The sequence below is a fragment of the Nicotiana tabacum genome, chromosome 3 (assembly GCF_000715075.1).
Source record: "Nicotiana tabacum cultivar K326 chromosome 3, ASM71507v2, whole genome shotgun sequence".
Lineage (NCBI taxonomy): Eukaryota > Viridiplantae > Streptophyta > Magnoliopsida > Solanales > Solanaceae > Nicotiana > Nicotiana tabacum.
Window position 1 is genome coordinate 103,401,085 of NC_134082.1, and position 72,089 is coordinate 103,473,173.

Sequence of the window (72,089 nt, forward strand, 5' to 3'; positions counted from 1 at the left end):
ATATATCAACAACAACCTTGTTAGTGATTAGGGCTTTAAAAAATTGGTAACCGCACATTTTGGGGAATGAATGCACTTAAGCAGTTAACCGTTTCTATTATGCATTTGATCGGCTGCTTGCGTCATCCCGGCTTTTCTTTTTCTTCTCTTTTTTTCTTTTCATGTTTTCACTCTTGACCTTGCTTTCTCTTTGTTTTTATTTTCTGATTTCCCTCTTGTTTTGCTATTGCTTCTTTCTCTTGATTTTCTTATTCTTCTTCTTTTTCCTTTCTTTTCCTTTCTTGTTTTTCCTCTCTCTTTTCGTTTTTCTTCTTTTTCTCTTTTCTTTCTCTTTTTTTTTCTTTTGGTTATGGTCAAATTCCTATGGAGATTGCCTACGTATCACGACCCCGCATGAATCAGACCGAGCGTAGTTCTGGGAGATAGGTGTGAAAGTAGATAATAAAACATTTTCTGGGATTTTCAATTTTCATAAAAGCAAATGCTTTGATTACAAAGACTCCAAACTAACAGACTCCAAGAGAAACTAACAGATGCTGATGAAGAGACGAAATATAAACTCCAAAAATAAACTATCATACTCCAACAAAAGAAAATAAAGACTCGAACACAATTGACAGACTCCAGCAAAAGAAAATACAAAATCAACACAACTGACAGACTCTAATGGAAAAGGAAATACAGACTCAAATGAGAAATCCTAAATACATCAATGCTCCTGGTGCAGCAGGACATCATTCGGTCTCGTCGCGGACCTATATGCAAGATCCTTTTGAAGTCAATCCAAGTCACTCATTATCTGCTTAACAAATATCATCACTGTCGCGAAGAAGGTGGTGCAAGTCATATTCTCACAGACTTGGAACTTCATAACAATGTAATCGGGTATGTTTCTAATTCTCTCTCTTATGACACCCTTTTCTTGTAACAAACGCCCGATCTACTAGACCCTGGCCTCCAACTTTTGCTCGGACACTTGATTCTGCTCCTAAAGTTGTTGCAAATCTATTTCTATTTGTGCCAATGTTGTATAACAATGCTCTCTTTCAACCTTGAAGTCTTTAGCCTATTTGATCATTTTGTTTTCCGTGGCAATAACCCTTTTCTTTAATCCCGCGACCTCATTGTCGTACTTTTCTTTCAACTGCTTAACCAGGCGTGCTCGTTCATCCGCATTTTTAGTCAATTGCTTTTGAACTCTGGCTAGCTCACTTTCTATTTTGTTCAAATCAAAACTATAGTTACTCACTTTCTGCCTCAGGTTATTTATGAGTTTTTCAGCTTTGGCACTTCGGACGGGGTTCTTTGCCTCTATTTTCATTTTTCGAATTTGGGCTCGAAGGGCCTCATTTTCTTTGGCTAGCTTTTTATTTTCACCTTCATCTGTCGCTGCTTGCAAGCTATTCTCGAATTGAAGTTCTTTAACTTGTTTTTCCAACCTTCCTATTGTGGCCCTGTACTCATTCTCCTTATCCAACCAAGCCCATTGTTCTTGTGACGCCTCGACAAATTCCTAAAGATGGGGTCTTTTGGCCGGCCTCCCAAACTCAATTTCTCTCTTATACCAGGCAAGGTATCCTGGTGAAACCTCACTTTTTGATCGATCAAGTACATAGGTATTGGCTGTTAAGTATTGACATTCGCTCCAAATTTGGCGGACTGCTGCTTCATGAAACTGACTGTTAAGTCCGATCTCGACTACTTGGGCACTAAGATCTTCATTTCTCGGAACTATCTGGCATCTTCCCAGCTGCCTCAAAACCCGATATGGGGCATAAGGCTGGATACTCCTGAGTCCCAACAGGAGGAAATGAGGCCCAGTGACTGGCATGTATATGATCATATCCACAGGCATCCATCCAAATGTCCACTCTATTTGGTTTGTAGTGATGGAACGGAGGCGTGCTATCCACTCTGTAACCCCTTCTGGCAGACTGATCCCATCAACCCTCGTATAAAATTCCTCTATATATGTTTTCTTTGTTGACCCATAACTCATAAATTGAGGACGATGGTGTAAGTGTTCGATCATCCACATCTGCAACAACACGTTCCACCCCTCGAAAAAGTCTCCTCCGGCTTTGCAGGTTGTGAGAGCGCGGAAGATTTTAGCTACTATCATGGGTGTGAGGGTGTTGTTGGCCTGAGTGAGCAAAGTGCTGACAACCCCAGCTACTCGTATGTCAATGTTCCCATCTTTTCTAGGAAACACCAAAAGTCCCAAAAAGACCACCATAAATGCAAAACACATGTGTTCTTCCCACTTAAGGCGGTTTCCTTTGCTGCAGATTTTGTTTTCCGGCTTGTTGAACCCCCCTATATGACCATATCTGTTGTATATAAACTGCAAAGTACAAAATCTGGCTGCCAAGTCTGGGTTGTGGACCCCCTGGTTATTTTCAAAGAGTCTAAGAACCTGTGTACGGCTACGGCCCTTGGAGCAATCAGGTACTGGTGTCTCAGAGGCACTTTGGGACCCCCAATATATCCGGATATTTCCTCCAATGTTGGGGTAAGTTCAAAATCTGAGAAATGAAATACGTTGTGGGTCAGGTCCCAGAATGTAACCAACGCCTTTATGATGTCTCCCCTAGGATTAATCTTCAGCAACCCAGTGAGGCCTCCCAGGTATAGATTGACTGTGTCTTGTCCCAATTTACCCAAATCATTCCACCACATATGCAACTCCAAAGGGATCTTGTTCAAGACTGTTATTGTCAAATTCTGACTCGTGCTCATTCTGCACATTTATTAGGGTGATTAAGCAAAATAATGACTCAATTGACTCCAAAATAAAGCTGACACTTTTTTCAGATTTTCATTTCGAAAGAAAAAACTCGACTTTGTAAATACGGCATTTCAGCACTTCCGGAGGAAGATTTTAAGGTCGTGCAAAGAGAACAAAGGCGGTTGTTCTTGCAAAAACAGCCTTTCGGCGTCCTTTTGGGGACAATCAGCTATTTTGACAAAAATGGCATTACCTTAACCATTACAATAAAAACAAAATTTTGTTTGTTTTTTTTCGTTTTCTCTTCGGGCTATTTTTGCAAAAAGGAAGTTGGACTCGATGGGGGTTTCCTACGCATCTCACACCCTGTGAGAATCAAACTAGCGTAGTTCGGGCAAATTTGTCAAAATAAAACCAACTATTTTTTCCTTTCAAAAACACAAAAGATTTTCTTTTTCTTTCTTTTCTTTGAAAACTACAAAATTCTTTCTTTTTTTTTCAAAATTTCGGCAGAGTTTCGGTATGTTTGGGACATTGGTTTTACAAAACAGGCACTTATCCCTCTCAACCATCTAAGTTTTCCTTGTAAGCCGGTCAACATGAAAATCTGAAGCAAATGAATGCACGAGTAGCAAGTAAGATGCATCCTAATGGTCTTTACATTTCGAATACACCTGTCCTAGACAGACCCAACCCCTGTGTTGACTCTCCAAAGTCAAATGCACATGATGCAAACAAACGTGACTACTAGGGATCCGGCATGAGGCTGAGTTATTCTAGGTTCAAAAATCTGGGTATGTGTGCTAGACTGTGTACCCGAGCTAACAACTCAAGTCGAGGAGGGGGCTACGTACCAGGAACCAAAAAGCCATCCGGCTTAGTAACTTGTCCGAGCCTCTTTCTTATTTCAAGGTATGACACTAACAGAATAGGGAGTCTCGACCAGCGAGCACATCCCCGAAGACGAGAAGAGAAGGGTTTCGTAGCAGTTTATATACAATTCAAATAATATCAAAGCAGTAAAAGCAACATTTAGCACATTAGGCCCAAACATGCGAATAAAATCAGATAATAAATAAAGCCAAATACAACAACTATTCTAAGCTCGAATTCTGAACCCTTAACCAGAGATTTTGGGTTCGATCCCCAGCAGAGTCGCCAGAGTTGTCACACCTCCTTTTTACCTACACTCGTAAAGGGTATAAAGGAGTTTTTCCAATTAAAGGACAATCGAAACGGGATTATTTATTAAAAGATTCAGAGTCGCCACTTGGGATAATTTATGGTGTCCTAAGTCACCGGTTGAATCCCGAATCGAGGAAAAGCTTGACTCTGTTTAATAGTCCGCGAACAAGAAATTCGGGTAAGGAATTCTGTTAACCTAGGAAAATGTGTTAGGCATTCTCAAGTTCCGTGGTTCTAGCACGGTCGCTCAACTACTGTAAATAGATTATTATCTGATTTTAAACACATTTTAGCCTATGGTTCAATTTTAACCTTATAATCGCTTTAATTATTTTTAAGGAAAATTGCAACATTGCTAAAACACGTCTTGAACCACGTCACATAAATGCACCCGAATTTAGGAAGATAATATTATTAAATGACGTGCCTAAAGCAGCTACATGTTTGCAACTTTGCAAGGGCCATGAAATTTTGCTAAATGGCGCACCTTGAATTCTAAGGATCAAAATGACGTCAATTAAAACGAAGGCCACGCAATTGCCATTTTATTTGATACGTCTCACCTCATAATTAAATACTAATCAGTTCAGGCGATAAATGAACTTGAGAATTCTAGCTAAAAAAAATTGGGTCGAAATCCTACACACAGGTGCCTTCAGATTTGGGCCCAAACGTGAACCCAATTTCTTAAATGAGATAACTGTCCAAGGTCATACCCCAGCGGACTCAGCTGGCCTTGACTTTTGTCAACTGGGCCCGTATCAAGCCCCTAATCTCAGAATCGACGTTTAAGCCCAAGTCGGTTGGCTACAAATCACTCAAAATTATAAGCAGAGCGAGATCGGACTAACAATTATTTTTGAACCTTAACTAATCAACACAAATTGACTAACTAAATGTCTATTTCTATTTTTACATGTATTAAACAAATTCGCTTATAAAGGGAAACATCCAGTGAACCAAACGAGCAAGCTACTGGGCTAAAGAAGCAAGCCCAAGTAGCGGCAACAGGCTTTTTCTTTGCAAAGGACTTCAGTATCCAAGGCTCAATGAGCTCAAAGCCTCTAAAGAACAAGGTTGAATATCCCAGACTCAATATGGAGTCTATTCTAAAGCAAAACAATCACAATTACAAGTAAAACACGAATTGATAAGTCTCATCACTAACCAATAACTAGTATACCCAGAAGCTTTGAATATTGTTAACAGTACATGTCCGAAAGTAATTTGTAAAGAAAAAGAAAACTAACCACAACCTAGAACCCATTCAATTAGCTATTTCGTGAATCTGAATATTGTTTAAACATGACACGTATGCCATGACAATTTAAGTGAATTATACAGCAAAAGATAGCTCTAATATAGTCCTTTTACTTAAATATATAAGAGGATGTAGGATCCAACTTCTGACTCATTTAGCACACACTACATCAGGTCCAAAATGTTCTGCATCAACTAGATTCAAATAGGACCATATTTAAATCCTAAAGTACACATGTAACATTTAACAGCATGATCGACTATACATGAGAGAACTTAACTATGAGAAGCATGAAGCAAAAGAGATTCATATACAAAAGAAATAAAGCTAAGCTACGAATCAGTAACTTAAAAATTAAAACTTCATCATTCCATTTCTATTTTCAATCTTTAATTTGAGTATCACATTGTATGAGTCTCAAGAACATGTACCTGGAATTTGAAAGGGAAAAGGAGGTGAGGTAACAGTAGGCAGCAACAGAACCAGAATTTCAGCAGCAGGAAATAACCAGTAAAACCAATTTCAAACCAGAAACAGGATGTGCAACAGTCTAAAAAACATAGTTCAATCGAACAATCACCCAGCAAACTTCAAACCAAACTTTTACAAACCCAAATTCAATCCATTTCCACCCCAGATGAATCAGAAATTGTTTCAGAAATTGAAAACTTCAAAAATCACAGAAGAAGTTCAATGAAACAGTGATTTTATTGAAATTTTCAGCTGTTTTTTTCTGGATTTGTTATCTCTGAATTGCTTCCTTGAATGCGAAGTTAGAGAGACTTTATAAACAAGGCATTTAGGGTAGCTGAAGGAGGATCAGATTTGCACCTAGACCCTTTTGCAATTTTCATTTTTGCTTAGGAAACCTTAGTCTAAAAATCAGATTTTCAAATTAGCCCCCACCCCAGCTTCCTAGAAACTTCCTCAATTTCAAAGATTCCCTAAACCAGAATTCCTAACTTACCCTTTAGGACCCCTGTTATTACCCCTGCCAGGCAGAATATGGGCCAAATCGACCCAATTCAGAGTGTTAATAGGTCTGTTTAAAAAAAACCAATTCGATTCTCTTATGGGTTCTTTGATTTCCCAACTCAAATCAAGATTGAAAACTCAGAAAACTCTTGAATAATCAATTACAGAGTCTTAAGACTTGAAAAGTTTAGGCCCAAACAGAAACAAAACCTAACACCTTTGAACTTAGCACCAGAATACAAATAATAACTAAACACATAAAACTAACATGCAAATGGATGGTGTGAAGAAAATGACTGAAAGATGGGAAGTAAATTCAGAAAACTAACAGAACAAGTAGGAGAAGATGAGAAAAGAACAAAGAAACAGAAATTAAATAGCAAAAAGGTAGGAATAGAAAGAAAAAGACCTAAATAAACCTGGACCAGTAAAGAATGGCGACGAGTCTTCAAATCTTGCAAATTTCCGGCCAAACATGATACCAATCGTGTATTCTTATAAAGAACACATGAACAAAATTAGGCTAGACCTGAAATTTCAATAGAATCTCGATTTGCAATTTTTAGGGCTCCTCTTCAAATCCAGATTCAACGAGTCTAGTGAGGATTCGAGGGAAACCAATCAGGGATTTGGAACGAGGGGGCGTGGTGGTCTTGTGGTGTAATTTTGGAGTGGTTTGGGAGAAGTTAGGTTTTTGATCTGACTTTTGATTGAAGATTCGACGAGTTCCAGTAGGATTCGAGGGAGGGGGTTTGGAGATTTGGGAAGAGGAGAAGGAGAGGACTCTATGGTGTTAATTTGGTAGTGATTGGACCACTGAAACCGCCGTGAGGCGATTTTCGATGGGTGGAGTAAGGTGGAGCAAGGTGGGGGCGATGGGGATTTGAGGGAGGCGGTCTCTAGGGTTTGGGAGAGGGACGAGACGGGGGGTTCTGAGAGGGGGGTGGGCTTGCTCGGACAGATTTATATTAAATCCACCCCTGCTTCCCAGCTGTTGGATCAGACCAACCTCGACGGCTCATATCTGTTAGCCATCTAAACGGGGTCGTTTGGTCTTGAGGGGAGACGGATCAGGTCAGGGGACGGGTATTGGGCTAGGACAGGCGGGTTTTGACGGATATTTGATGGGTAACATTTGGGCTCCGAACCAACGGCCCAAATCTGATTCTCCTATCATTTTAATTCCTTTTCTTTTCATCATTTTTCACAAATTCTTTTTTCTTCCTTTTCCAAAATTAAATTAAAATCTAAATTAATTCCTAGAATCTAATTAACCTAAAAACACTAATTAGACCTAAATGATAATTAACACAACTAACAAATTAAAAGGAAAACAACTAAAATCAAAATTAACATTAAAAGGTGCGAAATAACTATTTTTGTGATTTTTTTATTTTTATAAAATACTAAATTACTAATTATTTCAAGAATGCAAAATTAGATCCTAAATGCAAATGCAGTGTATTTTTTGTATTTTCATGAATTAAATAAAATAAACATGCATGGACAAATGCAAACAATTAGCAAAATCCTACGAAAAATCTACAAGAATTGCAAATAACGGGAAAATTTATTTTCTTGAATCTATGGGAGTAATTAATATAGGGCAAAAATTACGTGCTCACAGCAGTCAGGAGGGATATCCAAGAAGAAGGAAGTAGGGTCGTGATGGTAGCCCAAAGCCCGAAATCTCCTCTCACATACCAAACTCCCCCACCCACATATCAGCCTTCACCTTCCAGATACCAACAACCTGCCGCCACCTACCATACTTATAACACACAACCTGCATATTACCACTCACCACCACCAGCCTACCAATACTACCAGAAACCCAAACCAAATTTTGACCGTAGACCACGCAGACAATACACTCTTATTACTGAACCCATCGATCAGCTTTATGAAGACTGAATGTTGCTAGTTATGTAACCCTCATTCCCATTATTGCTGTGGAAAACTCTTCCTAGTGGGTTAATCCGAATAAGACATATGCCTATCACTCGGGCATGAAGGGACACATTATTGATGAATGGCACACTTTGAAGGATAAGATCCAAACATTGATTGACACTAAAGTTATACAAGCAAAAAAGGCTGCACCAAATGTCTGCAACAACCTCCTCTCGGATCATAGGGGCGAGGGGGTAAATGTGATTGAAACTAATGAAGAATGGGATCCGGAAGGATCAATTGGACTCATTCGTGAAGGAGATGAACCCAAAGTACCTCTAGTCACTCTCAGATCTATTATAGTGCAAATACAGTCACCAATTGAGGTTGAAATAGCCACACCAACTCCGTTTGAGGTTAAAACAACAACGCCATCAGCCGCACCAGCTCCATTTGAGGTGGAAGTTACCACACCCTTCACTGTGACGGTAGCACCCACACCATCCTTTAATTTCAATGCTATACCATGGGACTATGTTGTAGAGGCGAGAAGGAAAGGAAAAGGGAAAATGGAAGATACATGTGTCGCACAAAGCATGACCAGGACTGGTAGGGTTTACATGCCAGAGCATTTGGGAGGAACAAGTAAAGAAGCTGCTCCCAAGCAGCTTATCATTGAAATAGGCCCGGATGATCTTTGGAGAAAGGTGCAAGCAATAGAATACTCTGTGGTTAATCATTTGAACAAAACCCCTACTTAGTCATCCATTCTATCACTACTACAGAATTCTGAGATGCATAGGAATGCATTAATGAAAGTATTGAATGAAGTTTACGTACCTAACAATATCACCAGTGGAGAGATGCCAACATGGTAGGGCAAGTATTAGAGAGCTACAAGATCACTTTTCACGAAGACGAGTTGCCACCAGAAGGGCTGAGTCACAACAGGGAACTGCACATCACAGTACAATTTGAGGACAAATTCATCGCTAGGGTCCTAATAGATGGGGGTTCGAGCCTCAACATTTGTCTGTTGACTACTTTGAAGAGGTTGGGTAAAGGCTTGCATGAGATACGAGCAGGAACCATGAATGTGAAAGCATTCGATGGGTCCCAAAGGGCCACAATCGTGGAAATAAACGTGTGTCTGCAGATGGGTCCAACTTGGTTTGATGTTGAGTTTCAAGTATTCGACATATCCGCCACATACAATCTGCTGTTGAGATGACCTTGGATATATGATGTTGGAGCTGTAGCCTCTACGCTACACTAGACCGTGAAGTGTGAATGGAATTATCAGGAAGTGATCATTCATGGAGACGGAAGTAATCCCATTTACACCAATCAAACTGTTATGTTTGTCGAGAATAGAAGGAAGTTAGGTGGAGAAACATACCATCGCATTGAGCATGTCAATGCAATAGAGAAAGACAAGTGGTGGAGTAATAAGATTGAAAGCATACTGTTATGGACAGGGTATGAACCCGGTAAAGGTCTCGGCAAGAATCTCCAAGGTATCACTAAACCAATACAACCAAAATGCCATGGTACCACCTTTGGACTTGGATATCAGTACACCTGGCAGGAGTATGATGATTGGTCGCCGCCATGCAATGGTCCATATTACCCTCTTCAATAGCCAATATCGCATTTGCATCAAACATTTCAACAGATTGACGTGATATGGGGATCTAAAGAAGATGAGGCTTTAGCTGGCCTAAGGAATCTGTTTCTGGATGATGATTACGTGGACTACAATGCAATAGTTGAGGAGGAGGAGGAAGAAGACCTTACCATTCGGACCATGGAGAAAGGAGCTATTTTCAAGAATTAGACTTCTATACCATCCCGGGCATGTCGAGTTCCTTGGTAGCCTGGCAATTAGCATGATCTATTTTTAAGCAATTTTAAGCATTTAAGACATTTTTAGTATTTTGTTTTAGACGCGTTTTGTTTTGAAATAATTGCTCGAATCTTCAAGTCGTACTTGTTTCAACGTTTCCAGATTTATCTAATGTATTGCTATTTTTAGTATTTATTATTATTGTTTACATTTTTTTCTATAGCATTATTATTACTTACCCTGATGAACTGACGACTGTGACATGTAATGAGACAATGCAACATAAGGATAGTGATTCAAAGGAAATAGAAGAAGAAGACGAAGATATAATCCTTGAGAAAATTGTCAGAAAGGTGGAAAATTTTGAGAATAAGACTAAGTCAAATTTGGACAAAACCGAGATAGTCAACTTGGGAGATTCTGAAACAGTCAAAGAAACCCGCATAAGTATCCACTTGTCACCATCAGAGAAAGAAGGATACACCCATTTCCTAAAAAAATACAAAGATATCTTTGCATGGTCTTATGATGATATGACCGGGTTGAGCACATCTATCGTAGCTCATAAACTACCTACCAATCCAATGTGTCCGCCTGTAAAACAGAAACTCAGAAAGTTCAAGCCTGATATGAGTCTAAATATCAAAGAGGAAGTCACCAAGTAGATCAAAGCTAAAGTTCTCGGAGTGGTCGAAAATCCTACTTGGTTGGCTAACATCGTGCCAATTCCGAAGAAGGATAGGAAGGTCATAGTATGTGTTGACTATCGAGATTTAAATAAAGCAAGCCCCAAAGATGATTTCCCATTACCCAATATACACATACTGATCGACAATTGTGCCAAGCATGAACTCCAATCCTTTGTGGATTGCTTCGCGGGATACCATCAGATCTGGATAGATGAGGAAGATGCCGAGAAAACAGCCTTTCTCACTTCGTGGGGGATGTATTATCATAAAATGATGTCGTTTGGCCTGAAGAATGCTGGAGCTACTTACATGAGAGCCATGACGACTGTTTTTCATGACATGATTCACAAAGAAATAAAGGTATACATGGATGAAGTCATCATTAAATCTAGAAGAAGCACAAATCATATAGTAGATTTGAGGAAATTCTTTAATCGGCTTCGAAGGTACAATCTGAAATTGAATCCTACAAAATGTGTTTTCGAAGTCCCTACTGGAAAATTGCTAGGTTTCATCATCAGTCGCTGAGGGATTGAGTTGTACCCTTCAAAGGTCAAAACTATCCAAGATTTACCACCTCCGAAGAGCAAGAAAGATGTGATGAGCTACTTGGGGCGTCTCAATTACATCAGTCGATTCATAGCACAATTGACCGTGATATGTGAGCCAATTTTCAAAATGCTAAAGAAAGATGTTGCAACAAGATGGACTGAAGAATGTCAAAAAGCCTTTGACATAATCAAGGAGTACCTATCCACACCACCAGTCTTGGTCCCGCCGGAACCTGGTAGACCTCTGCTACTCTATTTGTTCGTACTAGACGGAGCTTTCGGTTGTGTCTTGGGACAACACGATGAGACAGGAAGAAAGGAATAGGCCATATACTATATGAGTAAGAAGTTCACACCCTATAAGGCACGGTATTCTCTACCGGAACGCACTTGATGTGCTCTCACATGGATAGCTCAGAAATTGAGGCACTACTTATGTGCCTATACTACATATCTCATATCTAGTATGGATCCCCTGAAATAAATCTTTCAGAAACCCATGCCTACAAGGAAACTAGCAAAATGGCAGATACTGTTGAGTGAATTTGACATTGTCTATGTGACTCAGAAGGCGGTCAAGGGATAGGCATTAGTAGATCATCTTGCAAAAAATCCTGTAGGAGGAGCATATGAACCACTGAAAATGTATTATCCCGATGAAGAATTGTCGTTTGTAGGAGAAGATATCACTGAAACCTACGACGGTTGGAGAATGTTCTTTGATATGGCCGCAAATTTCAAAGGAGTGGGTATTGGAGCTGTTTGGTGTCAGAGACAGGGCAACATTATCCAGTATCCGTAAAGCTCAGGTTTCCCTGTACCAATAACATCGCCGAATACAAGGCTTGCATCATGGGTCTCAATTTGGCCATCGACATGAATATCCAGGAGTTGCTGGTAATTGGCGACTCGGATCTCCTGGTACACCAGGTTCTAGGGTAGTGGGCTACCAAGAATACCAAAATATTGCCATATTTGTACCATGTTCAAGATTTGATGAAAATATTCACAAAGATAGAATTCAAACATGTTCCGAGAATCCAGAATGAGTTCGCAGATGCACTAGCCACTTTGTCCTCCATGATACAACATCCGGACAAGAATTTCATAGATCATATTCCAGTAAGGATCCATAATCAACCAGCTTATTGCGCTCATGTTAAAGAAGAAATGGATGGGAATCCATGGTTCCATGATATCAAGGAATACTTGGCAAAAGGAGAATATTCGGAACATGCAAATCATACTCAGAAATGCACGCTCCGGAGATTTTCCAATCATTTCTTCCAAAGTGGAGGAATTTTGTATAGAAGGACTCCAGACCTAGGGTTATTACGGTGTGTTGATGCCAAAGACACTTCCAAACTGCTTGAGGAGATACACACTGGAACCTGCGGGCCACACATGAATGGTTTTGTTCTTGCCAAGAAAATACTAAGAGCAGGGTACTTTTGGATGACTATGGAAGCAGACTGCATCAAGCATGTCCAAAAGTGTCACCAGTGTCAGGTACATGCAAATATAATAAAGGTACCACCAAATGAACTCAATGCAACAAGTGCACCTTGGCCTTTTTCCGCTTGGGGAATGGATGTCATTGGTCCAATCGAGCCCTTCAAACGGGCACAGATTCATTTTAGTAGCCATAGACTACATCACAAAATGGGTTGAGTTTGCATCTTACAAGGTTGTAACCAAGAAAGTTGTCGCAAATCTTGTTAGGGATTGTATTGTTTGCCGATTCGGAGTACCACAATCCATCATCATCGACAATGCTGTCAATCTCAACAGCGACTTAATGAAATCCAAGTGTAAAACCTTAAAAATCAAGCATAAGAATTCCACAGCATATAGACCTCAAATAAATGGAGTCGCGGAGGCCACCAACAAGAACGTCAAGAAGATTCTAAGGAAAATGGTGGACAATCACAAGCAATGGCATGAGAAATTCCATTAGACTTATTGGGATATCATACTACAGTCCGTACATAAACTGGAGCAACTCCCTACATGCTGGTTTACGGTACTAAAGCTTTCATTCCTGCCGAGGTCGAAATTCCTTCTTTGAGAATTATACAGCAAGCAGAACTCAGTGATGCAGAATGGATAAGGAGTCATTATCAACAATTGGCTCTTATTGACGAGAAAATAATGAATGTGATATGTCATGGTCAACTTTATCAGAAAAGAATGTCCAGAGCTTTCAACAAAAGAGTCAAACCTAGATAGTTCACATCGGGGCAGCTGGTGTTGAAACGAATCTTCCCGCATCAAGATGAAGCCAAAGAAAAATTTTTGCCCAATTGGCAAGGGCCTTACATGGTTCATAGGGTATTAACAGGAGGAGCACTCATACTTGCAAAAATGCATGGAGAATTTTGGCCAAAGCCTATCAATTCGGACACAGTTAAGAGATACTATATTTAAGTTGCTTACATTTCTTCACTTGATGTAACTGAACTATGCTTGACCTGATTCCCGTTTAAGAGGGAATACGTAGGCAGCCTTGTGGATTCGGTCACATCTCAATAAAAATTTTATTTTCCCCAAAACCAGAAACTAGGGCAGAATTTTGAAGAGGACCCTCAAAATTCCGGAGCGAGTTCAGCCAATGGCATCGTATGCAGATCAGCTAGAAAAATCGTCTGAATAACTAGGGCCGAATTTTGAGGACCCTCAAAATTCTATGGCAAGAAGGTCGCAATATCTGTGATAGTGTCACAGTTACTGGTTTATCTAATTAATTTAATATTTGCATATTACTTTATTTTGAATAATTATGCAAGCATATTTTTTCGAAAAACTTTACTTTATAAACATCCAGATGCTACCCATAGCAACTTGAGCAAGATCTCGATACAGAGCAAAGCAAAACAAATCAAGCAGGCGAAGGCACGAACCAACCTTCCCCACAAAACTCATGATTTTTCTTTGGATGCAGGAACAAGGAATATTCGCAAATACCAACACACATCAAAATCACTATCTTCATAATAACAAAGCTGCCAAACGCAAAGATAACTCTAGATAAGAAATACTCTGCTATCACTCATTATCTTTTCTTTGCATGAGGCTAAGTATTGCCTCCCATTTTGCATGAGGCTAAGCCCTGCCTCCTCAATTGCATAAGGCTAAGCATTGACTTCCATTACATGAGACTAAGCCCTATCTCCTTTTCTTGCATGAGACTAAGCATTGTCTCCCATTTTGCATGAGGCTAAGCCCTGCCTCCTCAATTGCATGAGGCTAAGCATTGCCTCCTATTTTGCATGAGGCTAAGCCCTGCCTCCTCAATTGTATAAGGCTAAGCATTGCCTTCCATTACAAGAGACTAAGCCTTGTCTCCTTTCTTGCATGAGACTAAGCATTGTCTCCAATCATGCATAAGGCTAAGCCTTGCCTCCTCAACTGCATAAGACTAAGCCCTGCCTTCCTATTGCATGAGACTAAACATTGTCTCCAATCTTGCATGAGGCTAAGCCCTACCTCCTCAACTACATAAATCTAAGCTCTGCCTTCCCATTGCATGATATTGAGCATTGTCTCCAATCTTGCATGAGGCTAAGCCCTGCCTCCTCAACTGTATAAGGCAAAGTTTTGTCTTCCCATTGCATGAGACTAAGCATTGTCTCCAATCTTGCATGAGGCTAAGCTCTGCCTCCCTAATTACATAAGGCTATGCATTGCCTTCCACTGAATGAGACTAAGCATTGTCTCCTCTTCTTGCATGAGGCTAAGCCCTCCCTCCATAATTGCATAAGGCTAAGCATCATCTTCTACTATTTGAGACTAAGCCTTGTCTCCCCTTCTTGCATGAGGCTAATTCCTGCCTCCCTAATTGCATAAGGCTAAGCACTGCCCTCCATTGCATGAGACTAAGCATAGTCTCCTCTTCTTGCATGAGGTTAAGCCCTGGCTCCCTAACTGCATAAGGCTAAGCTCTGCCTTTTCTTATCTAATGCTGAATGCTACGCTACTTGAAATCTAGCACTATTTTACCTTTTTCGGGGCTAAGCTTTGTCCCAATCGTACGCAAGACTAAGCTCTGTCTTGTTTTGCTTATATGATCCATCATCATGTCTCTGCATTTCATGGACTGAAACAACTCCACCTATCCGAAGGCGCCATAGTTCGAAGGCATCATCCTCATAGCCTAAAGACACCATGTCATGGTATGAGGATCTCTCAACGCTGCATATCATTATTCAAAGGCATCATGGTTCAGAGCATCATTCTCATAGCTCGAGGACATTATTTCATGGCATGTGAATCCCTTACTCACGATTCATGGCCCATGACGTCATGGTCTAAGGACATCATCCTCACCGTCCAAAGACAACCTTCATGGTCCAAAAGGAATTTGCATCACGTTTAAATTCTCGCAATAACCTATATATATTTGAGTGCATTGTGTTTTAAGTTTTTGCAGGTAATCCAAGAAATAATCGTTCTTAAAACAGGAGCAACCTTCGCTCTGATTTCTGCTCATATCATTCACACCATACTATTATTGCAAACGTAACCGACTCCCATCAATTACTCACTTTTAATCTATGACCATTCAGATATTTGCCCTGTGATACATCTATAACATCTCGGATTCACATTCATAACTCTGTAATCGATATTATCCTTCCAAAAAAGAACCTTTTCCAAAACACACGATCATTCCTATAACAATTCCATCGGTCGCATTCATCGTTGGTTCCGGAAGTACACATGGCCTGATTCCTGAAACCAGGGATATATAGGCAGCTCAAAAACCAGGGTTCGGCCTATATTTTTAAAAACCACTCCATTCAGTCAAAATTGGTCATCAGTTTTTTACCCGATAACTCTTTCATCCTTCCCGGGTAAAGAGGGACAAATGTTGACAACCAATTTTTCCCTCATATATATAGATATAGATATAGATATAGATATAGATATAGATATAGATATACATACATACATAAATACATGCATACATACTTTCAAAATAGTGCATATGCACCATCCCTTGGTTACGAGCATACACAAGTATTTTTCATAATTTTTAAAGGCTTTAAATCAATTTATTTCTGCATTTTATTATATAAATATCCAATAATTATCCTCCAAATTATTTTTATGATGATATAATTATCTAAATTCATAATTTATACCCATATTAGGTTTTAAATATTTTTAGTACATTTGTTATAATTATATTTGTATTTTTAAGGGCTAAATTGCATATTTTGCAATAATAGCCCATATGTACTTATATTTATGCAAAAAATAATCTTTTATATTTTATAATGTGAAATAATTATTTTAATCATTTTTATGCACAAATAATATTTTTGTTGTTTATTTATTATTTTTATAAATTATTTATTTGATAAAATTAGGTATTTAAAATTTGGCCCTAATTTCACAATTAATTTTGGACCTAAACTACCCAAACACAGCCCAATTACCCCAAGCCCAACCCCATTAGCCCAGTACCCTTACCCACTTATTAAACCCGACCCAACTCTTGCCTAAACCCCAACAACCCCACATTTTCCTCATATCACCTGTCTCCCAAACCCTAACCCCATTCCCCCAAACCCGCCGCCTCTCTACTCTCTCCCCCCTAAAGGACCCTAGCCCGCCACCTCACATAAAACCCCTCTCCTAATCTCGTTTCTAATGGGATTTTTTCCCACTCACTTACCATTTCAATATATTTCCGTTATTGGGTAATTCTCTACGGTATTACCTAGTACTTGCCTAAACATGGCAAGTACTCTTACTCTGATTCTGTCCTATTTGACTTTCGTCTCTTGAATTTGGATGATATTAAGTCCACACATGTTATTTTGCACCATGTGAGCCCGATCTGTTCAGATCTTGCTTAACCCTAAGGTTAGGGTTTACAGATCCTCTTTGATTCGAACCAAAATTGGTTCAAACCTTTGATTTTAAGTACTATTTCATCTATACTCACCCTATTATGTGTAAATCTGTCTATTGTTGCCGATGTTTTTGAATAATATTCATGTATATGTTCATCTTGTGCAATATGTGATTCTTTTGCCTTTATTCTCTGCCGATTTGTGTATTTTACCCAAAAAATTAGGGTTTTAAAATTTTCCTTCCTTACTAATTTAAATGTTTTCCTTTCTAGTGTTTGACTAATTATTTCCATGTTTATGTGTTCAGTTCCTACACTATTTAAACCCCTCCCCACTCCCCTTTGATTAAGTTCGGAAAAGAATACTTAAGAACACAAAACTAAACTTGTGTGCTTCCACTCTTGAATAATCTTGTTCTATATTCTAATTCCTGGTCGGCTGAAAGCCAAGGCTAGAAATTTCCAAGTTCTTGCACTTGTTTGGTGATATTTGCCATACTGTTGAATTCTTTCTTCCTTGCTTCATCTTAACTAGTGACTTACCATGATTTTTACCATTTCATTCTGATTATCTGCCATTTCATCTATGTGTTACTTCAATTAAACTATGCTATCCTAAATGCTATTACATCTAAGACATGCTTAAATCTACTGTGAGTATGTTAGTTCGATTCTACTTAGCCATATGTCACCGATAGATATCTCTTTAAGTTTAATTTTGTTATGATCCTCTCTTTGAACATGTTCTCATATCTCCTTCTATGGACTAGTTAACTATGTATAGATGTATGCATTAATAGAATTACAAGTCTGTTTGTTGAATCTGCTATAATGTGGCATGTTTAATCTTGTTTCATCATACTTTGACACCTCTAATAACTGCCCTATTTAGTTCCTAACATGTCATGATTTGTTGCTAATTGGTTTCTTCTTATGACACTAGTTTCTGCACTTAGCCTAATCTGGATCCTCTTTTATCACTATAAATCTTTTTTTGTGACTTTTGATTGACTTCATTTCCTGAAAACTTGACTAATTCTACCTAAGTTCAAGCATGTATGTTATTTGTGTGTATATGCTCAATTTGGATTCTATCCTTCAGTGAAATCCCTTGACTTCATTCTATTCCTTTACTATCTGGTCCTTCTGAAATCTTATTCTTATCCAGTTGAAAGTCAAGGCTATTTCGGTTCTATCCTTTGGCCTCCCTAGTGTGAGCATTGCTTAGGGTTCATGTGAGACCCTTGTGAACTCTGACACACTAGGACCTGGTCCCTAGTCTTTTTCTTAAACTGTTTCTGATCAATCTCTCTAGTGTGAGCACTGCCTTGGGTTCTTGAAGCCCTTGGGAACTCTGACACACTAGGGACATGGGCTCTGTATGCTCAGCCTTGATATATGGGCGAATCACTCAACAACTGGTTATTTGGTATCTATGAACCTGAATTTTGGAGCTATTGTGAGTTGAAGGCCTGGCTCGTGCAGGTGTGTTTGAGTCTGTTGTAGGCTCCCTATAATTATACTTATTCTGTAATTTATTTCATTAGATTCTGGTCTGTAATAATTATTTGTAATAACAATTTTGGGGTGTTAGTAAAATTAGGAAGGGGTTCTAGCTTATATTTGCAACAAGATTGGGTAGAAATCCTACCTATAGGTCCAATAATGTGTTATTAAATGTGGTATGTTAGAAATCATGCCTATAGGTTTGAATCAACCTAATTATCATTTCTTCCTGTTTGTTCATGAGTTTCCAGACATTGTGTTGTTACCCTCACTAGAAAGCATGCCTATAGGATTAAAACAGATAATTCTGGATATGTTTCTGTGATTGCCACTATTTATTATCACATTAAACGCCTAGACATCATGCTAATAGGTTTAATCTCATTATGCTAAAATCACTAGGCAAATTTATATAGGTCCTAGTAATCGTATTAAGAAACTGGCTTTAAGTGCGTAAATATCTAATCATTTGTTCGGTACCACATAGAGATCCTGCCTATATGATTCTACAATTAATAAAAATCTGTCAAGGTTTACCAGTTTGGCATGCATTTGTTGTCTAATTGCGGAGGCCAACTTGAGCCATTACTTGCTCATAAGTGAAAGTCCAATGTGTTTTGTATGTCGCCTAGATTTTGACATTCTGAGCAGCCTAAGTTAAAGTCTAGAACCACCATGAAATAGAGGTCCAAACGCCTCCTAGACCATATGTTTGGGACGGGTAGTTGCACGCATAGGACACGACTTAGAATTGACTAGTGCGCTTCAGGTAAACAACTTAAAGATAGTAATTGGGTAGCATGAGATGATAATCTGTGCCCGCTAAATAATATGAGTAACACCCTAGGGAGTTATGAAGTATTATTTATGTTGCACGGAGTGATCCTTTAGGCTAAAAAACTTAGGCCCCCCCTCCCACCTTGTCTTTCAATCGAGTATTCAGGTTTAGTAATTCCTTGTTTCTTAGCTTTGATCATATAGACTAATTCATATAAATGAGTTCGGCTGAGTGTCTAACACCTTCTCTTTGAGGTAATTTCGAGCCCCTACCCGATCTTTGGTGATGCAAACTGGTTAGACAGAGTTATTTGCAAATAGGTTCCCTAATGCACCTTAATCCGTTAGGTGGCGACTCTTTCTTTAAAAACACTTTTCTTAAAAGAGTTGTCACGTGTCGATACCCGATTTCACGAGAAAAAGGGGAGCGACACCAACCAAACCGCATGATGGGCTAACTTAGAAAATCTCATCTCGTACTGCGTCACAGTCATATCATCCTGACGCAACTGCTCAAACTGTCTACGTAGCTCCTCTCTGCAAGACTGCGGCACATACTTCTCCAAGAAGAGAAGGGAAAACTCTTTCCATGTAAGTGGCGCTGCACCAACCAGCCTACACCTCTCATAAACCTCTCACCAGGTGAAGGCAACCGTAGAGAACTGAAAAGTAGTGAATGAGACCCCACTTGTCTCCAGAATACCTGCTGTACGGAGCATCCTCTGACACTTATCCAAAAAGCCCTATGCATCCTCTCCCTCTGTACCAATGAAAGATAGAGGCTGGAGTCTCCCAAACCTCTCCAATCTACGCTGCTCATCATCAGGCATCACAGGAACCACATAGTCTTGAGCAGCTACAACCGGCTGGGCTGGTGGTACCCCCGGTGTATGGAGTCCCTGCATCACCTGCTCTGGTGTGCGGATGGTGGGAGTTTGAGTACCTCCCCCAGCCTGAGAAATAGTTGTTGGGGCCGGAAAAGAGACCGCCTGAGCAAGACTAGTGCATACGGTCAAAATCTAAGCTAAGGTCTCCTGAAGGCTTGGAATCACAATGGGTACGGCAGTGCCTGAGCTGGCCCCACTGGCACATCCACAACTAAGACCTGCTCCTAAACTAGGGCAACTGGTGGATCTGTAGGTGCTACCCTAGCTGTTGTGCGAGTTGCACCTTTGCCCCTACCGCGGCCTCTACCGCGACCTCGGCCCTGGCTGGTGGTACTGGTGGTTGTTCATCCTGCCCAGTAGTACGTGTTCTCACCATCAGTGAGAGAATAGAATAACAGAAGTTTAGTTGCCAGAATCAACAGATTCGCACGACAAGAATTCAAGAATGTGAAGTTTCCTAAGGTTTCTGCAACCTCTTGAAGATAAGTACAGATGTCTCCGTACCGATTCGCAAGACTCTACTAAACCCGCTCATGACTTGTAAGACCTATGTAACCTAGACTCTGATACCAACTTGTCACGACCCAAAAATCAACCGTCATGATGACACCTATCGTGGAACTAGACTAGCCTCTACTTAACAACTCAAAACAACAAATCACTTTTGATACTAGAGACGGAAGCAGTTAATATTAAAGAAAAGCCTTTTTGAAAATAGAAATAATCCAAAATATGATACAATCCATCCCAAAATCGGGGTGTCGTAGAGTAGATGAGCGTCTGATCCAGGATACAGTCCAATACAGTGTCTAGAGAATAAAAACCAGAATATAATAAAGATAAAGAAGGAGAGTCAAGGCTCGCGAACGCCATGCAGCTACCTCGATAGTCTTCGAACTTTGATGCCTCAATCAGCAGCCGCCGTGACTAGAAGTGCCTAAATCTGCACACGAGGTGCAAGGAATAATGTGAGTACATCCAACTCAGTAAGTAACAAGTCCAACCATTGGACTGAAAGGTGGTGATGAACTCAACCAGTACAGTTAACACTAGTATTAGCTGTGCAGAAGAATAGACGTGCTCTCAAATTAAATAAACAGCTCAAACAGTGAAGTAGACCAGATCAGAACAATGTAAAGAATATAACTCTTCTATCTCTATATGCCGATGCACATGTTGTATGTGATGCACCATGCTATCAGTCTCATGTGCTCACACTCTCAAATGCTCAACCACTCAGTACTGTATATGGCACATTCGGCCCGGGGAAGAAGATCTATCCCGGAATATATACATCACTGACTATAAATCACCTAGTAACGAGGAAAGCCAATTCAGCCCTGTGGAGAAGATCCATCTCCAGGTATCAAGTACTTTAGACAAGATCCATGTCCATGCAAGATCCATCCCTCAATAATATCATCTGCGCTCACTAGGGGTGTTCAAAAACTCCGAAGGGGATCCTACAGCCCAAGCGCTATCATAACATCAATATAACCGTTGCGACGTGCAGCCCGATCCCACAACTGTCACTAATAATCAGGCTCTCGTCCTCACTCAGTCATCAATCTCTCCAGTCTCACTCACGGGCTCAAAATATCATGAAAACTAGCCCCAAACAATAATATGATGAATCAATAAATAATAACTAAGACTGAGATATGATATGAATGTATGTACATGACTGAGTACGAAATATCAATAAAATCAGTAAAGTGACAGCAAGAAACGACCACTATGAGTCCCAACAGTACTAGCATAAAGCCTAAACATGATATCTAGCATGATTGACAGCTCAATTATTTTATCATATGATAAAAATACGGATATCAACAAGATAGTACTACTAAATAGTGCCATTGAACCAACCAGGGCACCACTCTCACGGTGCACGCTCGCACGCCCATCATTTGGAATGTGCATCACCTCAATACCAACCGTACAACACATAATTCAAGGTTTTGAACCCTTAGAACCAAGTTTGAAAGTGTTACTTACCTCAATCCGAGCAAAATTCTACTCCAAAATTCCTTTTCCTCTCAGGTCGGTCTCCAAACGTCCCGAATCAAGCCACAAGCAGTACACACAATCAATAAGGCTAAATGGATCAATTCCACAAGAAAAGTACTAAATTATAGCCAAAATCCGAAATCGGCTCAAACCCGACCCCCGGGACCACGTCTCGAAATTCGACAAAAGTTACAAAACCTGAAAGCCCATTAACTCATGAGTCTAACCATACCAAATTTACCCAAATCCGATAATAAAATCTCATTCAAAAGCTCAAAAATCTAACTCAAGGACTCTTCCTCTTTTTCCCTAATTTTCCACCCCAAATCACAAATTAAATGATGAAATTATAGGCATAAACATGGAATTTAGCCGAAACCAAGTAAGAATCACTTACCCCAATCAACCCCTCAAAAATCTCTTCAAGAATCACCCAAATACGTGGCCTCTAGCTCAAAATATCAAAAATGGTTCAAACCCTCATTTTTAAAATTTAACACGGCTGCCCAGATTTTCCTTCTTCGCAAATGCGGCCATCCTCTCGCGTTCGCATAGACCAATTCTGACTGCCTCTCAACTTAACCATTTGCGAATGCGACCAAATCTTCGCGAACGCAAAGCTTTACCAACTCTAACCTTCGCGAACGCGACCCCTGCCCTGTGAACGGATAGACCAAAAGGCTGGGGTCCCCAGCTGCCTCATTCCTCGTCGTGAATGAATTCCACTTCTCGCGTTCGTGATGCCTCCGCTGACCAAACCTTCGCTAACACGGTCCCATCTTCGCAAACGCGAAGAATAACCTCCATCAACCTCCAAGAACACTTCGCGAACATGAGACTTCCCTCGCGAAAGCATAAGAGAAAACCAGATTAATCACACCAGCAGTTATCAGCCATCAACCAAAGTCCAAAAATGATCCGTTAACCACCCAAAACTCACCCAAGGCCCCTGGGACCTCAACCAAACATACTATCAAGCCCCAAAACATCATACGAACTTAGTCGAACCCTCGAACGATCTCAAACAACATCAAATACATGAATTACACACGGATTCAAGCCTAATGAACTTTGAAATTTCAAATTCTATAACCGATGTTGAAACTTACCAAATCACGTCAGGTTGACCACAAATTTTGTACACAAGTAATAAATGAAATCACAAACCTACTCCAACTTCCGGAAATCTCAGACCCCGATATCAAAAAGTCCACTCACTGTCAAACTTTTTGAAATTCCAACTTTTGCCAATTCAAGCCTAATTCTACTACGGACTTTCAAATCACAATCCGGACATGCTCCTAAGTCCAAAATCACCTAAAGGAGCTAACGAAACCATCAATATTCAAATCTGGGGTCATTTACACATAAGTCGACATCCGATAAACTTTTCCAGCTTAAGCTTTCAATTAAGAGACTAAGTGTCTCAATTCACTCCGAAATCGCTCCGGACTCAAACCAACTAACCTGGTAAGTTATAATACAACTGTAGAACACAAAAGAAGTAAGAAATAGGGGAAAGAGGCTACAACTCTCGAAACGACCGGCTGGGTCGTTATAGTGTTCTTGAAATATTTTGGTCACCAATCTTTGATATGTGGCTCCAACATTTTTCAAACCAAATGACATGACTTTGTAGAAATAAGTCCCCCTGTCTGTGATAAACGAGGTTTTTCCTCATTTAGAGGGTCCATTTTTATCTGATTATAACCAGAATAAGCATCTAAAAAACTTAAAAGCTCATGACCTGCGGTAGAATCAATCAATTAATCAATGTGTGGTAAAGGAAATGAATCTTTAGAACAAACTTTATTTAAATCAGTATAATCAACACAGACTCACCATTTCCCATTCTTTTTTAGAACCAAAACAATAATAGATAACCGGTCACGGTACTTTACCTCTTGTATTGAACCAATTTTTAGAAGTTTTTGTATCTCATCCTGAATTACTTGATTTTTGAAGGCCCCTTGCTTTCTTTTCTTTTGCTTGACAAGTGGGTGTAATGGATCCTCATTTAGCTTATGAGTCAACACCTCTAGTGGTATACCTGTCATATTTGAATGCGACCAAGCAAAGCAATCTGCGTTAGCACGTAAAAATTCATTTAACTTACCTTTAATTTATGGGCTCAAATTTGCTCCAATGTGAACTTTTCTATCTCACCAGTGGAAAAATAATATTACAGCCTCGAGCTCCTTCATTGTTCTTTTAATGTTCTCATTTTCCTCTGGATCTTGAATCGCATCGGGTCTTGAGTCAACATTAGTCTGCCCTTGTGCGTTTGCAATTGAGTTATGAACAGAGGTGTCCTTAACTGAATTCTTTAAATGTTATTTCGCATCTGCATCTTTGGCTGTTTTGTTTGCAATCACCACTGAATTAATACTTCATGAAGCCTGTTGATCTTCGCAGATTTGTAGGATCCCCCACTGTGAAGGGAATTTGATAACTTGATGCAACGTGGATGGGACATTGATAAGTATGGATTTTGACTGCTTATTTCCTCTCTTTTACTTGAGTTTTAGCTCAAAAATGCTTAAAGATATTCCCAGAAATTAACAAAATATGCTTACTTGCAGGAATGTTGGGAAACGAGCCAAATAAGTCAAAATCAACTCATAAAAGAGCCAAAAGTGAACAAATCCAAAACTAGGCAAAGAGGCTAGCAGTGCGGACCGCACAATTCTAGTGCGGGCGTAGAATGAGATTTAAAGAAGTGGTTATTGACAAATCAGATAGTGTGGACCGCACCAAAAATGTGCGGCCGCAGAAGGACAAATGCAGCCGCAAGCATTATTATGCGGTCCGTAAGGTTGAAGAATCGGAGAGTTGATCAAAGTCTAAAAACTGAAGAGTGCGGACCGCATCACTTTTGTGCAGCTGCAGAATCCTAAGTGCAGCCGCAATCACTTTTATGCGGACCACAGAAGACCTCAAGTTCCAGTCCCAAGTTCCCAGATGTACGGACCATACCAGAATTGTGCGGCCGCATAAGGCCATTTTGCGGTCCGCATCAAAATTATGCGGCCACATAACCTCCGTAGGGGTATTTTTGTCAGATATTTTCAGCTTAGTATAAATACAATTTTTTTGTCATTTTTAGGTTAAGTTTAGTTTACAGAGGTGCACCTGAGCGTTTTTCTTCACTTCTTTGAGTAAATTTGTATTACATTGACTTCTTAACATTAGTTTTTCTTTATTTAATCTATAATTATGCATTCTATCTTAATTTCTTCTTATATTTCTTCTTTTTCTCTAAGTAGCTAAATCTTTAGGTAGGGTTGTGACCCAACCCTAGTGTGGATACTTAATAGGTTTTTAATTTTAGGGCTTGTTTGTTATTGGGTTAGTGATATTTAGCCGTGTTTATGTTTAATATCTAGAATTAATGGTTGCAAACATTGATTCATGCCTAATTAACCTAGTCTTTGCTTGAGAAAGAGAGACTAGATTTAGAAAAACTTGGCTAACAAGGAATTGGGATAAACTCAAGAAATTGATAGACCCAATTAAAGGGTCAAATCTAGAGATAGTAAGACCCGACTTGAGCATTATCACTTGATTTGTGCAAATACCCATTTGTACTTGAGAAAGCCAAATTGGACAAAATCACTCAAACTACCGAGAAGTATAGAGTGAGCAATTGCATGTGATTGCTATACCAAGATCCCGATAAATCAAACTTTCCCTATAGTTTACAACCCAATAAGTAGCCACCTAGGTGGAAGTCACGACTCTAGATTCATTTATCATTTGAAATACAACTCAAAACCAAAAATATTGTCCTTAGTTTTATCTTTGCATATGATAGAGTAAAGTAAAAGTAATACACAAATCAACATTGTGGAAGTACAATTGAAGTCAAAACGTGCAATCAACTTAGATATAAACCTAATCCCATATTCTAACTCCTTGTGGATCATGAATCCATGGCCTTACCAAGATTATATTATAGGTCATGTCCGCGTCTATTACCTGAAACTTTGTATCTTTGATGACTCCTTCTGCAAACGTGGCTAGTACAACTTCTCCTTTGTCACAAATCTTGAATTATAAAATCCAGAAAAAGACCATGCCTTTAGTATGACCTTGTCATTAGCTTGCATTTTATTTACCAACCTCAATAAAATGATGTTTACTGAGCTACCTGGGTCAATCAAAACTCGTTTTACATTAGTATCATATACAAGTAAGGATATTACCAATGCATCATTGTAAGGAATCATCAAGTCGTCTGCATCTTTGTCATCAAACATTATACTATCACCTTCCAAGATTTGGCGAACTCGTTTCTCGTGAGTGACAGTAACTTTTGATGTCTTTTTTGCGGCTGTGTATATTAGCCCATTGACTTCATCTCCTCCGGTTATGACATTGACTGTTCTCTTTGGTAATGGAGGCTTTGGGGGTTCTTGCATGTTTTTCATGTATGATTGTCTCCCTTTCTCACTGAACAGATCGGTAAGATAACCTTGCTTCCGTAAATGTTCAACCCCTTGCAAAAGCCCGCAATCTGTTGTTCTATGGACATGGTCATTGTGAAACTCGCATAAGAAATCTGGGTTCCTTTTGTTTAGATTTGATTTCATCTCTTTCGACCATCGAACCTTATCTCCCACGCCCCTTAGAACAACCACCAATTCAGAGGTGCTAACGTTAAAGCTATAATCTCCTATTCTTGCTTGAGTACCTGAATTATTACTTTGGGCATCTCTCTCCTTTTTGAATCTGGATGAAGAACTCACCTCTTTTTGCCTTGATCTTGAATCAAATCATGCATTCTCTTGTTTAGATCGAGAATCTCGCCCTGCGGGTCTCATTTAGGGCTCGTACCAGTTTTTACCAAACCTTCTCTCTGATTCCGAGCGTCTTTAACGTGGTCTTTCATCAACTCTTGGTTGTGCAACCGTATCTTCTTCTATCCGCAACTTCATGTTGTATCGATTGTACAGATCATTCCAAGTTGTTGCAGGAAACTCCCGCAAACTTTATTTCAACCTCCTCGCAGCTTCTGAACTTTTCTTGTTTGAGTTGCTCGCTAATGCCATAGCCGCCCAATTATAAGGTACTCGCGGCAGTATCATTCTCTCTCGTTGGAATCTATCTACGAATTCTCTAAGTAATTTTGTACTCCCTTGTTTAACTTTGAAGATATCTTCTATCCTTTTTTGAACTTTTTGAGCCCCCAAATATGCCTTTATAAATGAATATGCAAGCTCAGCAGAAGAATTAACGGAGCTTTCAGGTAAGAGAGAGTACCATGTTAACGCCCCTTTTGTGAGAGTTTCGCCAAAAAATTTAACCAAAATCGATTCAATCTCTTGCTTGGTTAAATCATTGCCTTTCACGCCGGTAGTGAACGCGGTTACATGATCCCGTGGGTTGGACGTCCCGTCATGTTTGGGAATATTAGGCATTTTAAACTTTTTGGGAATCAGTAAGGGTGCTGCACTTGGCTTCCAGGATTGTTGTGAATACTTTTCAATATCCACACTTTTGATTACATGAGGCACGCCAGGTAGTTTCTCTATACGCTCATTTTACTCCTTCAGTTGTTTCTACAAAGTCAGTACTAAACTTTGTAAACTAGAATTGGGTATTCATTGGTATTTCTCCACTTCCAGAGTTACCGAGTCCCGAACGCGGATTCTCCAAGGTTGTTGTATTAATTGGTGGTGGAGTTTGTTCTGCATTAGGTAATCCTCTAACAAAAGCCTGCAACACTTTATTCATATGTTCAGCAATCAACTTCTTCAAAGCATCCTGGTCAACAGTTTGGTCACCTCTATGTTGTCCATCAGTGCGCGAAGCTGATGTGGTGGAGTTCCACCTTGTTGATTCATCTGGTTATTCTCGTTAGCAGTTGACATATTTAGCTGTTAAAAATGAAGTTTGGAAAGTGAACACATTATAAGATTTCCGGTAACAGAACCAATTTATTTAACCCAAAAATAGATTTCTCGGTCAAAGTCAATATTAAGAAGAAATCGGGTTACTGATAACCAAAATTTACTTCACTTTCTTAGTAATTTGAAGAATAAGACAGATAATGAAAATAATTGACAAGGAAAGAAAACTCGAAGCAAATTGATATTCTCTCCCAGAATTGCGGTTGGAACCTTTTGAATAAAGCAAAAGAATAATTACATATATTGGTCAAAAATCAGATACCATTACAAATGAGGACTAGGCATTTATATAGGAGTACATAATTATAACAGTTTTCTCACTTAATTTGGGCTTGTTAATGGCATTAACTGCCTTGATTACCCGTTACCATATATAATTGCAACGGAAGAATTTATTACTGAAGATTTTTTGTAACCACGATTAATGTCGATTTCCCTTCCTTATTTATAATAGATTCGTGCATCTTCCCTCTTTATGGCCTTTATTCATTCCGTTCCTATTCCTTTTTTTTTCCAGTTGTCAGGGCCGGTTCTTTTCCCAGAGAAACTCCGGGGGTGTTTCTCCCGTACCTTCTTGAATTCTTTAATTCCTTTAATTGGAAGTGTCAACTATCACCTTGATGGTAGTCCACGTGTGCTACCCTGTCACCTTGATGGTAGTCCACGTGTCGTGCCTTTTTCCCACCAATACAATCTTTATGAAAAAGAATAAATAACCGAAAATTTTAAAAACCGATATAAATCAAATCAATAAGAAGCCGACTTAATTGGTTTGGTTTAGTTTTAATATTTGAAAAATCGACTTACTTGAGTTGATTTTTTTTAAAGAAAAAACCAATCCAAACCGAGTCATAAACACATAATCAGACGGCAATCTAAACGGTGTTTCTGCCAATGTCACTATGATGGAGCTTTGCAACCATTTGGGATTTAGCGGGAATAAATTTGTGTCCATTTTATAATTCCAGTTCGGCAAAATTTGGGATCACGTTTTAATCAACTTTAAACTGAAAAGAGCTTCATTTTTTGCTTTTTGGTCCAAATTCTTTTTTGAGTTTCTGCAAATTCTTTTCGTTTATGTTATTTTTGCAACAAGAGAAAATGAAATCTTTTCATGCTTTTCAAATTCAGTATTTCAACATTAGCACACAAAAAATGCAAAATAAAAAACAAAAAGAACTGCAAATTCTATTTTTGCATAGGATGCGAAATTTTATTGAGCGACAGAATACAACAAAAAGCAGACTAAATTTGTCGCTATTATACTGGCAACAGGGACAGCTGGCGCTCTACGTTTCGCATTATAAAGGTAATTGGGCTTAGTAGCTTAACAGTGGGCCATGGGCTCGCTAAATAAGGCCCACACAACAGTCCAAACGATCCAACAGTACCACTCCACTCCACTGGAATTGACAGAAGCAAGAAAAGCGCATGCTGTCCACCCCGTAGCGTACAGCACCAACCGCTCCTTCAAAAACTCAGAAGGGTTTTGGGTTTTTCAATAGAAAAACATTTCTCCAGATTAAGAGGAAAGAAGAAATGGTGAATCCGAGGTGCTATTTGGACATAAGCATTGGTGGAGAGCTTGAAGGAAGAATGGTGATTGAGCTTTACAAAGACATTGTCCCTAAAACCGCTGAAAATTTCAGGGCTCTCTGTACTGGAGAGAAGGGCATTGGCCCTCACACTGGTGTCCCTCTCCATTTTAAGGTTCTCATTCTGTTTATCCATTTTCCTACACGTATAAAGTTTCTGCAAGCTAATAATGCATATTGTTACGCATTTGCATTTCTTATTTTTCCTTATCACGCAAATAATTGAGTATTAGAATGAAACGGGCCTAATGGAGGATGCATACCGTCAATGCCAACTAGTGGAGTAATTATAGGAGTAATGGTTGTTTTTATTGTGTGAGTTTCAGCATTTTGGCTGTTCTCTTTGTTCCCATTCTTTCAGTTCCCTATTTGTGTTTTTTATGTTATTTATGTTGTTGGTAAGTACGCGGCATGTAATTATATTGTGCGAGTTGACATTGGGTTGACTTTAATACTGTATTATTTTACTTAAAAATAGCAGTATGCGGCACTCCGGTTTCGGGGGAGGAGGTATAGTATTAGTTATGTGTTACCCAGTAGCTTTGGCTCAGACTTTGTATATGTTTTAAAAAATCCACTAAATAAATACAACTAATAGATATTGAACCCTTTAAATCAGATGTGCTGTGGTCGAATTTCATACTCGAAACCCTAAAGTTCAAATCTTGGATTCGCTGCTGTTTGTTTTTTGAATGAATCGTGTCTTAAACTCTCATCTTCTCGTGCAAGTAGGGCTCGGAGCTTTTTGTTTTGTTCTTTTGTTTCTCAGCGTATACAGTTCTACATTTCTACAAGGGAGGAATAGTGTGTGTGAATTTACTAGTTAGCCTTGGAAAAAAAATAAAGGAGAATGGGGCTCATCATTCCAATAGACTTATTGGAGGGTCCCATTGGCGTGCATCCAGTAGAAATTGAACCTACGAATTTGCCAATTATGAGTTGGGCGCTTTAACCATTCAGCCATGGATGCTTAGCGGGGATCCTCGTACATGGTGAATAACCAAATTTCAATTGAAATGAAATCTTTAGGATAAATCAATGCAATTTAGGAGGAATCAATGAGAGGACATTAAGTCAAATCCTGGATTTTCGAATTGAGAGAGATATTGACATCAAGCAACTTCATGGATTGTTAATCAAGATGCTCAAGTACCCACCAATAATAAATATATGAAAAGGAGGAAAGTAAGTCTGGTTGCACCTATGTGAAACAGGCCTCACCTTTACTGGTGAATGGATCGTCGTCCGTCAGTTCATGGCAAATTTTCAAATGCCAATGATGATATAATTGCAGGGAATCAGGCTTCAATGTGAGAATAACACTTAACAGTTCCAATGTCACAGAAAGAAATTTGGGTGAACTTTCTGGAATTATGTGAACTTCTGATGCCACTGTCTAGGTTACTTAATGTTTTATCCTATTTAAATTGTTTTTCTGGTGACTCCTATAATTTGGTTCTCTACATGTGATTTTCCATTTTAACCTTTCTGTCTAGCTTTTTCTTTTCCAGTTTTTTATTGTTGTTTGCTTCTTATGCAGGGTTCTTTCTTTCATCTTGTCATTAGAGGTTTTATGTTACAAGGTGGGGATATATCTGCTGGAGATGGCACTGGTGGGGAATCAATTTATGGCTTGACATTTGAAGATGAAAATTTTAAACTCAAACATGAAAGAAAAGGGATGCTTTCTATGGCAAATTCTGGTCCAAATACAAATGGCTCTCAATTTTTCATCACCTCTTCTCAAGCACATCATCTAGATGGAAAGCATGTTGTGTTTGGAAGAGTAATTAGGGGTATGGGGATGATTCGTGCAATTGAGTATGTTAAAACAAATGAAAATAATTTTCCTGACCTTCCTGTGGTAGTAGAGGATTGTGGAGAAGTTCCAGAGGGAGCTGATGATGGCACAACTAACTTCTTTAAAGATGGTGACACTTACCCTGATTGGCCAATAGATCTTGACGTAAAACCAGATGAAGTTGCTTGGTGGATAACTGCTGTTGACTGTATCAAAGCCTTTGGCAATGAACATTACAAGGTACTCCTAGTTTAACTGATGTTTCTTGTTTGTTTCAAGTATACATTGTGTTGTTGTATAAGTTCACACAGATATGTTTTCAAAACTAGCTATGATTGATAGCTTGTTCTTAGCAAGTAATAAGATCTATTGCAAAAAAAACTATATAAATAAAATGAGAGAGGAGGGAGAGAGATAGAGAAAGCTCAATGTGACTCCATTTCTTCTCTACTTTTGTGTAATTTTTTTCCAAGGGCTAATCTAAACCTGGATTTTGATGCTCATTTTTTCTATTTCAAAATGAGATTGTCCCCTTATATTTTTTTCATTGACAGAAGGAAGATTATAAGATGGCTATCAGAAAGTACAGGAAGGCTGTCCGTTATACCGACTTATGCTGGGATAAGGAAGACATTGATGAAGGTGAACTGTCTAATTGCAGCTATAAATGACTGTCTGATTTGCTTTGCTTCAAATCGTTTTGAGCTTCTCATAATTAGGCCATCTGTCTGAGGGGATTATTTGCTTCATTATGCAGCAAAAAGCGAGTATTTGAGGAAGACAAAGTCCCAGATACTTGCAAATAGTTCTGTAAGTTCTTAATTATCTTGCAACTATGTGGTGTTACATACTGATTTTCTTATCTTTAGAAGCTTGTAGGCCTTAGTAGGACTTTCAGTTACTAGTATAAGAACTTGTCAACCTGAGGATGTTACCTTCCCAAAGTCAGCTTTGTTAGTACTTAATATTACTTCCCTATAGATATATATAAGAAAGATTCTGTTTTAGTCTACATATTTTGGCCATCAATGTCTATATGCATGAAGAACACTAAAATATTTCCATTAGTTGGTTAGATATCTTTGAAATCCCTTGAACATCTTCATTGTTGATTTTAAATACTATGGTCTTCTAACTTCTTTGATTCCACTTACTGTTGATATTCAGACTGATTGAATATAAATATTCAGACTTTGATCTTGATTTTGGACTATGTAGCTTATACTTTTGTCTTGCTCAGCCTATTCATTTTCACATTCTTGTTAGGCATGTAAGCTGAAGTTAGGAGACCTAGCTGGAGCATTGTTGGACGCTGATGTTGCAATTTATGATGGAGGAGACAATGTCAAAGCTTTTTACCGCCAAGGCCAGGTTGGAGTGTGAATTTATAAAATATAGTCGAAGTGGCTAGATTTCCTGAAGGAAAGAAAGCTTGACTTGATTTGTTAAAGGAAAGGCACGACAGCAATATTATGATAAAAGCCACCTCTTAACATCATTCTCCACAGTGTTCTTAGAAGTCTGAATGTGGTGAACAACTTACGATGTACTTCTATAGGGCTGAACGAAATTCTTTTTCTTTTGCATTGGTTGGTCAACCAACCTTCTATTTCTTCTGAGTTGGAAATGAATTTCTTCTTTCATGATGAAGGTGATTAGGCTTCACTGGGAAACGAGCTTTGCACCATAAGTCCCTTTTTCAAGCTTGTCTCGTATTTTGTTAGTTCCTTTTGGTGTTGGAATTTCACTTTGCTCCGTATGTTTAACGCGGTTTAGAGATATCAGAGCATAATTAGTACATTCGCTTCTCTGAACTGCCAAACACAAGTACTTTTCCAGGCAACTTCATGTTGTACATCCTCATCTAGTCCATCGGAACAAAACTTAGGCTTATCGTCAAACTTTAATTTAACACCAAGTTTGGCATAAAATCAATCTGACACTAATCCTCATTTTTGTTCTCAAACATCCTTGTTTACTTCTATATTCAGGAGAAACATTAGATCATAGGAAAATATTCTTCTACTGCTTTCCTTTCTTGATGGTGTATGATTACTGATTCAGTTCTACCTTAATGTCGTCATACTTTACTGCATTGAACATATCCAAAACTTTGAAGCATCATTTGCTTTATTTCAGGCATATATGGCAATGAATGCTGTAGATGCAGCAGCTGAAAGTTTTACGAAGGCCCTGCAGTTAGAGCCAAACAATGGTTAGTGACGTTCAATCTCATTTTTGACATTTTAAGGGGAAAAACTCTGGCTTTGAAGTATAAAGAATATAATTTGGCTACTGTGATTAATGTGTGTGTTGTCATTCCTTTTTACTTTCTTCTGTATTATTTCTTGTCTGCTTGTGCATCTGTATAATCTAAGTTGTATTAGATGATTCTCTAGGCGCCAAACAAGGTTGCAGTGTTTAGCTGTGAATTTCAGGTTCAGCAAGTTGGATATCCAAACTTGCATATAAGTCCCTTACATTCCACAAAGGAACTTTCGGAGTTGAAAAGTGTCTTCAGTATGTTTTGCCTAAACTGATTATATAAAAGCCTTCAAGATATTGGTAGAATTTTCACATTAAACTCTGTTTGGCTGGTTTATTTTGTACGATGAAGGAAATAAATATATTTCACCTCTGACTATCCGGTCTTGGTATATATCCTTGAGTATCAGTCCGGAGAAAGTATCATCCTTATTTCTTATTTTTACTTTCAGGGGGGATAAAGAAGGAGCTGGCTGCTGCAAAGAAGAAGGTTAGTCATTATCAGATCAAAATATTTAATGCAACATCTTCACTTTCTTTTGCAATTTCAAGTATGTGAACACAATACACATTTTCTAATTTGTTAACAATTATAACAGATTGCTCATAAACTAGACCAGGAGAAGAAGGGTTATGCTAAAATGTTTCAGTAAAATTTCCAGTGGTATGCTGAATTCTTTCCTCAAACCTCAACCTGCAAATATTTTTAAATCATTACCAAAATTAATGCTTTGAGATATCAAATGCAGGCTGCTAATACTTGTTAGTTAAATCTTTTGGCACAGAGCATCATAGACATATAGTGGTGCAGGTTGCCAACTTACCAGCCTCAATCAGCTAGAATCAGGTATTTGGCTCTGATGTGCTCGCCCGCTAGCAATTAGCAAATTTGTTTTACCATTACTACTGTTGGTGCTCCCACTTCGTCGCTTTCCCTCTATTTTAGTCTATCACTTTCATCATATTAGGGACAGAAATTTTTAGTTCTTAAATTATACTCCCTTTGGTTCAATTTATGTGTTGCACTTTCCATTTTAGTCCGTTTCGAAAAGAATGTCACTTTCTATACTTAGTAACTCTTTAATTCCAACATCTTACGTAACATGTATAAGACCAGAAGATTCAAAGGGCATTTTGGTATATTAAACATATTAAGACCATAAAATTCATAAGTGTCCTTTACTTTCTTAAACTTTATGCCTTGTCAAACTAAACAATAACAACAACAACGACCCAGTAAAATCCCACTAGTGGGTCGGGGGAGGGTAGTTAGTACGCAGACCTTACCCCTACCCCGAAAGAGTATAGAGGTTGTTTCCGAAAGACCCTCGGCTTAAGAAGACAAAAAGAGACAATATTAGTACCACCACAGAAATTATAGAAAAAATAACAACATGAAAACCAGAAGATAGATGCAAAGCAAAAGCGATAGCCAGTAAATAAACCCGGCACTAAAGACATATAAAATGAAATAGAGGGAATAATAGAAACTTTGGTACATCCATCTTTTGTATATCCTTTAATCCCATTGATCTTTGTTTTCTAAATTTTGAGTTCTTGCAGGGTTTTCTCATGGAGTACAAATCTAACTGTGGTAAATCAAAGCTTGAGCTGATTTCTGACTTGACATTTAATGCTGATAGTGGGAATTTTTATTTTGAATACAAAAATATAGCACTGATTATACCTCAGCGTGTTTTGTACAGAAAGGAAAGTCAATTTAATGCAAGAAAAAAAGCATCTTTCCATTTCAATACAGAAATATGGATGTTTGGACGTCCCCAACTTAGTTACCTGGGGCTTCAGCAAAAGCCCTTTTATCTCAGCTTACTTCTTGAATATTTTTAACCTCTTTATGTGCAATATATCTAGCACAGTCTGTTTCCTAGATAAATCTTTCTCATGGTTATTTTTGGAACATTACTCTTACTTGGGTTCATTCTATTATTTGTAAATCTCTGTTACTACATCTTTATTACGCTTGTTTTCTTAATATCTTGCCGTTGCTACTACTTTCTCTTCATCTTTCCTTGAGCTGGGGGTCTATCCGAAACAGCCTATCTACCCTCAAAGTAGGGTTAAGATCTGCGCGTACACTACCCTCCCCAGACTCCACTTGTTGGATTTTACCGTTTGTTGTTGTTGTTGTACTCTTATCTGGGTTCACTTTATGCCTTCCTGTGGAATTACTAGGAGCTGCATTCAATTATGCATGAAATACATTCCTCCTTAAGGTTATGTAACAATTGGCACCTCATTGAGAAAAGGCTGGACTAGATTTATAGAGTTTGAGAAGAAGCTGGACTAGATTGAGCATATTTTGACGGGGTATTATCACTTTTTGCACGCGCCAAAAACTATTTACATCTGGTAGCCGAAAAAGTATATAAAATTTGTATACAAAATATATATATATATATATATATATATATATATATATATATAAATTTTATATATTTTTTCGGCTATTATTTTTACAGAGGCTATACAGTATTATTTTCCCTATTTTGACACCTCACGATGTGGGCTGAAATATTAGTTTTGCAGCAAGGAGGTATAGTCTTTACGCAACAATTGATAGGAGCTTATGAAGAAAAAAAAAAAAATAGAACAATTATATAACTTTTATTTCCCTATTTGAAGGTTAATTTATTTTGATATTACAACATGGCCTACTATGTAGGCACTTAACAATTGGAGGTAAAGAATTTTTTTGTATAATCAGTCTTTTACTCGTTTTACGAATTGTATGACAGATCCTAGAGTCAGGACAAATATGCACTTTCTAGTTGTTTATTCTGAGTTTCCTTTCTTCTGAAAGCAATTGAGCAACATGGACTATAGCAGCTTCGTTGGTGCCCTCCACAACAACTGGTTCGTATCGGCCTGTTTCTAAGTTGACCCTTGACACTGGCTTCTTCAATAGATCATTACCAATTTGTACAAGTCTCTCCATGTTTTCTACGGTTGCAATATCCATAGATGCAGCCTCTCCAGTCAAATTGTCGTCCTGTACCGTTCAACAAAATGAATGTACGTTTCAGTAGAAACAAAAAAGTTAAGGTGAATTATTTTCGTCAGCTTAAACTTTAATGGGAAAAGTTACCAATACTTTTGCCGGTGAGGTAGATGTATTTGGTGGTAGAGGCGATCCAAAATTTAAATTTTATGGGTTCAACGTTTATGTGTTTACCATTGAATTCCTCACATTATTAGTATTATGATTTCAAATTTTAATATTTCCTTAAATCTTAGTGATATATATATATATCCATTGAATTCCTCATATTATTAGTATTATGATTTCAAATTTTCAATGGATATATATATATATCACTAAGATTTAAGGAAATATTAAAATTTGAAATCATAATACTAATAATGTGAGGAATTCAATGGTAAATACCATTGAATTCCTCACATTATTAGTATTATGATTTCAAATTTTAATATTTCCTTAAATCTTAGTGATATATATATATATCCATTGAATATTTTCTTTTTGCTTATGTATACGTTGTTTGAATCGAAAATAATGAATTCAGTTGAACCCACAGGTCACTGCCATAATTCTGCTTTGGGCTGATAGAGTAGTCCATGACAAAACTAACCTAGACACCACTATTATTGAAATATATAATAACCTCCTGACATGTGATCAGGAGGTCACGAGTTCGAGATGTGGAAACAGGCTCTTGCAAAAATGCAGGGTAAGATTGCATATAATAGACCCTTCTGGTCCAGCTCTTCCCGGACCTATCGCATAGCTAGAGCTTTTTTTAAAATATTTTATAATAAGAATAATTGTAATAATGATAATAACAATCAAGAAAGTGGATATACGTCCACGTACGGACAGTAGGAATAGACTTTTCTTTCGTGTAGAATTGTCAAATACTAAGAAAAGTCGAGTCATTGTTACCTGAATCCTGATGTAGTTCTTCTCACTGCCAAGGGTCTGAAACATGGTGGAAACGTGAATGTCTACCATATCAGCACTAGCATCAGCATAAACATCTATCAATGGGGTGGCACCATTGTTGTAGATCCAACCTAGCATTCCCCACCTAGAAGCTATTGTAGCATTGTACTTCTCTTCGTGCTTTCCTGTACCCGTGCCCAATGACAGAACCAGCATTTTCTTGCAGTCCATTTTTTCCATATCCTCGTATTGAAAGTTGCCCGTCATGATTTGTTTTGAAATGTGTGTTATTGCCATCAGAGTCTAGGAAAGAGTAAACAAGATGGATGTTAATACTGATATTTCATAATTACGTAACATATAGGGGTGGCTCAAGAACATTGGAGGCCTAAAGCAATTTTTTTAGGCCTTAAACTTAAAAAAAAATATATATATATAGAACAACCCGATTCATATGTCAAACTATAGTTGACATATGTGAATTCTTATAAATGATGAAAAAAACAATATACTACTATGAGGTAAAAATATAAAAATAATAAATTTTAGAACAATAATAGGAAGTTAGAATAATAAAATCTAATTCTACTCCATAACTTGATATCAGAATAAACTTTCACTCTTGTTGCTGTGCTTGAACGAATGAAAAAGAAGTAATTTTAATTTTTTTATTGTCTTTTGCATCCTTAAAAACTCATCCGCACTGAGAGTTTATACTTAACTATGTATTTAACGTTAAAAATATAATGAACAAACTAAAGTGATAATATATATCAGTCAACCATGATTAGGTGTTAAAAATTATATATGCAAGACAAAATTCTTATATTCATTGGCTTTGGTATAAACATCCGATGCAAATAAATTTTTATCATCTTGCATTCCTTATTATTTTTAGAGAATAGACAACTTAGTAAGAGGAAAAGAAAGAATATAAAATACAAGTTTTATTATGAGAAAGAAAAAAATAATATTAATATTAGTATGTAAATTTACTACTACTTGCCACAAATCATATTGGCTAAATAATACTTTTCCTTAGAAAATAATTATACACTCTTTTACCATAAATATTCAATGTATTTTGAAAAAACAATTATCATAGAATTAACCTATTATTAATTAAAAATGGGGTCCTAAATATTTGGGGGCCTAAAGCCATTGCTTCATTAGCTTTACCTAATGGCCGGTACCGGTATGCCCAGTATATTCCTACAAGTATGGTCTATAGAGGGCAATATGTACACAGTCCTTATCTCTACCTTGTGAAGATAGAGAGACTGTTTTCGAAAGATTCTCGGCTCAATAAAGCAGAATCACAGCACTAATAAGCTATTAGAAAGGCAACTCACTGGATTATTTGCAGCTACACCTCCATCGATAAGATCAAATGTACGTATTTTCCCTTCAGCATCCTTGGTCTCAAAATAGTGTACTGGGAAATAAGTGGGTGCAGCCGAGGTACTAAGACAGATGTCTGACAATTGAGCATTCTTAGATGTATTTGCTTTTGCCTATAAAAAAAATTGAATAAATTATATAGGATATCCCTTCATTTTCATTAAGCAAAAAATATAATATTAAAAGAATATTGTTAGGTAAAGGGTATAAAAATTTACATCAGCGGTACTGAAGATAACTGGTTGAAGGTGTTTGATATCAAAAGTTGGTATGATTGTATTAGTCAACGTCTGCTTCATAGTAAGATTGCCTAATATTGAATTAATCATGGATCTCAAGTATTTGCCATCATACTTTGGGCCCCCAAACAAATTTGTGACCCTCCTCACGAAGCTATTACGCCTGAATTATAAACAAACACTTTCCTTCAGTATTATATTAAGCAAAAAAGAAAAAGAAAGAACTCATATTCATGACTCTTTTTAACCTGCTTTGAGGAAAAATTTGAGGGCCGTGTTCCATATAGAAGTTGGAAATGTCTTTTGCTTGATATAAGGGGCGGTTGTCTTTGTTAGGAGCAGTAAGCATAGTGGTTATTAATCCACCTGTGCTTGTTCCTGCAACCACATCAAAATAATCTGCAAGTCTTGCGTTTGGTCCATCCAATTCCTAGTTAGCACATACAGATAAAGTTCATGAGAAGGATATAAGAAAGATGACTTTTCTATGGCATTTTAATTTGTCTTTTTATTTTAAAGACTTGTCTTAAGTTGAAACTTCTTATTTTAACTTGTTAATTATAACTATTGAAATGTCCTAACATGTCACAAGTTTTAATTAAAGTGTACTTTTGGTTCTTTCTTCTTAGAAATTAGTGTACATTCAATAACATCTTATAAAATAAAACCGATAATAGAAGCAGGCTCAGTGTTGAAGAATTTAATCTATAACAAGGTGGAAGCGCCCAAGTTAGAAAATTTATGGTTGGGGCTTACTATGGGTGTGGCACTCGTCAGAGATAAATTCTCTCCTCAATGCCTTTGTTCAACAGTATGGATTCGGGTTATTAACACTCAAATCCATATCAAGGCTGGATGGTAAGTCCATAACAGTAAAATATATAGTAGATGATTGATAAGTACCTGAAGTTTGGATTCAAGGAAGGCAAGAACGGTGCCAGGAATAATGCCTCTAATTCCACCTCCATCAACGCTCAAAACTGTTACCATCTTTCCTTTGGCAGCAGCAAAAGCCATTGGAGGTTGTAAAACTAATAGTAACAAAGTCATTAATGATGCAGCTACAAGAGCCATTCTCCCCATGTTGAGTTATCTAATAAAAATTGTTTATTGTGAGGGAGAATGGTGTATATATATGTGTTAAAAGAAAGCAAACTTAGTGATTTCGTCTCTTTGTACGTGGGACGTATTTATAATCGCTCATTGCCTCTCTTGGCTGCTCAATATTTGCCACTGACTTTATCAAAGTCTCTTGTCCCGAATTTGAATGACTTTTTGGGGGAATTCACATAATGAGTCTTATAACGCTTATCTCTTCTTTGAACTTTTGGGAAATTTTCAAACGTGTAATTTCATCGCCGTTTATATATGTCGTTGTATTTACTTTTAATAATGCTTTCATATTATTCCGATGGGACAAGTGGGCACATGAATTTTGAAACTAATGCTTGGAACATATAAAACTGATTTGATAGGGAGAAATATTATACTTTTCTAGCCTATTTATTCCAAGAACTTATATTGTAAGAGTAATGACCCTATTAATTCATTTTTTAATTAGGCTACAATGTTTTTATTTTTATTTTTCAGCATGTTATGAAAACCTTGTGAGACAAATAGTTCACTTTATTTAATGAGAACTATTTTATCTTCTTGATCAATTTATTATATATGTTGTGATTTAATTAGTATTATATGTATTGTTCATAACGAATTATAGGTTGGTAAACGAGTCTCTTCTGGAAAGTTAGTTGGAATACACATATCCCACTTACTTCTTTTACTTTGCGAATCTTCAACGTATTTTAATACTATGCAATAAATTTCGATTAACTATTATATCCATCTTAAAATATAGAGCATGGTCGCCCATGAGAGTATTTAATATAAATTCAGTTTGACTCCTCTAACTTTCGTGGTCGTAGTACAACTGCCAAATGGTCTAATTTTTTTTATTCATTCCACGCGGCAAACAATAAGAAAGAGGTTTCAGAAAGTTCAAAACAAGTGCTAGCCTCCAAACTTGATTTTTACATCATCTAAAAAGATGATCTTAATTTGTGTGAAATGAAGGAATATTGCACTTGAAATATGGAAGGACCCAAGAATTTTCATTCACAAATCATACTAATAACTAATTGACCTTGCGCTTTGACTCCTAACAATTGGCAAATGACAATGCATAAACGTCACTGGCATGAACATAAAGCATTTCCCTTTTTCTTTGTCCAAGAAGAAAAAAGCTTTTCCCTTTTTCCTCTTTTACCTAACGTTATGCATATGGAATTTTATAGATATGGACCAACAAATATCAAGTTCTCTTTTGGATTTGGATAATTCGTACTCTTTATCTTTGTTCGACATATCCAAATGAACAAACGAAGCCATCGATCACTTGACATTATACATAATTCTTAGCTGATCTAACCAATGAGTTTAATTCTTTCGGGAAAAGTTGCCATGGGGTGGGAAGGGTAGTAGATGTTGTAACACGTCTACTGATCAGTAGTCCTGCTAGTAGTTGATCTACTAAAAAGGATGATGGTTGAACAATCAGATGTGTGCCATTTTCTATCTCCATAGTTTTTTCGTACTTAACGAGTCCATCAACAATACGATTTTGCTCCCTGTAACTGTGAAACCCTCTGCCTGCTGAAACCATCTTTGTCATATACTCTATGAAATATGATTTTTAACTAAGCCAGTTTAACCTCTGGGAGTTAAATCATGACAAAATTATGGGATGAAGCAGTAGATATTCTATCACAATTATGTGAACTAAACTAAGATGAGATTATCTGGGCCTTTAAACATCATTATCAAATTAGAGAAATTTTCATAAAATACTATCTTTTAGTAGTAATTAGTCATCTATAGACACCATTTGCTATATTACGGATTATAGATACTTTTTCTGTGATTATAAGATGTATTTGATGCATTTAAGCTATTGTATTCATGAATATAGTAGCAAAAATAGGCGTGAATCAGGGAAGTCCATCTAATCAGTTGTTGTATTCGACTGTATTCATGGAGTGAAACATGGGATTACAGCTGGACAGACTATTGTATTCAACTGTATTCGACTGTATTCACGGCGTGATATAGGGGATTACACTGTTTTTAAAACGGAAAGTGAATCAATTAACATAATAGACTCCAAATATAACTCAACAAACTCAATTATAACACACAAATTTTGTATTTTCAGTTATAAAAAAGATTCTCAACCAAAAAATAACCCCAAAACATAGCAATCTTCAGATAAATTATATAATACATCTGAATACATAAATTATATTAATTAAAAAACAAATGAATACATTCATGGCATATAGCGAGACAGTGAATACAATGAAATACATATAATACAGCAGGATACATTGAAATACAATGGAAAAAAAGACAGTGAATACAATGAAATACATGGAATACAACGAGATACATTAAATTACAATGGAAAAAAAGACAATGAATACAATGAAATACATGAAAATGCATTGAAATATATTAACAGAAAATCAAGTTGCTCAGCCCCAAACTCCGTCGTCTTTGTTCAAGAACAAACCCTAATTTCCGGCGAATCCGCCGTTCACCGGAAGTCGATAGTGAAAACGCGTCGCCTTAGTCCGGGGATGGTGCCGGAGCCGAGGTCACTTCCTGAGCAGAAGCAACCGCCAATAAAACCGCCGATACGCGAATCAAAACCCTTCTTTCATAGCTTTTTGTACGTGTACCCATGTGTATGGTCTTTTCGCATAAATTAAATGAATAGATAGTCACGGGGACCGACAGTAGCAATAATTGAATCAGTTCTATGGACAGTTCCAAACCTGGAACTGACATTCAAATTGGAAATCAAGGTGGGGTCTCAGATCCTTCTAGATATTCTAAGAATTGAACATACCATAGATCCACACTTGTTTATACCCAAGTGCTTGGGACATAGATCACCACCAATACAATCTCCTTGTACGAATGCTCACCAACCTAGATAACTCACCATTTTAGACATTCAAACATGGAGAAAGAGGCGGAGAGAGAGGAGATAACCATGGAGAAATACTGGCGTTGGCGTTGAGAGAGGGAGAGGGTGGAGAAAAATCTGAAAGAATGAGAGAGAAAAATAATACAAAGAGTATTTTATGGCTTAAGAGTAGGAGGTAACCATAAATAGATATTTGGCTGTAAAAATCAAAAGGATTCTATAGAATATAATTTTTTAAAAGGGTATTTATTTAAAATAAATAAGGTAACAACCTTTGCTATAGGAGGTAAAAATTCCTACAAAAATTCATCGGTACTCACTGTCGAAGATTAGGCTCTTGGTTCAGCCCAATATAACATAGAACTGGATAGATTACTGGTTAGCAGTGTAGGACTGAAAAGGGAGCCCACTACAAAGCCCAGTCTGGTTGAAATAGACCTGGGTTTATAGAAGGAATTTTTACCTCCTATAGCAAAGGTTGATACCTTATTTATTTTAAATAAATATCCTTTTAAAATTTATATTCTATAGATACCTTTTGATTTTTATAGCCAAATATCTATTTATGGTTTCCTCCTACTCTTAATCCATAAAATACTCTTTGTATTATTTTTCTCTCTCATTCTTTCAGATTTTTTTCCACCATCTCTCTCTCTCAACGCCAGTATTTCTCCATGGTTATCTCCTCTCTCTCCGCCTCTTTCTCCATGTTTGAATGTCTAAAATGGTGAGTTCCTGATTCAGTTATCATTATTGCCGGTCCCCGTAACTATCTATTCATTTAATTTATGCAAAGAGACCACGCACATGGGTACACGTACAAAAAGCTATGCAAAAGCCATGAAAGAAGGGTTTTGATTCGCGTATCGGCGGTCTTATCGGCGGTTGTTTCTGCTCAGGAAGTGACCTCGGCTCTGGCACTATCGCCGGACCATGGCGGTGCGTTTTCACTACCGACTTCCGGTGAACGGCGGATTCACCAGAAATTAGGGTTTGTTCTTGAACAAAGACGACGGAGTTTGGGGCTGAGCAACTTGATTTTCTGTTAATATATTTCAATGTATTTCATTGTATTCATTGTCTTTTTTTTTTATTGTAATTCAATGTATCTCGTTGTATTCCATGTATTTCATTGTATTCACTGTCTTTTTTTTCATTGTATTTCAATGTATCCCGCTGTATTATATGTATTTCATTGTATTCACCGTCTTGCTATATGCCATGAATGTATTCATATGTTTTTTTAATTAATATAATTTATGTATTCAGATGTATTATATAATTTCTCTGAAGATTGCTATGTTTTTGGGGTATTTTTCGTTTGAGAATCTTTTTTATAACTGAAAATACAAAATTTGTGTGTTATAATTGAGTTTGTTGAGTTATATTAGGAGTCTATTATGTTAATTGATTCATTTTCCGTTTTAAAAACAGTGTAATCCCCTATTTCACGCCATGAATATAGTCGAATACAGCTAAATACAATAATCTGTCCAGCTGTAATCATATGTTTCACTCCATGAATACAGTCGAATACACTCGAATACAACAACTGATTAGCTGGACTTCCCTGATTCACGCCTATTTTTGCTACTGTATTCATGAATACAATAGCTTAAATACATCAAATACATCTTATAACCACACAAAAGGTATCTATAATCTGTAATATAACAAATGGTATCTATAGATGGCTAATTACTACTAAAAGATAGTGTTTTATGAAAATTTCTCATTTTTGTACTCCCTGGGTTCCAATTTATGTGAACCTCTTTACTAAGCACGGAGTTTAACAGAAAATGAAGATTCTAAATAAGTTCAAAAGTGGTCTACAGTATTTGTATGGTTATAAAAGCTTCTCATTAACGGTACAATTTGGAAGTTTAAGCTAAATCGTTTCCAAATTTAGAAGGGGGTCATTCTTTTTGGAATGGACAAAAAAGAAATACATAAACTAGGGGTGTTCATGGTTCGGTTTGGATCGATTTTTCCTAAAAAGAAATCAAACCAAGTAAGTCGGTTTTTCAGATATTAGAACCAAACCAAACCAATTAAGTTGGTTTTTTCTCGATTCGGTTTATGTCGGGATTTGTCAGGTTTTCGATTTTTTCGGTTATTTGTCGGTTTTCTCTTAAATATTACCAAACATATATTCCGGCTACCACATTTTCAACGTAACACTATCAAATCAATTGCCCTTTGAGAAATCTATTATTTACTAAAATATATTGATGATAATCGAATCAAATAGTGATGAATAATTTAAGGACTCAATTAAAAATATATTTTTTTTTAACACGAAATGAATTCTTACACTTAACAAAAGAAAACTATCAATCAAACTAGAATATAAAGGTAAGAACTATACTAAAAGTGCAAATGATTAACATTCACCATAAAATTTTTGAAACTTTGTATAAAAATATACATATAAATAGGTTGTAATATTAAATTTGAAATAGCTACTCCTATAGTCGGTTTGGTTCGGTCTTTTCGGTTATTTTTTAATTAAAACCAAAATCAAACCAAATTTGATCGGTTTTTAAAATTCAAAACCAAAACAAAAACAAACCAAAAAGTATCGGTTTTTTTGGTCGATTTGGTTTGATTTTTTGGTTCCGTTTTGGGTTTTTATGAACACGCCTAGTCATAAACTAGAACTGAGGAGAGTAGTATATAATTACACTGCAGAAGCGGTAACTGAACATGGCTTAAACGAGAATCACATTCAGCCTGACAACTCATTCCTCTACTTCTCCGCACCCTTAAAGCGGAGAGCCCTCAATTTTCAAGTTTCACTTCAGATCAAGCTTGAGCTTCAATCCTGCATTTCCTCTGCTGCAATGGCTGATTTAAATTCTAGGTTGGACTACTCATCAGTCGTTCGATTTCTGTTTTTAACTTTTCGGTTGATATTCGGTTCGGTTATTTTGATATTTTTTATCGGTTTTGTTTTCAGTAAACCTTGACCGAACCGGCATTTGTTTCTAGTTCGGTTCGTTCTCCTTCTTTACCCTTAGTCAAATTTTTTTCTCTTTTGCATGGATGTCAGTCGTCTGTAATCTGCTTCAGTACTGGAATCATTGTTTTGCCAATGCCTTCAACTTTTTCTTTTACTGGATATCCGTCTATGGCAGTACTAAATGTTGAATTGAATTCTTAGTTGGGGCATGGATCAGTCGGTTCAGTTTGGTTCTTTTGAACTCGGTTCAAAGGAGATCGGTTCGGTTTTTATTTTGGAAAACTGCAATTTGATCTCGAGCAGCCTAATTCGGTTCGGCTCCTGGTAACCGAATTAGATAAATTCGGTTCAGTTCTTCCTCTTTTCAGAATGTGTTGCTAGTGTTCTTTTTCTCTCTTCTACATGGATGTCAGCTGGCCATGTCAGTCATTGTTTTGAATTTTAGGAAGGGCATTTCTCAGTCGGTTACATTTTTTTTCCTTTCAATTTTTGACTGCTCTTTCGCTTTTGTTTTCTAGATTGGGAACCCTGTGGTGCGGTTTGGTTCGGTTCTTCCTCTTTTCAGTTAACCTGTGGTGCTGTTTGGTTCGATTTTCCTTTTTTAAGGTAGCCTGTTGTGCGGTTTGGTTCGGTTCGGTTCTTCCTCTTCCAGTTTGCGTGTGGTGTGGTTTGGTTTGATTCCTCCTCATTTCAGTTCGCGTTGTTTATCATTCTTTATCTTTTAAGCAAATGTCAGTCTCTATAAGCTCCATTCGGTTTGGTGTTTCCACTTTTGGTTAGATTATACCTTATTTAACATTCTTTTCTCTTTACGTGGATATCAGTTGTATCTATGTATACTGGAGTCATATTGATCAGTTGGATCGATGTGATATTTTTAATATGCTCTGTTCAATTTTGCTTTCTAGATCGGTAAATCAAATAGGTTTTTCCACTTTTTGGTTATCCAATACATTTCTTAACATTGTTTTCCTTTTACATGGATGTCAATCGTCTATGTCAGTACTTGAATTGTTGATTTGGATTCTAGTTAGTGGTACTAATCAGTCCGTTCGATTGGGTTTTTCTACTCTTTAGTTCATTTTTTTTGGTTTTGTTTTCTAGATTAGAAAACTGAAATTCGGCTCTTCCCCTCTTTGGTTAGTTAATACTTTTAACACTTATTCTTTTACATGGATGTCAGTACTAGAATGTTGATTTTCTACCTTCTTGTGCCCTAAAATTGGAACGTTTGCATGTGTGCATAACAGGGTTCTACTGCAATCTCAGTGTCATGGAGATGTCAAAGCCGAAAATGTTATCCCCAGTTTTACCGAGATTATTGTTATCCGTCACGGTGAAACTCAGTGGAACGTTGCTTCTAAAATTCAGGTTTTTTCTAGCTGCGCTTTATGATTTGTTGTTGTTTAGCTGAATGATGTCGCTTGCTTTCAGAGATATGGAAGCAGAGCTTATATCTCTTGCACTAGCCTATTAGTTCTGTAATCTAGGCTGTAGACGATCATCAGCCTCCAATCTACTTTGTCCAAAACACCTGCCTTTTATGTTTTAAGATTACAGTGTCTACTGTTATTCTTTAATTTGTTGTTTCAGTGACCTTTCTTTCATTAACTTCTGTTAGATAGTTCACAAAAGTAAATATCAAACTGCCATCATCGAACACTACTAACTGCCTGAACTTAATATTTGCATTTAGGTTATATTTTGTCTTTCAATGTAAAGTCTATCAAATTTATACTATTTTATAAGTTATTCCTTCTTACGAGATATACTTTAGTATCAAGTATTGTAATGCACATTCTTGTTTAGCCAGAAAGCAGAAATTTAGTAAATATTTACTATTTAGTATACTAGGTATTCTATTCTACTTACCATTCTAGTTATTTATGATATTGAAAAACTAGTTACCTTCAATTTTCTTCCTTTTGCTTTGGGTTAATGAATAAAACTCATTTACTTTTGTAGATTCAAAGTGTCTTTTCACTTTGCAGGTTTCTAGCATTGCAATTTGTCGTGTATATTTTGTGGATATATACTTCGCTATAGTCTCTACTTTTAAGATATCAAACTTTACCATGCCAACCCCTCATTTTGATCCAATCTCCAGCAGACTCATAACTCTAACATGCCCCAAAATTTTATGAAATGGGAATAAGACTGGGGTTCTGGGATTATAAGAGAGAAATAAGTTTTTCGAGATAATATGTACGTTTGGATATTTTGAGAAAGGCAGTTAATAAACCCATAAACAGTTATAGATGCATATTTTTGCTAGGTAGCAACCCTTTGAAAGATCTGACGGCTGTCTTCCCGTTGGGGTTGGGGTTGGGGGGGGAGGAGAGAGGGAGATAAAGCTTCTAAATGGCAGACAGCAACCTTGTGAAGTATAATTGGCATAATGCAACCGGATGCAACTGGTGAAAACATGATAGGAAAACTAAAAATGGAAAAATGTGCTGTGTTTTTAAAGATTATGGAGAGATGAAGCTTTTAAAGTATAAATGGCATAATGTAATATGGATAGGGAAAATGCAAAGTGCCAAAATCCTTGTCTAATACGTCTGTAAATTTATAAGTTCTTGATGATTTGTGGGATTATTTCAGTAATTGTTGCTCTGTTGACTATGATTCGGATGAGAAATTATACTCTTGAATGTCTTCTACTCCTCCGCATATGGCTCATCAGCAAGTGGTTATTATTACTGAAAGCAAAAAGCTAAACTTATATGAGTGAAGAAAAAGAAAAGTTAAAGTGATATTGTTTTCCTTTATTGACCAGGGGCATTTAGATGTTGAACTAAATGACATTGGGAGAAAGCAAGCTATGACTGTAAGTCACGATGAAGGAACAATATGCTTTTGTTAAGAAGGTGTTTCAATTAACCCTCATGAACCACTGGAATTGATGCACACTATCCTTCTCATTACTCAAAGCCTTTTCCGGGAGCAACATTTATTAATATGTATGAAAGTACATTATAAAAAGAGAAAAAGCAGGGAAAAGAAAGAGAGAGAGCAAAGGTTGGCTGGTATCAATTCCCCCCTCCCCTTTTTCTCTGCCGACTTTCCTTCCGTTAAAGTAGCATGTCCACCTTGGGAAGAGTCAAGTAATTGGACTACACCTCCATTTGCTAATGACCATGGTCAAGGAGAGTACTCTGTCATCCCCTCTTCTTTTTTTTTTTTTTTTTGGGGGGGGGGGGGGAGGTAAAAGATTTCCAAATTGGAAAGCCACAGGGGATTACATGGAATTCACCTGTTTCTTTCCTTATTTCTTTTTCTCCTATCTGGGCTTAGTTCCTGAAATATGTTTGTTCAAAGGTGGCAGCTCTCTATGGAGCCAAGGATCTCCATTGTATACTCTTCCGATTTGAAGCGGGCCTATGAAACAGCTGAGACAATTGCAAGGAACTGTGGAGGTCTAGAGGTATGATCTCACTGTTACTTTGCATGATTGGAATTCGATTCCAATCCATTAATGTTACAAACTTTTTATCCACCATACTCTTCATGTAACTTCCTGAATAAGATTCGGTCTTATTATGTGCTACCAATGAGAAACCTGTACATGTTGCTTTTGGTTAACCAGTTTCATCTTGTGCTATTTGCTTTGTTCCCCCCACTTCAGAAACTCCTCCCAGAGATCTTGATACGTTTTTTTAAATGTTTGTTACCTTTTTCCTTTATTAATCATATTTTCTGTGAACTTGTGGCAGTTGGGTACTGTTCCCTTTCTTGTTCCATTTCTTCTAGTTGTTGCTTGATATGAGTGTCTGGAAACTGGAAAGGAGTTGTGATTTTGCTATATGTCGTGGTAGTTTTCTTATTACTATGGAACAGCAGAATTTAGCAATTTCTTAACTGTGGGAAATTTTAATAAGAGAACATTTGTTTGATTGTGGGCACTGGTATTACGTAATTCTGTAGTTGGATAGTCAATAAGGATTTTGTTGTCTATTAGCTAAAACATTCCACCAATTGAAAAAGATGGACTAGAATGCTCTTATTGGGCTAAGAAAGGCATGCAGATTCATAACTGCTATTCAAGAACTATGGTATAAAGTCTGTTTGATTCTTTCATGTTTGAAATGTAGAATGCAACATGACCATGTCCAAGGTTTTAGGAGCGCATATCCGTTTTATGTGGCGCAAATATGATATTCTGTTTGTTATTTCTATGAGTGATGACTTGTGAAGAAGGGAAAAAGAGTTGGAGTTTGACAAGTATGCGTGTATAAGATCTTTTGTATAAAATTTGACTGGCCGACCTGTTGGATTAGTCTAATTATTTTATATCGTCATCCTTGCTTTGTATTTTATTCCAGGTGATTAAAGATCCAGACCTTCGAGAGAGACATTTAGGAGATCTTCAAGGCTATTCTCCTCGTGAAACAGCCAAAAATCGACAGAAGGCTTATCAGGCTTTTGTATCGGGGCAGAAAGATCTGGAAATTCCAGTGAGTACCCACTCTCCTATGTTTTCCACCTCCTTGTGCTAGTGGTGCCTTGATGAGTATCACCTTATTTCATTTGAATTTTTTTTTTTAAAAAAAAATGAGTATAATTTGTTCAATGTGCTTTGGACAAGGGAGGGTTGCTCAAGTGATAAGTACCCTCCACCTCTAAGGTGAGGTTAGGGGTTGGTATCACCAATTAAGCGAAGTGGGGAAGGGCAGCGGTTTACTCCTGGGAGGGAGTTGGGGTGTATGGTAGATGTAAGGTAAGGTGATTCTTCAATGTGCTGCATTAACTATGGATGTAGTATCTGTGAGCTTTTAAGGTGCAAATTGACCTGAATCTTCAAGATAAGTTTCACCTACCAGAAATGAATTAGATAGAATCAGGACTTGAGGAATACAGGATCAAGCTTGTTCAACCACACCGATCTCCCATAAAAATATAAGTGAATAACTTAAAAGGAAAAAAAAGAACACAATAAGAGGGAGAAAAAGATGACTGTCTGTGTAATGAAGGGATGCATGTATGAGATTGACTTTATTCAAACTTATTTGCAGGGTGGTGGGGAAAGTTTAGATCAACTCTACCAACGTTGCACATCTTGTTTATATAGGATTGCAAAGAAGCACAGAGGTACATTTGACCATTGAGATTGGTTAAGGGTCAGATCTTACAAAGATCATTTGTGCACATAAAAAGTGTTTGTTTCGAATGCAGGAAAACGAGTAGTTGTGGTATCTCATGGTGGTGCAATCAGAGCACTCCATGGACGGGCTTTCCCGCATGGACCTTCAGCAGGGAAAATCATGAATACATCTGTTAATATATTTCGCATATCTGATGAGGATGAATGGACCATTAAAGTCTGGGGCGACGTCAGTCATCTCAACCAGACTGGATTTCTGGACTCAGGTTTTGGTGGGGACAAAACTTCTGGTTAGTTATGCATGGCACTGTCAAGTGTCAACATCAACTTAGGTGGTGCTTAGTTGAAGAATATAATTGTTCTGCATAACTGAAAATCTAGAAAATATTGCTCTTAGGACCCGTTTGGCCATAGATTTTGCCAAAATAAACTTGGGTTTTATTTGGCAAACATATGTTTGGCCATAGATTTTGCCTATATATTGGCAAAATCCCAAATCCCAAAACCACCTATTTAGCTGATTTTGGGCCAAATCTCTAATAATACACATGTTTTTCCAAAATAAATTTGGAAAATATATTTTGAAGACGTATGTTCAAACACATTTTCATCTTCAAACCAAACTTTACCCAAATCAGATTTTTCAAAACAAATTTGGGAATCTATGACCAAACGCTAGCTTAATCTATCGTTGTTTTACTAGCTTGTTGCATTCAAACTCTGAAATATCGCCAGCATATTATAGTACAGCTCACCTATTTTCTCCAGTCCTTTATTATATTTCAGTATTTATTTCTGTTCCTTTAATGATATTGAGATTTGGATGATGCGAAGAGCTAAAGAGTATAAGGGGGATGAGATGGTGGGGCACACAAGTCGTTTCTCTTTTTACTTACATTTGGGATATGGGACATGGAGTGGACATCATTGCCGTCCTAGCCTCCTTGGTGGAGTTCAATCATGAGCTGCGTTGGTCAACGCTTACTTTTTTTTTCTTTAAGTAACTCGAAATATTTATCTATTCGAATATGTTCCTGGGTTGTTGAAGCGAATATACTTAGCTAATGATAAGAGATCACATTCTTGGGTACAATGTCCGGTGGCAAGTCAGTGAGGTAATTTGTCAGTTTTCCTTGCGTTTAATAGTTTGTTGGTTGATTATTAACCGCAACTACAACTGATTAACCTACCATGACCAACCTCCAACCATATTCTTAATTAGATCATATAAGTTTATTTCATTACACACTTATTGTGATTTTACTCATGGCGATGGGATCAAATGCCAGCTGACCAGGCAAGATTTCTCTTTGTAGCACAAAGTCAGATGGTTACTCGTAAGTAGATAATTGAAGTAATATGTTTATCAGAGTATGTCGTAATATAAAGAATCCTGATTAAAAAGTGCGTCTCATCCATTCTATAGCCCCCATCATCTCACGGTGCGAATTATTCCCACCAAATGATTACAATAAAAAGGATAGTCCAGTGCATAAAATATTTCGCTTTCACGCAAGGTTCGAAGAAAGGGTGCACCTAAGCGGTGTGATGTAGACAGCTTAACGTAATGCAAGCATTCACACGAAGACAATTTTACCATTGCTACAAGGTGTTATAAAAAAATAATAATTGAAAACAAGATTGAAAAGGTTTGAGGCTTGAGGCGTGAGGACGACTTTTCTTAAAAAAATTATTGCCTGTATACATATTTGGGAAAAAATACCGACAAACTTCTTTAGGATACAACAAAACACTATTTAATACTTACAGAATTTCTGAATATCTTAGTAGGGATTTTCACATTTGTTTATAGAGCAAAAGTCAGGCCTTTTCCGAAAAGTCACTTTATTTTATTAACAAATGTGTCTGTTTATTTGAATTTAATTTTCTGTTATAAAAATAAAAATAAAGAACTTAATAATGTGTATTCTTAATGAAATATATAAAATGGACAAGAACTTAAAAAGCCCATAAGATAGCTTTAGGCACAGATGTGGGGCTTTTCCACATTCCCCGCATGGATAACAAGCTAATTCTTACACAAGGCTCCCCTTCAAATGATTACAATAAAGTTTCAAATATCTTACTTTGTGCGAATTATTAAAGAGAAACCCAGATTCACAGATTAAGCTTGGTTGATGAATATAGTACGAACTATTACAATTTCCAGTATGTATATAAAGTAGGCAAATTCCGTTTTCAAATAGTATCAAATACCGCTCTCAAATCCTTAAACTTTTGACTTAATACATTGATTAGCATATTTTTATATGCTTTAAGTCACCTTTTCAAAGTTGCTTTTTCCTGCCATGGCATGCATAAGGAAAAAAGAGAATTCCGAATTGGCAAAAAAAAAAAAAAAAAAAAAAAAAGGAAAACTGTGGTATCCAGAAAAAGAAAAAGAAAAACAAAGCACAGGAAACTGAAAAAAAGTGTGGAAAAGGGATAAAGATGCGAAGTAAAAAAAAAAAAACTCCCTGGATCACTTTGTCATATCAGAAACAGCACATATTTTAACTAGGGACCTTGCAACAATGTGTCAATACTTGTTAAGTTTCCCATCCAAGATTTAGGTGGTCCATTCCTATCCTTGTTTCGTCTTTTCAATAAAAGTTGGTAAAAATCCTTATCAACTGAGAAGAATTTTTAATATAATTAATTATCCATAAAAAAATATATTCCCTCTATTTCAATTTATATGAACTTATTTGATTGGGTACGGAATTTAAAAAAGAGCGACAATTTTTAAACTTGTGGTATAAAATAAGGCGCATATATTTTTATGTGACTATAAATCATTGCATAAAGATAAAATTATAACGGAGAGAGTATTAATTATCTAATAAATAAAATAATTATCTGCTAGAAATAAGCACCTGATGTAACATAGAGAAGTGAAGATGATAGATGAGGATTGGCTGAAGGTTGAGGGACGGTGGAAATAGTGTATTTGTGTCGGATTTAGGAGTTTTGCAACTAAAAATATGTATTTTGCGGAGATAAATGTGTCCCCCTTTTTTGGGGAAAAGAAAAGTCGGCACCACCACCTTAATCATAAGTCATAACCACTATAGAAGTGTGACACTATTATCCATGATGTTTTTTTGAGTAAAATTGGTCGGATCCCCCCCTTGTCAAAAGGTTAATGCACTGAATCAAAGTTACTAATTAAGTACGCGCTAATAAGATTTTGACGACTTAAGCTGAAGGTGTTGAAGTCAAAAGATTTAAAATACAATTTCTATTCAAATATTGTTATGAAATAAAAGCAATTTAGTAAAACGTGAACAAGAAATAAGCAATTTAGTAAAACATGAACAAGAAATAGAAGCAATTTAGTAAAACGTGAATAAGAAATAGAGATAGAGAGAAGGAAGAGATTTTCTTCTTCAATTGTGTGTATTTTCTTATCTATTACAAAGCCTTTATATAGGCACGAAAAGCGAAGAAAATATGTCATTGAAAATAGAAAATATGTCATTGAATATGTCATTAACCATTTGAGAGAAAGATCGTGGAGGAAGAGTAGACATCCACCATATTTTGATTTTTATCATAACACTCCCCCTTGGATGTCCATAAATAATGTGCCTCGTTAAAACCTTATTAGGAAAAAACCCTATAGGAAAAAATCCTAATGAAGGAAAAAGAGTACATATATTTAGAAATACGCCTTTTGGTTGCCTCGTTAAAAACCTTGCAAGGAAAATCCAATGGGACAAAACCTTGTAAGGGAAAAAGAGTACAACACGTATTAACTCCCCCTGATGAGATCATCAGTTCACATCGTTGAGCCTTCGTATCCCAATCTTGTACACTAGTTTCTTGAAGGTTGACGCCGGTATATATTTGGTGAACAAATCAGCCATATTATCACTTGAACAGATCCGTTGCACATTAATATCACTATTCTTTTGAAGATCATGTGCGAACAATAATTTAGGTGAAATGTGCTTTGTCCTAACTCCTTTATGAATCCTCCCTTTAATTGGGCTATGCATGTTGTATTTTCTTCATACAAAACTATGGGTAGTTTATCACACTTCAAACCACATTTGTCTCGAATAAGATGTATAGTAGACCTCAACCATACACATTCTCGACTTGCTTCATGAATAGCAATTATCTCAGCATGATTAGAAGAAGTACCCACGATTGATTGCTTAGTCGATTGCCAAGATATGACAGTGCCACACATGTAAACACATAACATGTTTGAGATCAAGCCTTGTGTTTGTCATATAAATACTCCACATCGACATAACCAACAAGATCGGTATTGCAATCATTGCCATAAAATAAGCCCACATCGGTAATCCCCCTTAGATAACGCAATATGTGCTTGATTTTATTCCAATTTCTCCTTGAGCGGAGCTATATCTTGCTAAGACATTAACTGAAAAAGTTACGTCATGCCTTTTAGTGTTAGCAAGATATATTAGCGCACCAATTGCATTAATATATGGTACTTTAGGACCAAGAAGCTCTTCATTATTTTCATGAGGTCGGAGTGGATCTTTATTTATATCGAGTAATCTCACAACCATCAGGGTACTTAATGGATGTGCTTTATCCACATAGAATTTTTAGATTTGTCTATTTCACACTTACATAACAGATTTGTTGAGTCATCTATATCACAGATTAGTAGTAAAAATATCTTCTACTTGGAAGGGATTTGTGGGTTTTGTTTGTTTTGATTTCCAGCTTTTCCATTTTCGGATTTTTGGAGTTCTTCGCTGAAAATTAGGTGAGCTTCTTTTTAATTCACTTCACGCTCACTCCTTTACTTGGCTACTTTCAGATCTGCTCCTTTTATTTCAAATCTTACTGTTTTCCCTTATTATATTTTCAGATCTTATTTGATTTTTGTAGTTAGAGAGTTAGGCGTGAGTTTGAAGAGCTTAGGGTAGAACTTGGAGTTCTTCGCCGATAACAATAGTGGTCGTTTTCTATGTATTTGCTGCTCTTTAAAGGTTGAATCTCTGGGAACAAGCTTTGCGATATATACGGAGGTACCCAGAATGTTAACATTAGCTAACGGGTCGTAGAGTAGCTAAACCAAGGTTTTTTTCCCCTGAAAATCACTCTTGTTCTGTGATTCTTAGGCTTCCATTTCTTGTTTTTGTTCAAGATTTTCCTGGGTTTTGTGTATCATTACAGTTCACTTCTGTAAAAGGGATCTGGTTTTCTGGAACCCATAACAGTCACACGCCGCTATACGTTCTGAAAGAGCAATCTTTGTTCTCTATTTCCGTTGAAATTGAAAGAGAGCAATATTTCTGCAGTGGTGCATCTATTTCAATTGAAAAGAGCAATCGTTTTGCTCTGCCTCTTTGCTTACCAGTGGTAGCGGTGATAGCTCCTCCTGGTTTTTGGGTCGTGGTAATTTCTGTGTTTTCAGGAATTCTCGGAGTATTGGAGACAAGTTGGGTGCACGAGCACTGGCAAAGGAGAGCAACCTGGGCGAGTGTCAGCAAGGGTGGTAGGAAGTGGGCGTGAGCGTACAACTACATCGAGCACAGTAAAACAGCCACAGGTTTTGTTAGCGGGAGTTGGTACCTCCTGTTTTACTGTTTCCCTTTTGGTGTTAGCTAAATTACTGTTACTTTACTTCGCAATAGTTAAACCTTTCAACTAGGATACTAGTTACCACGTGTTTCATTCTTAGTTTGATTTGTGTACGTTGTGCACTAGCGAGTCTTCTCTAGATTGTTGTAGGTGTAGTGGTTGCAGTCTGGGATGATAGAATAAGGGCATGTCCTCGGGTGGGGCAGAGTGTGGGGCGGGGTTCAGGGGGTGGGTCGGGTAGCAGGGGAGGTAGAGGGGGCAAGGGAGCCTATAGGTTGAGAATCGGGTCATGGAACATAGGTTCACTAACGAGTAAATCCATAGAGTTGGCGAAAATCCTGCAGAAGAGGAAGATTAATATAGCGTGTGTCCAGGAGACTAGGTGGGTCGGATCGAGGGCGAAAAACGTGGATGGGTATAAGTTATGGTACTCTGGTGTCCTGAGGGGTAAGAATGGACTGGGTATCCTGGTAGATAGCCATCTTAGAGAGTCCGTGGTAGAGGTCAGGCGGGTGAATGATAGGCTAATGACTATTAAGTTGGTGGTGGGTGAGGGTACTTTAAATGTCGTTAGCGCGTACACACCACAAGCAGGTTTGGATGAGGATATTAAAAGGCACTTTTGGGAGGGTTTGGATGAGATTGTTCGTAGTATACCGCCTTCTGAGAGGTTATTCATAAGAGGAGATTTCAATGGTCATATTGGGTTATCTGCAGGTGGGTACACTGAGGTGCATGGCGGATTTGGTTTCAGAGAGCGGAACGGAGGGGGCATTGCGCTGTTGGACTTTGCCAAGGCTTTCGATCTAGTCATTGCAAACTCGAGTTTTACGAAGCGGGATGAACATTTGGTTACTTACCAAAGTTCGGTGGCGAAGACTCAGATTGACTATCTCCTCCTCAGGAGATGCGACAAAAGGTTGTGCGAGGACTGCAAGGTTATCCCAGGTGAGACCCTCTCAACGCAGCATAGGCTTTTGGTGATGGACATTTGTATTAGGATAAGGAGGAAGAAGAGGTCAGTACAAGGACGCCCCAGGATTAGGTGGGGCGCCCTAACTAAGGATAAAGCTAAAGAGTTGGAAGGAAGGTTATCGGCAATGGGAGCTTGGAGAAGTAGTGGGGACGCAAACACAATGTGGTCGACGACGGCTGACTGTATAAGAAAGGCGGCGAGAGAGGTGTTAGGGATATCTACGGGCCACAATGGTGGCCACAAAGGAGATTGGTGGTGGAATGAAGTTGTCCAAGGTAAAGTGGAAGCAAAGAAGGCGGCTTACCTACGGTTAGTAGGGAGCACTGACGAGGAGGAGAAGAGAGAGAACAGTCAAAGGTATAAGGTAGCTAGGAAGTAGGCGAAGATGGCAGTGACGGAGGCTAAGAAGACAGCTTTTGCTCGTCTGTATGAGGAACTAAGGAACAAAGGTGGGGAGAAGAAGTTATTCCGACTCGCTAAGGCGAGAGAGAGGACAACTCGGGATCTGGACCAAGTGAGGTGCATAAAAGATGATGACGGCAAAGTTTTGATGGGAAATGACCAGATTAAGAGGAGGTGGCAGCCCTACTTTCATAAACATCTAAGTGAAGAAGGGGATCAGGATATTACACTTGGGGAATCGAGGAATGCCGATAGTCACCATGAATTAAGTAATTGTAGGGACATTGAGATCGATGAAGTCATGGAGGCAATGCGTAAGATGAGAAGGGGCAGAGCTACCGGGCCAGACGAAATTCCGGTTGAACTGTGGAGGTGTGTGGGTAGAGCAGGCTTAGAATGGCTTACTGCATTGTTTATTGTTATATTCAAGACTAATAGAATGCCTGAAGAGTGGAGGTGGAGTACAATGGTCCCGTTGTATAAGAACAAAGGTGATGTCCAGAGCTGTAACAACTATAGGGGCATCAAATTACTAAGTCATACCATGAAAGTTTGGGAGAGAGTGGTAGAAATGAGAGTGCGAAGGACGGTGTCTATTTCAGACAACCAGTTCGGGTTCATGCCGGGACGATCTACCACAGAAGCTATCCACCTTATTAGGAGGATGGTGGAACAGTACAGAGATAGGAAGAAGGATCTCCACATGGTGTTTATTGATCTGGAGAAAGCGTACGATAAGTTCCTAGAAAGGTCTTATGGAGCTGCTTAGAGGATAAAGGGGTCCCGAGTAACTATATTAGGGTGATTAAAGACATGTATGATGGAGCTAAGACTCGGGTTAGGACAGTAGGAGGCGACTCTGAACACTTTCCAGTTATTACGGGGTTGCACCAAGGGTCTGTGCTCAGCCCATTCCTATTTGCTCTGGTGATGGATGCACTGACTCATCATATTCAAGGGGAGGTTCCATGGTGCATGCTATTTGCTGATGACATTATTCTAATTGACGAGACAAGAGGCGGCGTCAACGAGAGGCTAGAGATTTGGAGACATGCTCTTGAGTCTAAAGGTTTCAAGTTGAGTAGGACGAAGACGGAATACCTCGAGTGCAAATTTGGAGTTGAGCCGACGGAAGTGGGAGTTGAAGTGAGCTTGACTCTCAAGTCATTCCCAAGAGAGGTAGTTTCAAGTACCTTGGATCGGTTATTCAGAGGATCGGGGAGATTGACAAGGATGTCACACACCATATAGGGGTGGGGTGGATGAAGTGGAGGTTAGCGTCGGGAGTCTTGTGTGACAAGAAAGTGCCACCGTTACTAAAAGGTAAGTTTTATAAAGCAGTGGTTAGGCCTGCCATGTTATATGGAACTGAATGTTGGCCGGTAAAGAACTCACACATCCAGAAGATGAAAGTAGCAGAGATGAGGATGTTGAGGTGGATGTACGGGCATACAAGGATGGATAATATTAGGAATGAAGATATTCGAGAGAAGGTGGGTGTGGCCCCCATGGAGGACAAGATGCGGGAAGTAAGACTCAGATGGTTCGGGCACATTCAGAGGAGGAGCACTGATGCACCAGTGAGGAGGTGTGAGCGACTGGCTGTAGTGGGCACGCGGAGAGGTAGAGGACAACCTAAGAAGTATTGGGGAGAGGTGATCAGACAGGACATGGCGCGACTTAGGATTACTGAGGACATGGCCCTTGATAGAGAATTATGGAGGTCGAGCATTAAGGTTGTAGGTTAGGGGAGAGTGTGAATATTTCTATAGCACAATAGAGTGAGACTATCCAGTTAGGAGTTAGACTAGGAATGTCATTGGTCGTCTATTGATGCAGGGCTTTACCTTCTAGTTATACTTATACCAGCCATCTATTTCGTATTTTCGTATTTCGTATTTCTGTATTTCATATCTCTTATATATTGTTGTTATTTTTATTATGCATTTTTATGGTACTAATATATCATCTCCTATTGCTTTTTTGAGCCGAGGGTCTCCTGGAAACAACCTCTCTACCCTTCGGGGTAGGGTAGTCTGCGTACATATTACCCTCCCCAGACCCCACTAGCGGGATTATACTGGGTCGTTGTTGTTGTTGTTGTTGTTGTTTGTTGCTGATTGAAGGACAAAAATTCTATCTTTCATATATTTAATTTGTAGACCAAGACAAAATTTTGTCTTTCCAAGATCTTTCATTTCAAATTCTTTCTTTAAACAGTCTACTGCTTTAGGAAGCTCTCCAGGAGTTCTAATGATATTTGAATCATCAACATACATGGCGATTATAACAAATTCAAATCCATATCCTTTTATAAGGACATAAGGACAAATTGAATTATTCTTATACCCTTCTTTCAACAAGTACTCTCTCGGGCGATTATACCACATGCGCCCTGATTGTTTCAATACGTATAAGGATTTTTGAAGCTTTATTTAATAAATTTCTTGGAAACCTTAATATGCTCCAAGACAATTTAAATCTTTCAATGATATCCACTATACGCATATCAAGTTTTTCATATATTGCCAGATTAAAACCTGAAGTGACTATATCCACTATAAGAGAACATGTCTCCATATATTCAATGTGAGGATATTTACTAATTTTCTTGTGCCACAAGTCGTCTTTATGTCTATCGACTTGAACCTTTCGCACAATAACACATTTATACCTCAATTGACTTTATACTTTCAGGTGTTGGACTATCCGTCCAACTTCACATTTTTCAAGTGAAGTCAATTTCATTGCGTATTTTTTATTTGGCCAATCTTTTATCCGTCCAAATTTCATGACAGATTTGATCTGAAGATCCTCGTCAATATTAATCATATTGAGCGCTACATTATATTAACAATATTGTCGACAATCATTTTATGTTGGTTCCATTATTACCCAATAACGACATAACTTATTGAGATCTCTTTATTTCATTATTTTCAGGTACCTGAGCCTCTCCCATGAGGTCTTATGAAGTGTTATGTCGTGGTGCTCTTCTAGGGCACTTGCCTCCTTATTATGACCATTTTGAATATTTTCCCCTCTCCTTCTTCAAGGAGTTTTATCTTTGGAACCGATTGGTCTGTTACACTTCATGCGTGCCATAGACTCTGTCCCTCATGGACTTTATTCTATTTGGAGCATTAGCAGCTGAAATATGACATTTAGCTTTGGGTCAGCAAATGCGTCTGGCAATAATTTGTAAATGAATTATCACTTGAACTTCAAGTTTATATTTTCTTGTGCGAGGATCTATATGTATTCATAATAATTCATTTCATTTCATGTATCACTTTCTCAGCTGCCCATTTTCTCCCCCTAATGTTAGAATCACCAACACATTTCCCAACCATCTTTGGGAACTCATCTTTGTGCATTTTGGTAGCATAATTAAATCATATAGCACATCCATATTTCTATATAGAAATTATTTGGTTCCTGACCCTGAACCGATTGTGATAGGGAGAAATTTTTATAACTTGGCTAGATGCGTACAAGTGCTGCTGTATATTAAACAATAAATCTCATACCAAATTTTATTTTTGGGAGTTTTGTTCTCATAACCAATGATTTAGCTATAATTGGAGGCATACAATTTCCGCTAAACCAACTTGGATTTAAACCAATATTATCAAGATAAATTATCATAATTTATATTCTGGAATTGTGCTCTAATAATTTGAGCAAACAATCTTGTAAAAACCAAACTGCAAGTTGATAACAAATGCACATGTAACCATAAAATATATGCATCTATTAAAATCATATAATAGTAAATGGTCCACATGACAGGTGACTGGGCCCATATATATATCACCTTTTATTCCTTCCAGAAATCAAGGGATTCAATCCCAACCTTTAACTAGTATATCATGAGAATAAGCAGCACAAGAGAATTCTTGAAGAATCTTCTATTCTTCAATATATGTCAATGTAATTCTTAATTAATTTTTCGCATCATAATTGAACCGAGATGGTCAATCGGTCATGCCAATTAATATTTGTTTTAGTAAACAACAACAACAACAACAACAACGACCCAGTATAATCCCACAAGTGGGGTCTGGGGAGGGTAATATGTACGCAGACCTTACCCCTACCCCGAAGGGTAGAGAGGCTATTTCCAGGAGACCCTCGGCTCAAAAAAGCAACAGGAGCCGATATATTAGTACCATAAAAATGCATAATAAAATACCAGCCATATAAGAGATATGAAATACAGAATACGAAATACGAAATAGATGGTTGGTATAGTACAACTAGCAGGTAAAGCCCTGCATCAATAGACGACCAATGACATTCTTAGTCTAACTCCTAACTGGCTAGTCTCACTCTATTGTGCTGTAGAAATATTCACAAGTTTCCCCTAACCTACAACCTTAATGCTCGACCTCCATAATTCCCTGTCAAGGGCCATGTCCTCAGTAATCGTAAGTCGCGCCATGTCATGTCTGATCACCTCTCCCCAATACTTCTTAGGTCGCCCTCTACCTCTCCGCGTGCCCACTACAGCCAGTCGCTCACACCTCCTCACCGGTGCATCAGTGCTCCTCCTCTGAATGTGCCCGAACCATCTGAGTCTTACTTCCCGCATCTTGTCCTCCATGGGGGCCACGCCCACCTTCTCTCGAATATCTTCATTCCTAATCTTATCCATCCTTGTATGCCCGCACATCCACCTCAACATCCTCATCTCTGCTACTTTCATCTTCTGGATGTGTGAGTTCTTTACCGGCCAACATTCAGTTCCATATAACATGGCAGGCCGAACCACTGCTCTATAAAACTTACCTTTTAGTAACGGTGGCACTTTCTTGTCACACAAGACTCCCGACGCTAACCTCCACTTCATCCACCCCACCCCTATACGGTGTGTGACATCCTCGTCAATCTCTACGGTGCCCTGAATAACTGATCCAAGGTACTTGAAACTACCACTCTTGGGAATGACTTGAGAGTCAAGCCTCACTTCAACTCCCGCTTCCGTCGGCTCAACTCCAAATTTGCACTCGAGGTATTCCGTCTTCGTCCTGCTCAACTTGAAACCTTTAGACTCAAGAGCATGTCTCCAAATCTCTAGCCTCTCGTTGACGCTGCCTCGTGTCTCGTCAATTAGAATAATGTCATCAGCAAATAGCATGCACCATGGCACCTCCCCTTGAATATGATGAGTCAGTGCATCCATCACCAGGGCAAATAGGAATGGGCTGAGCGCAGACCCTTGGTGCAACCCCGTAACAACTGGAAAGTGTTTAGAGTCGCCTCCTACTGTCCTAACCCGAGTCTTAGCTCCAGCATACATGTCTTTAATCACCCTAATATAGTCAACAGGGACCCCTTTATCCTCTAAGCAGCTCCATAAGACCTCCTAGGAACCCTATCGTATGCTTTCTCCAGATCAATAAACACCATGTGGAGATCCTTCTTCCTATCCCTGTACTGCTCCACCATCCTTCTAATAAGGTGGATAGCTTCTGTGGTAGATCACCCCGGCATGAACCCGAACTGGTTGTCTGAAATAGACACTGTCCTTCGCACTCTCATTTCTACCACTCTCTCCCAAACTTTCATGGTATGACTTAGTAATTTGATACCCCTATAGTTATTACAGCTCTGGACATCACCTTTATTCTTATACAACGGAACCATTGTACTCCATCTCCACTCTTCAGGCATCCTATTAGTCTTGAATATAACATTAAACAATGCAGTAAGCCATTCCAAGCCTGCTCTACCCACACACCTCCACAGTTCAACCGGAAATTCGTCTGGCCCGGTAGCTCTGCCCCTTCTCATCTTACGCATTGCCTCTATGACTTCATAGAGGCAATGCGTAAGATGATTCCAGCATATGATTCCAGCATCATGCTTATATTTGTGTAGTACAAATAGAAAGAAGATCGGGTAACATTTTATATTTACCCGGTATGATTATAGAAATACGAAGATGTTCAATCTTCCTTTCATTTATAATCTCAATATGCCAATCACTTTGACTTATATATTTGAAACTCAAAAAGTTTCTTTTGAGACTTTACAATATCAATGTCATGAATAAGTTTATTCATCCGGGTAGTAGCAAATTAGTTTTTCCGGAGTTCTTAACAACTTTTGTACTACTAGATCTTTTATCATACCATTCATATGGTAAATGTCTCATTCACGAATAAAATTATATCATAATAAATTATCATGGTCAAAATCATCATAAGCAAAATCATTTCTTGCTTTAATTTTTCCTTTAATAACTTTTATAAGGCATGACAAATAATATTTGGCGTATCACATGTACGCGACCAATGACATATTCATGTAACCATACAATAATATTTAGTCTCTTTATTTTACTCAAACCTCCCTTAGAGGTGAGTTGTGTGGTATTCATATAATCATGAATTGCATGTCTTTATTCATTGCTTTTATCATATATTGTCACATTCAACTTTAGGAATGGGTTTGCATTCTCAATGCTTATCACAAGTCACATTCTCTTCAAGGAATGGATCATAATCAGCGATGTGCTTTATTATTTTCATACCAATTTGATGGTAAGCATTGCCTTCACATTTTGAAGGACTATTTTGAGAACCCTTATTGTTCTCCTTTTATAATCATAGTGATGATTATTATTATTTTGATATTTGGAACGCCCACGTTCATTGTTCAACTACTTGTCTTCATTGAAACTTATTATGCACTGTTATCACATTCACTTCAAGAATGGAGCAAATCAAGTGGGACAATTTTTATGCCTTTTCATGAAAAATATATTATTTTTCTTTAGCCATCATTATATCATCAATATGGTACATTGAGACCCAAACCCAATGTCTGGCCAATATAAAGGCATGTTAGGACATAATAAATTGGGACTCAAACCCAACTCTTATCATTATGGATCATCAGGACTTGATCCCGATGTCTTATCCTCAATTAATGGCATAATAGGCTAAACAATATTGAGATTCATTCTCAAGCCTTAATTTCAATCACATGCCAAGAAAGTTATACACAACTAATTTGCAACTTAGCAAATCAAATTTGCTTTCTTAAATAAGTGTACAAATCTCAAATCAGCATAAAGCTTTATTAATTATTTGTAGCATCTATATGAAATACAATTGTTTGTAGTCAGAATATTTCCTTTAAATTCTATTAGAGTTTAAAAGGATCATAAAATCATTGTCAAAATATTTATTGAGTCTCTCTAAAAAATATTATTGTTTTCGGGGTATACCCTATCTATTGGATTTGATTTAACGCCATGACTTTCCTTCACTCAATTCAACCAAGCAATTAGTGAATAAATTTATCAAAAGTACACCATATAGGTAACAACACATATATAGTACTAATACATAAATTCGGCATTTATATTACCTGAAAAGTGACATTATAGGTAACAACTTACCAGTTGTAGCTTGTGCATCATTCATATAAAATACTTAAAAATGGTAAGTCAGTAGCAAACATCAAGTAGGTCATGGATACTCAAAAATACCTCTTCTAGTAGTCATACTAATCATTGTTTGCTTTCAAATGATACGACCATAAATTATGAAGTATACTTTCTCAATAGCTAGTTTGTTTTCCAAACTTCAAAGAAGTAATTAATCAACCTAGATAAAGATGTGAAGTATTTCTTGTTTTCTTCAAGACGATTTATGCTTTTAATCAGTATGACCAATTTTATTTTATTTTTTATTCCTTTTTTTTTTGGTACTATATGCAAGTGTAAAAATCCAAAAGGAAAAAAAAAATATTCATCCAAGTAAAAGAAAATGTTAAAAGCGGCAGGACAGATTGAAGATAGTTAACACATAAATATGCATAAGACAATTTATATAAAATATCCTTGGTTACCATGACATGCATCATATCAACAATTAACTGTTACTACGATTTTAACATACAGAACTTCAAAAATTTTATTCCATTCATGTGATATAAAAGATGTAATATTAATATGTGCTTATGCAATATAGGTGTAGTACGAAGTTGTGTGCATAAGAGATTTTAAAGGAATGACAAGTATAAGATAATCATACCTTCTTACATTTCATTACTTACCATATGTAGTTTTTCTTTAAATTTAACCATGTGATGATATGTATAACTTCTAATTGTAATTTTTTCGGATGTAGGAAATTTTTTGTAGATATATATACAATTGGTTAGAGACTCGTGCTGATAACGTGTTATGAAATAAAAGCAATTTAGTAAAACGTGAACAAGAAATAAAAGCAATTTAGTAAAACATGAACAAGAAATAGAAGCAATTTAGTAAAACATGAACAAGAAATAGAGATAGAGAGAAGGAAGAGATTTTCTTCTTCAATTGTGTGTATTTTCTTATCTATTACAAAGCCTTTATATAGGCATGAAAAGTGAAGAAAATATGTCATGGAATATGTCATTGAATATGTCATTAACCATTTGAGAGAAAGATCATGGAGGAAGAGTAGACATCCACCATATTTTAATTTTTATCATAACACTCCCCCTTGGATGTCCATAAATAATGTGCCTCGTTAAAACCTTATTAGGAAAAAACCCTATAGGAAAAAATCCTAATGAAGGAAAAAGAGTACACATATTTAGAAATACGCCTTTTGGTTGCCTCGTTAAAAACCTTGCAAGGAAAATCCAATGGGACAAAACCTTGTAAGGGAAAAAGAGTACAACATGTATTAACTCCCCCTGATGAGATCATAGTTCACATCGTTGAGCCTTCGTATCTGGTGGCCCATGCAGGTCTCCATATAAATTTTTATTCTATTTATGTGATATAAAAAATATAATATTAATATGTGCTTATGCAATACAAGTGTAGTACGAATTCTTTGGAAAATTTTATTCTTTCTTCTCCATTTCTATATCACAAGTAACTACTGTTGTGCCTCGTAAAGTAGATGGTGAATTTTTCTGTGGGATTACAGTGTTCCACCTAGGTGGTGGACCATCTTCATCGTCTTCTGATTCGTGTTCTCTGCTCCCCATCTCTACATCAGTAGTCAAGAGAAGCTGTTGATTTTGTTGCTGAGGATTTGAGGGCCAACCAGGAGGTGGGCCCTCATCTTCATCAGTCTCATCATTAGTTACTTCTTCTGAAATGGAGATGGGTAGCAAACAAGAAGGCACAAAAAATGAGGAGGTAAGGCCCCCAATTGAAAAACAAGAAGGCACAAAGAACGAGGAGGTAAGGCCCCCAATTGAAAAGCAACCTACATCGCATTTATCACGGATTAAACCTACAGCGCCTCAATCCTCATTACATGCAACAACATTTTCTGCCAAAATGGGTCAGATGGTTTGTGGTTCTTGCCGACAATTACATACTTATCTACAAGAGGCTAAATTGGTGAAGTGTTCGTGCTGATAACGTGTTATGAAATAAAAGCAATTTAGTAAAACATGAACAAGAAATAAAGACAATTTAGTAAAACATGAACAAGAAATAGAGATAGAGAGAAAGAAAGAGATTTTCTTCTTAAATTGTATGTATTTTCTTATCTATTATAAAGCCTTTATATAGGCATGAAAAGTGAAGAAAATATGTCATGGAATATGTCATTGAACATAGAAAATATGTCATTGAATATGTCACTAACCATTTGAGAGAAAGATCATGGAGGAAGAGTAGACATCCACCATATTTTGATTTTTATCATAACACTCCCCCTTGGATGTCCATAAATAATGTGCCTCGTTAAAACCTTATTAGGAAAAAAAACCTATGGGAAAAAAAATCCTAATGAAGGAAAAAGAGTACACATATTTAGAAATACGCCTTTTGGTTGCCTCGTTAAAAACCTTGCAAGGAAAACCCAATGGGACAAAACCTTGTAAGGGAAAAAGAGTACAACGCATATTAACTCCCCCTGATGAGATCATCAGTTCACATCGTTGAGCCTTCGTATCCCAATCTTGTACACTAGTTTCTTGAAGGTTGATGCCGATAGATATTTGGTGAACAAATCAGCCATATTATCACTTGAACGGATCCGTTGCACATTAATATCACCATTCTTTTGAAGATCATGTGTGAACAATAATTTAGGTGAAATGTGTTTTGTCCTAACTCCTTTATGAATCCTCCCTTTAATTGGGCTATGCATGTTGTATTTTCTTCATACAAAACTGTGGGTAGTTTATCACACTTCAAACCACATTTGTCTCGAATAAGATGTATAGTAGACCTCAACCATACACATTCTCGACTTGCTTCATGAATAGCAATTATCTCAGCATGATTAGAAGAAGTAGCCACGATTGATTGCTTAGTCGATCGCCAAGATATTACAGTGCCACACATGTAAACACATAACATGTTTGAGATCAAGCCTTGTGTGTGTCAGATAAATACCCCACATCAACATAACCAACAAGATCGGTATTGCAATCATTGCCATAAAATAAGCTCACACCGGTAATTCCCCTTAGATAACGCAATATGTGCTTGATTTCATTCCAATTTCTGCTTGAGCGGAGCTATATCTTGCTAAGACATTAACTGAAAAAGTTACGTCATGCCTTGTAGTATTAGCAAGATATATTAGCGCACCAATTGCATTAAGATATGGTACTTTAGGACCAAGAAGCTCTTCATTATTTTCATGAGGTCAGAGTGGATCTTTATTTATATCGAGTAATCTCACAACCATCGGGGTACTTAATGGATGTGCTTTATCCACATAGAAGCTCTTTAAAATCTTTTTAGTGTATGCTGATTGAAGGACAAAAATTCCATCTTTCATATATTCAATTTGTAGACCAAGACAAAATTTTGTCTTTCCAAGATCTTTCATTTCAAATTCTTTCTTTAAACAGTCTACTGCTTTAGGAAGCTCTCCGGGAGTTCTAATGATATTTGAATCATCAACATACATGGCGATTATAACAAATTCAAATCCATATCCTTTTATAAGGACACAAGGACAAATTGAATTATTCTTATACCCTTCTTTCAACAAGTATTCTCTCGGGCGATTATACCACATGGGCCCTGATTGTTTCAATCTGTATAAGGATTTTTGAAGCTTTATTTAATAAATTTCTTGGAAACCTTAATATACTTCAAGACAATTTAAATCTTTCAATGATATCTACTATACGCATATCAAGTTTTTCATATATTGCCAGATTAAAACCTGAAATGACTATATCCACTATAAGAGAACATGTCTCCATATAATCAATGTGAGGATATTTACTAATTTTCTTGTCCCACAAGTCGTCTTTATGTCTATCGACTTGAACCTTTCGCACAAGAACACATTTATACCTCAATTAACTTTGTACTTTCAAGTGTTGGACTATCCGTCCAACTTCACATTTTTCAAGTGAAGTCAATTTCATTGCGTATTTTTTATTTGGCCAATCTTTTATCCGTCCAAATTTCATGACAGATTTGATCTCAAGTTCCTCGTCAATATTAATCATATTGAGTGCTACATTATATTAACAATATCGTCGACAATCATTTTATGCCGGTTCCATTATTTATATAAAATATCTTTGGTTACCATGACATGCATCATATCAACAATTAACTGCTACTATGATTTTCACATATAGAACTTCGAAAATTTTATTCCATTCATGTGATATAAAAGATGTAATATTAATATGTGCTTATGCAATACAAGTGTAGTACGAAGTTGTGTGCATATGAGATTTTAAAGGAATGACAAGTATAAGATAATCATACCTTCTTACATTTCATTACTTACCATATGTAGTTTCTCTTTACATTTAACCATGTGATGATATGTATGGCTTCTAATTGTAATCTTTCTGGATGTAGGAAATATTTTGTAGATATATATATACAATTGGTTAGAGACTCGTGCATTGGCGGCATTTTCAATCTAGAATCAGACTCTAGAGATATGATATACACCGTCTACGCTAACACAAGCATTAGTGATTATATCCACGGCTCGAATCTGTGATCGATAGGTCACACAGAGACAACTTTATTGCTTCAAGGCTCCTCTTCTTATATGTATAATAAAAGTTTGAATGCAAGACGTGTCTTATAATCATTTTAATTAGTGTTAATTTTTATGTGCGAGTAAGATTTGATAACTTTCACTTATTTATAGTGGGAATGGACCATGTGTATTGGGAAAAATTAAGTTTATATATGAAATTCATTATAAGATGACACGTCATGACACATGGACCAGTTAAAGTAGGATAGGTAATGAAGAATAATCAAAGAGACACGAGCTTCAACAGGCACGGGCGGACGTTCAGATAAAAAGCAAGGAGGATAGGTGCTCGAACCTCTTTATGATGGAAGGAAATGAATGTGATAGTAAATAAGGTATAGATACGTACAATTGGGCATTAAATACGAAAAAAGTTAAGGATTCTGTATTGAATCAAATATGATTGTTGATTCTAACGTTATATTAAATGTCATTAAATGTCATTAATTGACAGTAATAGCTCAATTATGATAGAAGCGAAATGTATTAGCTAGAAATAGCTATAAAAGGAGAAGACTAATTGTAGACATGTGATTTTTGACCCTCCCCAAGATTTTTCATATTTTAGCACATAGATATTGAATTTAGGCCCAATATAGCTATTTTAAGTAATTTTGACTCTTTTACTTTATTTTATTGCAAGAAACGAAAATTTCAAAAAAATAATTTCATTGATGTTTTGTAGTTATTTTTAATCTTGAAAAATACCAAAAATAGTGTTGTTTTAATGGTCAATCTTATTTTTAATAGTTATTTTATTTAAGTAGGACCAATTAATAAATGAGATTGTATTTTAATCTCGTTCGCGTGGAAAGAATAAAACTTGGGCTCGAGCAACCCATTTTTAGGCCCAATTTTGGACCTAGCCCATAATTCCCAGCCCATAATTCCTAGGCCCATACCCCTTAACATTAAAAACCCTACAAATACTTAGACCCTAGGCCAAAAAAGGGTGGCGGTTTTCTTTACTAAAAAATATCTGAGGCGGCGTCTTCTTCTTCTTTGAGAAAGACAATTGTAGCATTTTCCCCCATTGAAACTAGCTAGCTTCACCCCCCGTCAAACACCATTTGCATCACTTAAATATCTTCGAAACCAACCCTCTAAAGTACCTTTGCTAGCTCCAAAGTACCAGTTAAAGATCTCCAAAATGGATCTCAAATTCACCCAATTACAACAGTAAAACGACCACAAAACCAACCCCAAAACTACTCCTTCTTTGATCGAAAATTACCAGTTAACAATCTCATATTTCAGCCATGTAACCATCGCAAAAATGCCCCAACCCGGTGTGAAAATCAACTTGAAACCACCATCCAAACCCAGTCGAGATGAGTCCATTCAGCGACGTCGATTTCGGTCCAGGGTCCTAGTCTGTAGCTCGTTTGAGGATTATTGTTCTAGAGTTTCTATTTTATTGTATCTGCTCAAAAATTTCATCAAATAGAAGGTTCTTACTTTCATTTCTTCATTGGTTATTTACCCGTATGTCTGTTATTTGCATGGACAAAAGAATATGCAACATGGCATTCCAGTTCATTTTACTGATTTTTGGATCATTTGATCTGATTTGTTTCCTTATCTCAACATTGATGAATATATGGGTTTTGGGTTAAACTTGTCTTATCAATCTATATTATATAAGAATTGAACAATTTATTTTGGATCTAAGTTGGTCACGGGGGTGTAAGCACAAAAACCAAAGGGATTGGATTAGCTAATAGTGTTTTGTTTTTTGTTTAAGTTAGGCTTTGTTGATTTATTCTTTATGTTTGGTCCTGCTCAAT

The 72,089-nt window shown here is 37.3% G+C and overlaps 3 protein-coding genes across 9 annotated transcripts; 2 read left to right on the top strand and 1 right to left on the bottom strand.

Annotated features, from left to right (window-relative positions):
- The first annotated feature begins 29,472 nt into the window (after window positions 1-29,472).
- LOC107803362 (peptidyl-prolyl cis-trans isomerase CYP40-like) lies at window positions 29,473-35,734 on the top strand. Of its 2 annotated transcripts, none has more exons than XM_016627062.2 (10): window positions 29,473-29,790; window positions 31,216-31,716; window positions 32,031-32,118; window positions 32,234-32,286; window positions 32,743-32,847; window positions 33,616-33,691; window positions 34,194-34,231; window positions 34,341-34,405; window positions 34,491-34,588; window positions 35,305-35,734. In XM_016627062.2, the coding sequence occupies exons 1-8, from the start codon at window positions 29,620-29,622 to the stop codon at window positions 34,392-34,394; spliced, it is 1,086 nt and encodes a 361-aa protein (XP_016482548.1). In that variant the 5' UTR covers window positions 29,473-29,619; the 3' UTR covers window positions 34,395-34,405; window positions 34,491-34,588; window positions 35,305-35,734. The 2 variants fall into 2 exon arrangements, with proteins under 2 accessions (XP_016482548.1, XP_016482547.1); XM_016627061.2 differs by having other exon boundaries at window positions 34,527-34,588.
- Window positions 35,735-36,378: 644 nt separating this feature from the next.
- Window positions 36,379-40,471, bottom strand: LOC107803363 (patatin-like protein 3). Its single transcript, XM_016627063.2, has 6 exons — window positions 40,207-40,471; window positions 39,552-39,733; window positions 39,283-39,466; window positions 39,016-39,177; window positions 37,664-37,966; window positions 36,379-36,751 (listed from the first exon to the last, which is right to left on the bottom strand). Exons 1-6 carry the CDS (start codon window positions 40,384-40,386, stop codon window positions 36,527-36,529), a joined length of 1,236 nt encoding a protein of 411 aa, XP_016482549.1. The 5' UTR covers window positions 40,387-40,471; the 3' UTR covers window positions 36,379-36,526.
- A 5,499-nt stretch (window positions 40,472-45,970) lies between these two features.
- Window positions 45,971-52,447, top strand: LOC107803360 (phosphoglycerate mutase-like protein 4). Of its 6 annotated transcripts, none has more exons than XM_075249716.1 (7): window positions 45,971-46,154; window positions 47,504-47,624; window positions 49,033-49,083; window positions 49,582-49,680; window positions 50,579-50,710; window positions 51,269-51,344; window positions 51,429-52,447. In XM_075249716.1, exons 1-7 carry the CDS (start codon window positions 46,135-46,137, stop codon window positions 51,650-51,652), a joined length of 723 nt encoding a protein of 240 aa, XP_075105817.1. In that variant the 5' UTR covers window positions 45,971-46,134; the 3' UTR covers window positions 51,653-52,447. The 6 variants fall into 6 exon arrangements, with proteins under 6 accessions (XP_075105817.1, XP_075105821.1, XP_075105820.1 ...); XM_075249720.1 differs by lacking the exon at window positions 49,033-49,083 and adding an exon at window positions 46,251-46,286 and having other exon boundaries at window positions 45,991-46,154; window positions 49,575-49,680; XM_075249719.1 differs by lacking the exon at window positions 49,033-49,083 and adding an exon at window positions 46,772-46,859 and having other exon boundaries at window positions 45,991-46,154; window positions 49,575-49,680.
- Window positions 52,448-72,089: the final 19,642 nt, after the last annotated feature.

Coding starts and splice junctions, on each gene's coding strand:
- LOC107803362 (XM_016627062.2), top strand. CDS start 29,620: ATGGTGAATCCGAGGTGCTATTTGGACATAAGCATTGGTGGAGAGCTT. Junction 32,119..32,233: donor TAAGGAAGACATTGATGAAG/GTGAACTGTCTA, acceptor TTCATTATGCAG/CAAAAAGCGAGTATTTGAGG. Junction 33,692..34,193: donor GCAGTTAGAGCCAAACAATG/GTTAGTGACGTT, acceptor TTTTACTTTCAG/GGGGGATAAAGAAGGAGCTG.
- LOC107803360 (XM_075249716.1), top strand. CDS start 46,135: ATGGCTGATTTAAATTCTAG. Junction 46,155..47,503: donor ATGGCTGATTTAAATTCTAG/GTTGGACTACTC, acceptor TGTGCATAACAG/GGTTCTACTGCAATCTCAGT. Junction 49,084..49,581: donor GGAGAAAGCAAGCTATGACT/GTAAGTCACGAT, acceptor CAAAGGTGGCAG/CTCTCTATGGAGCCAAGGAT.
- LOC107803363 (XM_016627063.2), bottom strand. CDS start 40,386: ATGGGGAGAATGGCTCTTGTAGCTGCATCATTAATGACTTTGTTACTA. Junction 37,967..39,015: donor GTGTAGCTGCAAATAATCCA/GTGAGTTGCCTT, acceptor ACTCTTTCCTAG/ACTCTGATGGCAATAACACA. Junction 36,752..37,663: donor AGAACTACATCAGGATTCAG/GTAACAATGACT, acceptor TGAACGGTACAG/GACGACAATTTGACTGGAGA.